This window comes from Malus domestica, chromosome 11 (assembly GCF_042453785.1).
Source record: "Malus domestica chromosome 11, GDT2T_hap1".
Lineage (NCBI taxonomy): Eukaryota > Viridiplantae > Streptophyta > Magnoliopsida > Rosales > Rosaceae > Malus > Malus domestica.
The window spans coordinates 30,830,998-30,901,514 of record NC_091671.1 but is presented as its reverse complement, the minus strand read 5'-3'; the positions used below and the strand labels follow the sequence as shown (position 1 = coordinate 30,901,514).

The 70,517-nt window shown below is 38.6% G+C and overlaps 8 protein-coding genes and 1 non-coding gene across 12 annotated transcripts; 4 read left to right on the top strand and 5 right to left on the bottom strand.

Annotated features, from left to right (window-relative positions):
• Positions 1-26,101: 26,101 nt before the first annotated feature.
• On the bottom strand, positions 26,102-26,674 carry LOC139189524 (uncharacterized). The gene has a single exon (XM_070808490.1). The coding sequence runs from the start codon at positions 26,672-26,674 to the stop codon at positions 26,102-26,104; it is 573 nt and encodes a 190-aa protein (XP_070664591.1).
• A 5,105-nt stretch (positions 26,675-31,779) lies between these two features.
• TRNAM-CAU (transfer RNA methionine (anticodon CAU)) lies at positions 31,780-31,851 on the bottom strand. Its single transcript has one exon. It is a non-coding gene; the product is annotated as a tRNA-Met (tRNA).
• Positions 31,852-31,876: 25 nt separating this feature from the next.
• On the top strand, positions 31,877-34,017 carry LOC103448507 (vacuolar protein sorting-associated protein 22 homolog 1-like). The gene is made up of 7 exons (XM_008387767.4): positions 31,877-32,034; positions 32,118-32,228; positions 32,467-32,602; positions 32,714-32,868; positions 33,351-33,458; positions 33,580-33,669; positions 33,783-34,017. Exons 1-7 carry the CDS (start codon positions 31,984-31,986, stop codon positions 33,900-33,902), a joined length of 771 nt encoding a protein of 256 aa, XP_008385989.2. The 5' UTR covers positions 31,877-31,983; the 3' UTR covers positions 33,903-34,017.
• On the bottom strand, positions 34,005-35,457 carry LOC103448508 (fatty acid desaturase 4, chloroplastic-like). The gene has a single exon (XM_008387768.4). The coding sequence runs from the start codon at positions 35,286-35,288 to the stop codon at positions 34,347-34,349; it is 942 nt and encodes a 313-aa protein (XP_008385990.1). The 5' UTR covers positions 35,289-35,457; the 3' UTR covers positions 34,005-34,346.
• Positions 35,458-42,543: 7,086 nt separating this feature from the next.
• LOC103448506 (uncharacterized) lies at positions 42,544-46,622 on the top strand. Its single transcript, XM_008387766.4, has 7 exons — positions 42,544-42,965; positions 43,759-43,899; positions 44,000-44,365; positions 44,633-44,878; positions 45,443-45,535; positions 45,645-45,845; positions 46,214-46,622. The coding sequence occupies exons 1-7, from the start codon at positions 42,660-42,662 to the stop codon at positions 46,427-46,429; spliced, it is 1,569 nt and encodes a 522-aa protein (XP_008385988.2). The 5' UTR covers positions 42,544-42,659; the 3' UTR covers positions 46,430-46,622.
• A 606-nt stretch (positions 46,623-47,228) lies between these two features.
• LOC103448505 (protein FATTY ACID EXPORT 6-like) lies at positions 47,229-49,954 on the bottom strand. 4 transcript variants are annotated; one of them, XM_017335858.3, is made up of 4 exons: positions 49,593-49,937; positions 48,618-48,705; positions 48,467-48,536; positions 47,229-47,567 (listed from the first exon to the last, which is right to left on the bottom strand). In XM_017335858.3, the coding sequence occupies exons 1-4, from the start codon at positions 49,789-49,791 to the stop codon at positions 47,457-47,459; spliced, it is 468 nt and encodes a 155-aa protein (XP_017191347.1). In that variant the 5' UTR covers positions 49,792-49,937; the 3' UTR covers positions 47,229-47,456. The 4 variants fall into 4 exon arrangements, with proteins under 4 accessions (XP_017191347.1, XP_017191348.1, XP_008385987.1 ...); XM_017335859.3 differs by having other exon boundaries at positions 48,467-48,529; XM_008387765.4 differs by lacking the exon at positions 48,467-48,536 and having other exon boundaries at positions 47,229-47,901; positions 49,593-49,954.
• Positions 49,955-52,507: 2,553 nt separating this feature from the next.
• Positions 52,508-54,266, top strand: LOC103413238 (uncharacterized). Its single transcript, XM_029088922.2, has one exon. It carries the CDS (start codon positions 52,547-52,549, stop codon positions 53,942-53,944), a length of 1,398 nt encoding a protein of 465 aa, XP_028944755.2. The 5' UTR covers positions 52,508-52,546; the 3' UTR covers positions 53,945-54,266.
• A 274-nt stretch (positions 54,267-54,540) lies between these two features.
• Positions 54,541-56,876, top strand: LOC114819782 (CRS2-associated factor 2, mitochondrial-like; the record flags this gene model as incomplete). The annotated part of the gene is made up of 4 exons (XM_070808489.1): positions 54,541-55,000; positions 55,129-55,256; positions 56,516-56,643; positions 56,739-56,876. Coding segments are annotated over 3 exons (609 nt in total), but the record flags the coding sequence as incomplete, so codon positions are not given.
• An 812-nt stretch (positions 56,877-57,688) lies between these two features.
• Positions 57,689-62,009, bottom strand: LOC114819628 (purple acid phosphatase 18-like). Its single transcript, XM_029088925.2, has 5 exons — positions 61,784-62,009; positions 59,766-60,434; positions 58,712-58,900; positions 58,539-58,627; positions 57,689-58,159 (listed from the first exon to the last, which is right to left on the bottom strand). Exons 1-5 carry the CDS (start codon positions 61,919-61,921, stop codon positions 57,940-57,942), a joined length of 1,305 nt encoding a protein of 434 aa, XP_028944758.1. The 5' UTR covers positions 61,922-62,009; the 3' UTR covers positions 57,689-57,939.
• Between the last annotated feature and the right edge of the window lie 8,508 nt (positions 62,010-70,517).

Below are 70,517 nucleotides of genomic sequence, written 5' to 3'. Positions count from 1 at the left end.
TTTGACAATATGAAGAGTAGTCTAACTACTTATAAGCACATGCAAGGAGGTCTCTTCTTTCCCGGATGTGGAGTTCATAATCTCAATACGACCGAATTGAGATCCTCTCTATGTCTCAAACTATGGAGCCCACAGACCTAATGGAGTACGTGTGGCTGTTGGGCTTTGCACATGGGACAACTTGCTCTAATATCATAAAGAAAATTGAGGTTCCAATATTAAACCAATTGACAATATAGGGAGTAGCTCAATTACTTAAAAACACATATTTAAAATCCTTTTTTTTTTTTGCTGACGGGGGATTCATAATCTCAATAGCACTTTCATGCATCTCTATTTTGCCAATGTCCTTTTTGAAGCCCTAAGACCATCTCCAACCCATGGGATAAATCTTAAAATATAAGCTTTAAAACCCCCCAAACCATCTCCAATCATTAGGCTAAAATAAGCTCTAGGGAGAAAATATATCTCTGGGCTAGATTCCCCTTAGGATTTAAGTCTATCTTAAATTATTCTGGATCTACCAAACTATCATATTTCAAATCTTATTTTGTTTTTCACTTATAATCTAACGGCTATGATCAAATGAGATTAAATCTACGGGTAAAAAAAGAAAAAAAGAAATTGACGACCCAAAATTAAATCTAACGTCTAAAATAATTAAATAAAGAAATAAATATTTGAATCAAATTTAACTTAAAACTTTATAAATACCTATGTCTGTATGATTTTTAATTACTTATCGGAATTTAAATATAGATTAAAATGTTCATAAAAAAACATTAGAATAATCCACATAAATTTTATTTTTAAAAAAGTTACCAAAACAAAAAAATAGGCTAAAATCATTATTCACTAATTTCGAGTTAAAATTTTGGACACACCCCGACCCGGAATGTCCACTAGGACTCTGAATCAAGCTGTGTTGGCCGACACCTGGAAGGTGACGAAGCCATAAAGTGTAGTGATATGGAAAAATGTGAATAAATTTAAACCTAAAAGTGCCTAAGTATAAGAGCGCACTGTGAGCGGGAATGAACCCATTTCACACGTGATGTCAGAGCATAAGTCTAGTACAATAAGATAGGGTGAGAATTATACCATCGAAAATAATCATCTACACCAAGATTTGCCAAGAATCCTCGCCGATATGAAAGCTCAGCTACTAAAACCTGGAGGGGCGAAAAAAAACAAAGATGAGTGGGCCTGAAAATAAAGTTTTATAAAAACCTTTATGAAAATATTGTAACCCTTCATCGTAAAACAAGTATTGTTTCCAAAATATACTTACTACGTATGGTATACAAATAGTTACCGTAACTTGCAAAATCTCAAGAATTCATTATGGCACAATATCTCGTAACTAAGGGCAAGATATCCAAAATCACAAAATCTCAACAGTAATATAATTAAAATCAGGTGCTCAAACAATTTATGCTAGCACACAAGTCGGAGTCACCTAATGGGACCTGTACGACTAAACTGATGCTCATCAATCTATGCTAGCACGTGAGTCGGAGTTGCCTAATGCGACCTATACGATAGGACTGGGTGTAATCATAATATACGCTCTAGTGCTACAATCACGTGAAAACTGGTGCTATTCACGGTCACGTACGAGTAGGAGTTGCTTAATGCAACCTGTACAATAGGACTGACACCTACTTGGATCCAAGGCTAGCGTGCGGTGCGGAGGTGAACATACACGTGAAAGATTGGCCCTAGCCTTGGGCTAGCACTAACACCGGGGTGCAGCAATGATGAGCAAACTACAAAAATATAAGCATGCCACAATGATTCGATAGTTCTAATCAACATACTAACATTCATAGCCGTAGATATAATTATGGCATCAAAGATTATAAGCATACATGTGCATTCCGTAGGATGTAGCATATTTCATAAATTTCACCATTTCGCTAATTCTTATAAACTTTAGTCTAATCCAGGTATACCTAAGAAATTCTTTTTCAAATGCATAAATGGAAACTATCAATCTTATATATATACACTATAAAAAGGAAAGAACTCATTCACCTGAAGTCCACACTACAACTTCCTAGCACGAATATTAAGACGTCATGAACGATCGTCGCCTAGAACAATATCAAATCACATCTCAAAATTCTTATCGATAGAACATGTAACTTACATTAAACACATCTCCAAGGACGTTATAGAATTATTTGAAACCCATTGACAAAAAGTCAACCGTCGGTCGAAGATCGACAGTAGGGTCCAATACCCTATGTAAGTCAATGCGGAAGATCTGCACCTCAGATTTCTGATCGGTAACTTCCCAAAAGTTTATTTAAGCTTCCAGAACAACATCCTAAAGTTTTGGAACGATCCAACAGTCGGATCTTCGCCAATCGCTAAAATTTAGTGATGGTCAACGTTTTATTTTATGAACCTACAAATCCGACTGCTGGCCTCTTCACTTTCTCTAAAACATTAAAAATAGGGCATTATTACCATTGAGGAGCTGTTTGATTTCTCACTTTAACTCAATTCGTAATATTTAAAAGTTGATGCTGGACAAAATTCTTAACCATCGCACCGCATCAACAAAAAACTATAAACCAAATCAAGGATGTAGTAAGAGAGGAAAAAAATTGAATAACACCCAATTCTAATTTCAATTAAGGCTCACGGAAGGAGGGAGAGATAGACGGGAATAAAGCTAGAAGCAGCGAGACTTGTAGGTATGGTTGTTTCTGAAATTTTGAGAGCTCTGTGCATAAATTATAAACGGCCCCTTTTGGTTTCGTATTTTATTACATAAATAAATGTACTAAAATAATAAAAAAAAATTACCATGTATTAATATCATAATTATTCACTATCCAAAGACAAATCTTCAGCAACAAATGATATTAAAAATGTGAAATAAAAAATCAACATATTCTTTCCTTATTCTCTTTATCTCTCACTCCATTCTCTCAGTCCAAACAAGAAACAAAGTATCAACTCGCAAACTTATATATCAGCCAAAAGTTGGGGTCATTGTGCAATTTCACAAGTTGCTCACCCCCCCTCCCTCAAGCCAACACTGCTTGTAGCGGGAGTTTGATTCTCTTCCCTCGTAATCTTTCTCTCATTCCCTCCCCTCCTATTTAAACTGTTACGATTTAGCTACGTCAACATTTTGTATTGATTTTTTTTTTATAGAGAGGTAAAGACAAAAGGAAAGTGTGAGTGGAGGGAAGGAAATGAAAGGGGGATGGTTGGAAATGATGACATGATTGTGGGTTTCTTAACTTTTTAGTGTTGGTTCTTAATTTTTTAAGGGTAGTATTATCCATACATTCCTTTTTATTTTCCACACATCCTGTTAATTTTTGTTACTTGATCATCTTCAAGTCACGGATTTGACGATCGAAAGTGGAAAGTGATGAACAGAAGGTAAAAAGGAGTGTGCAAATATCACCACCCTTTTTTAACATGGGTAAAAATTGGATTTCAAACGATACAAAAAATAATGGGTGAACTTAAGATGTTTTGTGGTGTGTAAATAGAAAACTCAATCAAAACAAAGTTTCTTAGGTTGTAAAAGCACTTGAAGAAAGTTGAGGTTTCACACCATTTGACAATATGAAAAGTAGTCTAACTACTTATAATCACATGCAAGGAGGTCTCTTCTTTCCTGGATGTGGAGTTCATATTCTCAATACGACCGAATTGAGATCCTCTCTATGTCTCAAACTATGGAGCCCATAGACCTAATGGAGCACGTGTGGCTGTTGGGCTTTGCACATATGACAACTTGCTCTAATATCATAAAGAAAATTGAGATTCCAATATTAAACCAATTGACAATATAGGGAGTAGTTCAATTACTTAAAAACACATATTTAAAATCCTTTTTTTTTTGCTGACGGGGGATTCATAATCTCAAAAGCACTTTGATGCATCTCTCTTTTGCCAATGTCTTTTTTGAAGCCCTAAGACCATCTCCAACTCATGGGATAAAACTTAAAATATAAGCTTTAAAACCCCCCAAACCATCTCCAATCATTGGGCTAAAATAAGCTTTGGGGAGAAAGTATATCCCTGGGCTAAATTCCCCTTAGGATTTAAGTATGTCTTAAATTATTCTGGATCTACCAAACTATCATATTTCAAATCTTATTTTGTTTTTCACTTATAATCTAATGGCTATGATCAAATGAGATCAAATCTAAGGGTAAAAAAAAAATAAAAAAAATTGACGGCCCAAAATTAAATCTAACGTCTAAAATAATTAAATAAAGAAATAAATATTTAAATCAGATTTAACTTAAAACTTTATAAATACCTATGTTTGTATGATTTTTAATTACTTATTGGAATTCAAATATTTTTAGATTAAAATGTTCATAAAAATAAATATTTTCAATTACTCATCTACACCAAGATTTGCCAAGAATCCTCGCCGATATGAAAGCTCAGCTTCTAAAACCTGGAGGGGCGAACAAAAACAAGGGTGAGTGGGCTCGAAAATAAAGTTTTATAAAAACCTTTATGAAAATATTGTAACCCTTCGTCGTAAAACAAGTATTGTTTCCAAAATATACTTACTATGTATGGTATACAAATACTTACCGTAGCCTGCAAAATCTCAACAATTCATTACGGCACAATATCTCGTAACTAAGGGCAAGATATCCAAAATCACAAAATCTCAACAGTAATATAATTAAAATCAGGTGCTATAAAAATCTATGCTAGCACACAGGTCGGAGTCGCCTAATGGGACCTGTACGACTAAACTGATGCTCATCAATCTATGCTAGCACACGAGTTGGAGTTGCCTAATGCGAGCTATATGACAGGACTGGGTGTAATCATAGTATACGTTCTAGTGCTACAATCACGTGAAGACTGGTGCTATTCACGGTCACTTACAAGTCGAAGTTGCTTAATGCAACCTGTACAATAGGACTGGCACCTACATGGGAAAGATTGGCCCTAGCCTTGGGCAAGCTCTAACACCGGGGTGCAGTAATGACGAGTAGACTACATAAATATAAGCATACCACAATGATTCGATTGTTCTAATCAACATACTAACATTCATAGTCGTAGATATAATTATGGCATCAAAGATTATAAGCATACCTGTGCATCCTGTAGGATGTAGCATATTTCATAAATTTCGTCATTTGGCTAATTCTTATAAACTTTAGTCTAATCCAAGCGTACCTAAGAAATTCTTTTTCAAATGCATAAATGGAAACTATCAATCTTATATATATACACTATAAAAAGGAAAGGACCCATCACCTGAAGTCCACATTACAACTTCCTAGAACGAATATCGAGGTGTCACGAACGATCGTCGCCTAGAATAATATCAAATCACGTCTTAAAATTCTTATCGATAGAACATGTAACTTACATAAAACACATCTCCAAGAACGTTATAGAATTATTTGAAACCCATTGACCAAAAGTCAACTGTCGGTCGAAGATCGACAGTAGGGTCCACAACATTATGTGACTCAATGTAGAAGATCTGCACCTCAGATTTCTGATCTGTAATTCCCAAGAGTTTATTTAAGCTTCTAGAACAACATCCTAAAGTTTCGGAACGATCCAACGGTCGGATCTTCGCCAATCGCTAAAATTTAGTGGTGGCAAACGTTTTATTTTATGAACTTACAAATCCAATTTGGGAGGATCCGTACTTTTTTTTCTTAATCCGTAAGTTTCTATGGTCCTGAAATATTACATACAATAACGTATTAAAGTTTAGTGATAATCCAACGGTCGGATCGTCGATTGCTATAATATTCAAGTGGTGGCCCTTAACGGAAATATAACCAAACAATGGAATTTCGTTAATCGAATGTCTAAAATGGAATTGGGGCATCCAAATTAGCCTAGGAAGGTCAGGTGGGGTCTTGGCCCACGCAACGCCGCCTCGACTCATTGAAAAATTTAACTATTTCTAAAAATTCTCAAATTTTACAGGAATAAAGATCTTAATGAGTAGAGCAAGTTTTATACCTGTGGCCAAGTCCAATTTGGCCGGGAAAAGCTTCAAATCACCACGAACCCGATGGAACCCTAGAATATAGGTGTTCTTGATTCATCCTCAAATCAACTCCGACCCTCTAACCATTGATTTGGCATTGTTCCTAAGCTTAAGGGAAGTTGTTTGATGGTGGAGATCGACGGGAAAGGTTGCAGAAAAAGGTGGATTGCCACTGGGTGTCCTCAAAGCCGTCGGCTTTGTTCTTAGCGAAATTGAGGCTAAAACCCTTGGATTTTTAGTGGAAAGAGAGAATGGAGGTTAGGGTTGTGTATACAGGTAAGGGTTGGGTAGAATTTGTCGGAAAAATGGATGACAATCACGGAAAACCCTCCGGGTCGAAACTGGGTTGCGGGTTGAAGGGGAACCCAGCCGGCTCCTCTCATTCTCTACTTCCTCCTTTCTTATTTCTTCTCTTCTCATAGGTCGGACTCTCCTCCATCTTTCTCTTCTCCTTATCTTTCAGATTGGTCAATGCTCTCACTCTTCTCTCAACTAATAATAAAATAATAATATAATGATTTCAAAACAAATGTATAAAATATCCATTAGTAATTTTTCACAAAAGTATTTCTCGGATTCGTAGTTCCGTAAAATCTTCATCGCAATTCCAATTTTGATTCCGCTTGAACCTTCACGTTCATAGTGATGAGCACTATGAGGATACGCTAAAAGAATGTTTGACATGTTTCCCAATACGCAGGTCAACGAAAGTCAAGACATTCGCCTCAAGGGGTATTTTCATCAATTCACTCATTTAAAATAAATAAAATCGTAAAATTAGGGACATGTTGTCACAATTTACCCACCTTAAAAGGTAGGAAGAAAGTATATATAAGGAAGAAATCAAGCTAGAGCAGTTGCATAAAAAAGAATGCCATTCCGTCGTGATTGGAGTGCAGTGAGTCCTCTTTCATACCCCTAAGCTCAAACTTTACTTCTCTTTCTGTACAATGCCAAAATATAATACTTTTATAAAAACATTGGGTAAAAAATAGATGTATAAAAGCAAAACATCCAAATACGTATATGCAATAACGTAGAAATAGTTGTACTGAAATCAAAACTGAGCATAGAAAATTTTTACCTATGCACTCGTAGCGTCACGTACTTCGAAGGTAAGTATGTAGTATCTTTGGGTCAAGCCCAAACAATAAATAACTAATTAAGTAAGTAAATACAAATGCTAACCTAGAATGAACTACTTGTTTAACGAACCCAACGAATAAGTTATTGATATTATGGTCTGCAGCCCGCAATACCGACAACAGACTATTGTCTCAATAAGAAAGTAACAATTCTTGAGGGTGAAATATTACTATCATGCCCCCCATTGGGAAATACACATACATCGTCTGAACAAAGCCTCAATCGTGCTCACGCACTACCCTATCGGCCAACACCGTCAAAATTATGAAATTTTCTATATCGCACACTCGATCATTTAGATACCTGTTTGCAGTACTCAACTGTCAATTATGTAATATGCATAGAATTTCTGTACTACGTCTCAAGTGGTGCCATACCTAAAACCGAAAGTGTAACTGCTGTTACACGTAACTCTAACAAAGATAAGTATCTACTACAATCATGCTAAACTATAGAACGGATCAATACAACATGTCCACAAAAGTCCGGATAATTCATTCAGACTGGTCGTTAGTGTGAGGATGAAGTGTGGTATCGGACACCAACTTGTACTCATAGCCTTCGAGAAGACTTCCCAAAACTTGGAAGTGAAACACGTATCACTGTGGGGTACAGTAGCGACCTGTACACCATATAGCCGAACCATGTAGTCCACAATGCCTTAGCAAGTAGATTCATATTGAATTTCTCTTGAATTTAGTGAAAAAATATGTCAGAAAGGCTAAAAGAACACTTAAGAATTTGAGGGTCAAAACAAGTCTATCAAATCTAGGATACAAGATAACTGTGAGTGAATGCATGACACCAACGACAACGGTAGCTTCTAGAAGATTTAATCACCAATGGTAAAATTCGTTCATCACAATATTTTTTGGGTGATTGAAGCATTAATGGTCAAAACTAAAAATTAGATATCCAAGCATTTTCCTTAACGATTATCTGCTTCAGAACAATACGAAGTTCAGTAGGGTAGATGTGTATTCAAGGGTAACTGAAAGTACTTTCTGGTACAAACAGAGGGTAGATACGAAATCACAAACAGAGTAAATGTTGATCGAAACACCAGAAAATTTGAAAAAAAAAAATTCAAGAATGAGTAATTTTACTAAATGGTGTAAAATGTAGTCACTCTGGACTAATGGAAAGTGAGTTGATTTGTCAAATCGGTCGATGATTACCGAAGCATCATCATAATATCCACATGAACATGATACCTCATACCATGAGCTTATGGTGAGATTTCCCATTTCCATTCAAATGCAAAAAGGGTTATAACCACTGGAACGATTTCTTGATGATTTGTAAGTAGCATCAAACCAATGCTCGTGAATTCCAAATAAAATGGAATAGGACAGGTTGAAAGTATTTTAAGGGTAATTAATGTTTTTTTGCACAACCGGGATGATATACGATAGTGCAATCGTAGACGTTAATTTAGGTCCTGGACACATTTCTCCTCAAAGAGGTTATCCAGTTCTTGAATGAAGAGGATACTTATTGGCTCTAGGTCATGTGTAAAATGGTTCATTTAGAACGGTTCTAACCATTAGAGTATGTTTGTACCATACTTAGGGCCTCCATATTTAGATCTCGTATAAATACTCGGGAGACTTAAATGTAATTATGTAATAAAGGAAAGGGCAAATATGTAATAAGTGAGGAGTTCTTCTTCTATAAAAGGACTCCTCACCCTCACAATTAGGAGAGGCCAATTCTTAGGCCTTAAGCTCCCTCATCCTCTCAAAGCTCTCACTCTCATATTCAGAGCTCTCTCTCCCTCAGAAATACAATATCAATGTGGACGTAGCCCAAACCTTGGGGTAAACCACGATACATTTTTTATTATTTACTTTCTTGCAGATTCACGGTCGAATTTATGTTGTTCCGAGACCCCTTCGGTTTTGTGCATCAACATTTGGCGCCGTCTGTGGGAATCGATACGAAAAGTTGTGTCGGTTCTCTTTTATATTTTCACCTCTGCTGTGAATATGCAAAATCACAAAAACTCAGAAACCCAGTAACCTTTCTCTCTCTCTTCCCTTAGTCGTAGTCAGTACTTATCATTTCCAAGTCAAAGGACAAAACGAAACAGAACCTAACTGATTCAATTTCTAGGCTTCTGAAATTAGAAACAGCAAAAAATGAAGGAAAGCTGCAGATCCATCCTCAAGTTCAGGCCCACCACTTTTCTTCCGCTCTCTACGTAAAATGTGTGGTCCAAATATCACAGCCCCCTTCTTCTTCCCTTCAACTTCCTCCACTTCCAGATCCGTGCTTTAGAGAGAATAGAGACTTTCCTATTCACATCTGAATCCGTGAACGAGGGTCACCTCGGCAAGCTGTGCGATCAGATCTCTGATGCAGTGCTAGATGTCTGCCTTACCCAGGACCCTGACAGCAAGGTTACATGTGAGACTTGCACCAAACTCATGGACACCAAGCTTCGGTCCCTTGTCCTCGATCTTATCTCCCTCACCAATGGCACCCAACCCCCAAACCCTGAACCGAAACCCGACCCGTCAAACCCTGGTAATGCCAAACCCAGCTCGAAAACCAGCTCTTCTTTGAAGATTACGACAGCACCTGCACCACACCATATGTCAGCGCGCCGTCGAGCCCCGGACGGAGTGGGCCGATCAATGGGTTTTTCTATAGTGCTCCGGCGAGCCCAATGCACTTCGCGTTGACCACAAAGTTGAACTCTTATTTGTTTGAGAAGAATGGTGGGAACGGCAACGGCTCTGTTTCTATGGGTTTTGATTTTGAGTTCTTTGCACTGTTCGGGTTGAGCGGGTCCGACCTGACCGGTCCGATGAGCTCGGCCGATGAGTTGTTCTTGAACGGGAAGATCCGACCCATGAAACTCTCGACCCACCTAGAAAAGCCCCAGACTTTGGCTCCGTGCTGGATCTCGAACCGAAAATTAGGGAAGACGAAATGGATCGGGTGAGGTTCAAACCCGTGAGAGGCAGAGATCTTTGTCCCCTCTGAGAAATGAGCCATTCAAGTGGGGACAGAACGACGTGATTATTGAAGTTGATGAGAAAGACTGCAACTTTGTTGAAGATCCGAAAGGGGTTGCGAAAAACAGGAAAGAAGACGAAGAGGGAGTGGAGGAGAGCAGCAGCACCACCACTACTCCTTTGGTTTCAGCTTCGTCGTCACGGTCGTCGTCGGTGGGGAGGAACTCGAAAAGGTGGGTTTTTCTGAAGGAGTTTCTTCACCGGAGTAAGAGTGAAGGGGGTAGCAGCAACCACAAGTTCTGGTCGTCGATTTCGTTCTCCGCCATGAAAGAGAAGAAACCCATAAAACAGGGTGGTCAGAATGCTCAGGGCTCTGTTTCAAAAGACCCCAAATGCAGCAACCCTTTGAACTTGGGCTCAGAAGGGCAAAAATTGAAGGAAAGTGGGAGCGGTGGTTCGGGGAAGAAGATGGCAGCTGGAAAACCCACCAACGGGGTCCGATCATCATGAGGCACCGGCTCCTGATCAGTACACATCATCATACAACAAAGTATAAGAGGTGGAGAGACAAAAAGAAAGACGCAGTGAATAGAGACAACATAAAAAAAAAAAAAAAAAAAAGAGGCTCTCCTCGGGAGCACGTGAGAAACAAAAGCAAAAAAGAAAAAAGGAAACAAAAGCAAAAGAAGATAATATTAATGGGATGCATAGTGAGGTGGTGCAATCCACAACCATGATGATGATGGGCCAACAAGCCAACTCATTCGAATTCAAATCTGACAGCAGTTGCATGTGCATGGTCATGGTGCTGCAACCAAGGTATTAAATATCGATAATATCGGAAATATCGGTAGTCCGAAAACATGGAAATATCGATGAAAATATCGGGATAATATGGATATCGATAAAAATAATATGGAAACCATGGAAATTATAAGAAAAACTTGGAAATTTTTATTGAAACTTTGCAGGATGTTTATTTAGTCAATTATCTATTAGTTTATCACAAAAAAATGGAAGGAAATGCATTGCATGATGGATTTAACATTATCAAATTGATTATATAGCGAGCAGGCAAACATTGTGAGTGTAGAAAATATGTAGTAATTAATGAAAGAAGTTTAAACACACCATAATAATTTATATATAATGAATTAGTACAATATTTTACACTTTATACATTGCATGGTAAGATACATGAGTGACTTAGTACCACATAGAGTTCCTATGAGGTTCAAATTTTTCACTATCTTCATCATCTCTATGTGTAGAGTGAGTGTATTGTGAAGAGTAGTTATCAAATGATAAATCCCCAAAATAGTTTTGCATGTAATTGTTAACATGCCACCCATATGGATCCGAGATTGGTTGACCTTGTCCATAAGCAAAATCATTTGAAGATTGAGTCTCGAATTGTTTCCATGAGTCACTCGATTCCATCCCAACAGGAATCGGATATGAAGGGTAGGGAAATGGTTGGTTATGAGTATAACCATAGTTACTACTTCCCAATCCAACAGAGTCCGAAGTTATAGATAACGAGTCATCTTCTTGACTTGACAAAATCCCCTTGCCTCTTTCTCTACGAGTATAGTCCTTCCCTATGACACCAATTCCTGGTCCTGCCCGCCTACTGCCATGGTCCTCATCCTGTGTTGCATGCGTGAAGTTTGCCTCACCAGTGAAGGGGCTCATATATCCGGGAGGTGGTTCAACATAGTTTCCATATCCACCACCACTACCTCCAGCTCCACTATATCCTTCATCATTCCCACCTCCAGTGGTAGGTGAGTCTCCTCTTGATCTTGTACTAGAGCTATCATTAGTATTAGCACGATGTTGTGGTTGTGTAGGATTGGAAGAAGGTGGAATTCCAGTGTTTCTTGGTCTTGGGTGCAAAAGTTCTTCCAAAGAGTCAGCGCTGCTAGATCCCACCTCATCCGCTAATACTCTTTCTACATTTATCCCTTCATTACGTGCTTCTTCAGCAACTCTGGGAGCTGGGTTGCCTTCATCATCATCTAAATGAAGAGGTCTAATCCATTGATAAAGTTGGTTACCCTCTGTATCATCATCTTCAGCAACAATATCAAACACATCTAGTGGGTCACCACGGTCGACATGATCTATTTCTGCTTCCTTATCTCGAATTTGAAGCTTCATGTTGTGTAGCAATAAAATAATTTTTCCAACCTACTATGAGCCAACCTATTTCTTTGCTTTGTGTGTATGAGTGCAAATGTGCTCCAATTTCTTTCACAAGCAGATGAGGAAGCTATTTGTGATAATACTTTGATTGCTAACTTTCTCACAGTTGGTGCATCGGTCCCATACATGATCCACCATTCAGATACAATGAAAAACAATGTTGATAAGCCTAATAACTCCAACAAATTCTATTATAAACTTATCGTGAAATATGTTTACACTCACTAGGAGACATTTTTGTTTGAGCAGCAACTGATGTTGGTTCTCCAAAAGTTCTTCTAGCATCTTTAAACCATGTTAGCTGAATTCAATAAATCGTGTTAGTTTAATCCACAAAGTAATTATTATAATTTAAGTAATTGTGTACCTCATTTCCAAATTGGCCAACTGCTGGTGATGCAGGGTCTAATTTAGAGTATACATTATGTACAGCACGTATAAGGGTACCATCATCTCTAACACCGAGTCTGTATTGGTATCGAAGATTCAAATAATATGCTGTTCAAAGAAACACATACTCTAATAAGAGAATTAATACTTATGCAACTAAAGAAATGAATTGCAAATTATGACATAATTTATACCTGCTGCATGCAAATCGTGGTATAATGTTTTATACCATCGGTCTTCAATTATCTTTATGACCCACCTTGCACCATGTTTTCTTTCCAATTCATCCTTCACTACACGCATCAACTCATATATTGCCCCTATAGTATGATACATTTCTGTGTCAACGATCCGTAAAACTTTGTAAAGAGGTTCAAACATTTGGCACACATGTTCTGATTGAGTCCAAAAAGCATGATCAAGCACTATACTTTCCACCATACGACCTGCATTTGAGCGGCTGAAATTGTGGTTGGCCCAATCGTCACTAGTGAATAGTTGCTTCAACCCTGCTTTCTTCTTAAGTAGGCTGTCTAATGCAATATAGTCGGTGGCGAATCGAGTGGTAGCTGGACGAATAATTTCTCCTTTGCAAAATTCACGCATCTTTGCCAACAACCAACCGTGATTGTAAATATAATTTGTGATCGTTCTAGCTCTTTTTACCACAGTAGCAAAATTCTCTCTCTTCCCCATTGCCTCAAACATGAGATCAATATAATGTGCTGCACATGATGTCCAAAACACATTATGATGCTTCATTAACTTTTTTTCCAGCTTTGACAAATGCAGAACCGTTGTCGGTCACGACTTGGACAACATTATGCTCTCCCACCTCCATGATTACATCCCTCAATAATTTGTAAATATACTTGTAGTTCTTTATATGGTCTGAAGCATCAACAGACTCCAAAAAAATTGTCTTTCTTTTGGAGTATACCATGAAGTTTATGATAGACAATCTGGTCAGGCCGGTCCATCCGTCACACATGATTGTGCAACCATTAGTTTCCCACTTTGGCCTCAACTTGTTAACATACTCGCCAATGTCTTTATACTCCATATCCAAATATTTGTTTCTTATCTCATAGGGAATGGGATGTTGTACTCCAACACCGGCCTGTTGACATCCCACTACCAAATTTTTGAAATGATGTGATGATGCTTTCTCAGCAGGGACATTTTCATAGATAAAGAATTTGCTAATTAGACGCCCCATTCCCTCCTTCACATTACCTCCAGTGAAATAACTCCAAACACTCTTTTGACGTGCTTTGGATGACTTATATAAACTTGGGGCTATTGGTGGTGTTGGTTGTGATTCTCTAAGACTGCCTCCCCGTCTCATTTGTGCACCACCACTTGTCTCGGAACCTTGTGCTCTATTAGGAATTTTATGAAGGTGTTCTCTTTCCCATGCTGACTGTTTGGAGGCACGTAATGCTTGTTTCAAACTGCGTCGTTCTTCAGGTCCCATGTCATCATCACATTCGTCCTCATCGTCAACATCATCATTATCAACCGCTTGGCCATAAACTTCTCCCCGTAGCCCAGCTCGAATATTTTCCATTCCATGTGTTATCTTTTCTTTTTGCTGTTTTTTATTTTTTTAATAATGTGTTGATGAATGCCTTCACTTCTGGGGGGACATTATCGCATCGTTGGACATTTTTTGCTGGATCTAATCCACTAAGATGGTACTTAAGTCGTGTCACTCCGTCACTCTTCATTACCCGACCACAATATTTGCAAATTGTGCCATGTTTGTTTTCGTCTATTGGGTCTCCATGTTCCCAAGCTGGATCACGTTTAGTAACTCCACTGGACATCTTAAACGTACCTATATTTATTTTTCATGAAAATTAGACAATTATTTTTTGGTCAAAAAAATATAGTAGTGATGACGGTTATATAAGAGAACCTAAATAATAAAGTTATTCTACAGAAGAATTAAATACGAAGTAAAGAAATGATTGTAAAAATTTAAGTAATTATAAAAATAATATGGAATAATAAAATCTAATATTAATGAATAATAATCCAATTTGATAAAAAAATAATCCTAATATAAAACATAGTGATGAATAATAATCCAATTTGATAATAATCCAATTTAATAATAATCCAATTAAATGAATAATCCAATTTGATAATAATCCAATTTAATGAATAATAATCCAATTTGATAATAAAAAAACCTAATATTAATGAATAATAATCCAATTTGATAATAAAAAAACCTAATATTAATGAATAATAATCCAATTTGATAATAAAACCTAATATTAATAAAATAATAAATAACATTAAACATATTAAAATTATCCTAGGGAATAATTATACAACATTACTTAATTACTTAAAAAAATTAACATGTAATTGTTAACATTACTTAATTACTTACAAAAACTAACATGCAAGTATTAATTACTTAAAAAAAATTAACATACGAGTCCACACAATTTTTTTTGTTGTTGTATAAATTACAATAATATAAATATAAGTTTGTAAACTTACTTTAAATATGGAACCCTTTGTGTTTAAGCTCTGGAATGGATCTGGAATGGCTTTGAAAGGGGTAAGGGAAGAAGAAGAAACGAAAATGCTCTGAATGGCTCTGATACTCCACCTCTTGAAAGAATATCGACACACGGTTTTGAATGAAACCACCATCCATGGTCTGAAATTGTACAAGTTATAATTGTAAAAGTGGTCTGAAATTGTCAAAATAATTGTAAAAGTTGTCAGGAATCCTGAGTGAGTCATGTGTCCTCCTGACAGGAGGAACCCCACACACACACACAACGCACGCAACCACACACGCACACAACGCACGCACACAAACATCACACACGCAGACACGACCTCTGTCTCTCTCTCTCGATCCTTCTCTATTCTCTCCATTCTCCACTCCCCCCTACACACACACACAGATATCTCGATCTCTCTTCTCCCTTCTCCCACACACACACCACGGCCTTCTCCTCCTCCCTCTCATTTCTCTATGCACCGAGACCCACATACACCTCTCATTTCTCTCTGCACCGAGACCCACACACACACCACGACCTTCTGCTCCTCCCTCTCATTTCTCTCTGCATCGAGACCCACATACACCTCTCATTTCTCTATGCACCGAGACCCACACGCACACCATCGCACCTGCTCCGGCGAGTTCCTTCAATTTCTCCGGTTAGGTAAGCTTCGGGTTTTTCTTTTTCTGTTCTAGATCGAAGCTTAGATGTGAAATTGAAGTTCTATCTCGTGTTTTTGCAAGGTTTTTGGGATGAAATCGACTCGGGAATAGGCACACCCATCTCCGGCGAGGCCGTGGGTGTCGACGAACTTTCCGAACACCTCCGGCCATTTCACGGCAAACGGACGTTATAAAAACGTTCCTCTCGTCTTCTATTTCATTTTCATACCTAGATCGGAGTCTAGGGGCTGTTTTACAGTCGGCCGGAGCTGTAGAAGCTCTAGCGTTCATCTCCGACTTGCATAGTTTCGAAATTTCGCGATAATATCGCGATATTTTGACGAAAACCCTTTGGATACCTATTAAAATATCAGTCCGGGGAAAAACCGATAATATCGGCGATATATCGCTGATATTATCGGCATTTTGTTCCTTGGCTGCAGCAGATAATATTAATGGAATGCATGGTGGGGTGGTGCAGTCCACAACCATGATGATGATGGGCCAACAAGCCAGCTCATTCGAATTCAGATCTAACAACAGTTGTTACTCCCAGTCTCTCAAAAATACCATCCAAGCCAACGAACGCTACCAACAGAAGCAACCCAGTATGCAGTAGGTGCAGTACGCACCAACGATCTGCAACTGTCAAAACCTTTATTTTTGAATGATGTAATTTATTTTTCTTATCTTTCGGAGATATCTGTATAAACCTCATCAGAGGGTAATAAAAAAAAATGGCAAGCCCAAAATAATGGGCTGGAACGTTATATGGAGGGTGAAGGCCCGTATGCCCAAAAGAGCCAGGCCCTCTATTATCACCAACCAAGTGATGAAAAGTACGCCCAGTACTAAAAAAAATTATTTGGCACCCCGCCGCTATTATCGCCAACCAGGTGATCAAAAGTACGCCCAATACTCCAAATTATTTGGCAGCCTGCTATTATTATCACCAACCAGGTGATCAAAAGTATGCCCACTACTTCAAATTATACATGAGCATTACTCATGTCAATCATACATAAACATTCATGAGCATTACTCATATCAATCATACATAAACATTCATGAGCATCACTTATGTCAACATTCATGAGCATCACTCATGTCAACATCCATGAGCATCACTCATATCAATCAACATAAACATTCATGAGCATTACTCATATCAATCATACATAAACATTCATGAGCATCACTCATGTCAACATTTATGAGCATCACTTATGTCAACATCCATGAGCATTACTCATATCAATCAACATAAACATTCATGAGCATCACTCATGTCAATCAGCTTCAAAAGCTTCATTTACTAAAGCTCTAGCTTCAAAAGCTTCATTTACAAAGCTCTAGCTTCAAAAGCTTCATTTACAAAAGCTCTAGCTTCAAAAGCTTCATTTACAGAGCTCCAGCTTCAAAGCTTCACTAGCAAAGCTTCACCTACAAAGCTTCACTTGCAAAGCTTCACCTACAAAGCTTCAGTGCAGGGTATACAAATACTGCCTCCGAACAACCGCCACTTCGGCCCATACATGGATTCAATTTGAAGTCTCCAGCCAATAGACTCTATTGACCGAAGACTTGGGGGACTACATTATATACCATATGTTGGGCCTTAACTGGGCCTCATGAAAAATACTTGGGGTACTCTAACCCATTACTTATGTATTGAGGAGTGAGCCCTTATTTTATAAAAGGGACTCCCTTACCATCATTAGAAAGCATCAACTCTAGCCTATTATTCATGTATTGAGGAGTGAGCCCTTATTCTATAAAAGAGACTCCCTCACCATCATTAGAGAGCATCAACTCTAGCCTATTATTCATGTAGTGAGGAGCGAACCCTTATTCTATAAAAGGGATTCCCTCACCATCATTAGAGAGCATCGCCGCCATTGAGCAATCGCCTCGCCGCGAGCATCAACTCTAGCCCATCATTTATGTATTGAGGAGCGAGCCCTTATTCTATAAAAGGGAGTCCTTCACTTTCAACGCCACAAGCCGAGCCAACCAAAGCAACGTAAGTCACAAACAGAGCAACCTCGCAACATGTGCTACTTTTAATTGAGCATCATTTCACTTTTGAGCACTGCCTCATATCAGGTATCAGTTCAAGATGACATCTAGTTACTTCGGCCTACACATGCACTGAATTTCAAGTCTCCGGCCAAAAGACTCTCTTGACTGAAGACTTAGGGAACTACTGTTTGTACCATACTTAGGGCCTCCGTATTTAGATCTCGTATAAATACTCGGGGAACTTAAATGTAATTATATAATAAAGGAAGGGGCAAATATGTAATAAGTGAGAAATCCTTATTCTATAAAATGACTCCTCACCCTCACAATTAGGAGAGGCCGATTCTTAGGCCTTAAGCTCCCTCATCCTCTCAAAGCTCTCACTCTCATATTCAGAGCTCTCTCTCCCTCAGAAATACAATATCAGTGTGGACGTAGCCCAAACCTTGGGGTGAACCACGATACATCTTATGTTATTTACTTTCTTGTAGATTCACGGTCGGATTTACGTTGTTCCAAGACCTCTCCGATTTTGTGCATCAACAGAGTATATAAACGATACTCTGCCATGCTGCCTCTGTACAGTCGAAACATCCAAAGAACACATCATCATGGATTTCCAAAATGATCAATGTCATCAAAAGGTGTAAAACAGAGATGGGGTGAGACAACACTTCGGTTGTCAAAAACTTTACTCATATTCAACATCTCAACTAAACTAACTTTCATCGGTTGATATGTGAAAAAAAACACCACATCTGAGAGATTGCTAACAAATTGTCGATAACATCGACAAGGCCAAAGATATCTCGAATTTCACAACACTTTGTGAGAGTTTCAACTTCTTTCCACTACAACCTTTTTAGGAAAAAGAAAAGAATATTGTCCACTGAGAGCACGTCTCCCAAGAAACATATCCACTCTAAACAAGTATGAAGAATTTGATATAAAGCTGACTATTGGTGTTTAGAGAATTGGGTTTCACTGTCGAGGTAGATGAGAAGGTCATCGATAAGACCACTATGAATTCGTCAAGCTATGGAAGAAACTCAAGTTACAAAGGTTGGTTGGCTAGACCGTCAATTCGAAGTAGGGTTTAAACAATTTTTAATCGTCACCTGATTGAGTTGCTAAAATCTAGGTATAATCCTAGGGTTCGGTCTTTCACCTTCGCGGATAGATTTGAGGTTCCCTAGATAAGGTGTTTAGTCCTTGGTTGGGTAAATTCCTAATTGGTAAACTTTGTAACTAAGTTTCTCAATGACGTCGGAAACGTTCAATATGAAGCAAGGAAAATTGGTGTAATAGTAGGAAGTGGGTCAATGATGTACTTCACTTCACCATTTGGTGGTATCCCAGGTAAAATTTTGGGAAATGATGCCAAAGGTATTCATCATTGAAACGTACCATACTACTTCCTTTTACTATGCCATGTGTTAATAGGTCTTCATAGCTTTCTCGATACTTAATTCACTCTAACAGTGAAAAATTCACCCATACTTCGATTCTACTGTTTACTTGTGAAAGTGATCGAAAATGTGACTGGTCAAAGAGGTTCTGTTTACCTAGATAGGTGATCAGGTAAAAACAACTATGGGTTTACTATCCTAATACAAAACTTTCTCCTCAGTTTCCATGATTTAGTTTCCTCAACTCAGGTAGTCACCGTTAATCAGTTTATCAATCGCGCAACTAATGAATGCATATACAATATTTTGATATTGTTTGCTACCCTGAAACTGTGAACCAGTGTTTTGGCATAAGGGTATTACTCCCAGATACTAGCATGTGTTCAGTATCATAAATAATACTGGCTGAATATTAGTTGACAACTTCTAGATATCGGACAATATCGTCAATTAGTAACGCCACTATATGCTGATTACAAGTTAGAGCCCGCTTGGGTGTATGGTTTTGGACGATTGGTAAGGAACTAGTCTTAGGAGATGGTTTCATTGATTTTAGGGAAAATACTTACTGCTTCAGGGATTTATACTAATCGTAAGCATAACAACTTATACACCTGCACCTATGCTCATCGAAACGACTAGTACAGCACCACAAGAAATTTTGGAAGCTAGTATCGGTTAGAATGTCCTAAGGCCGGAAAAGGAATTTCTAATAACTTACTTCGGAACATATCTAAAGAGATTCGATCTTCCTCTTGAAGATCCAGAATTTTAACTAGTGCGTTTGAGAAAATTAGTGCTATCAGGGACCAAAAATGGATTTCCCTAACATTTTCTTCCGTCAAATGCTACCATTTTAGCACTAGGTCATCACTTAATGACATTTCTAGAATCTCGACAAAGTAAACTTCGTAAGGATTCAAATGGATTGTATGCTAACGGGTACTATCAAGGAATCAAAACCATTTTTGGTTTCCTAACTCAAAAAGGTTGGTAAAAATGATTAGATGGTAGTCGAATTGATCGGTAAGATCAAGACAGGTAAGGCCATGTTTGCCTTAAAACTACAGTTGAAGATGACATGTTAGAGCACATAAGGAAAGCCAAAACACCAAAAGAAGTGTGGGACACCTTTGCTACACTCTTTTCAAAGATGAACGATATAAGACTATAGCTTCTCAAGAACGAGCTATTATCAGTGGCCCAAATGGACATGACGATTGCCTAGTATTTCCACAAGGTAAAGTCTATTTGCCGTGAAATTTCTAAATTAGATCCTAGTGCTCCAATTGTAGAATCCAGGATAAAAAGAATAATTATCCATGAATTGAGACCTGAATATCGAGGCTTCATTGCCGATGTACAAGGATGGCCTACTTGACCATGACTTGTTGAATTTGAGAATTTTCTTGCCGATCAAGAAGCTTTGGCAAAGCAAATGGAAAGGGTCTCGTTAAAAGGTGAAGAGGAAGTGCTCTACACCAAAAGTAAAGGAAGCTTTAAGTAGCGTGCTAGTGGTGGATCTAAAAGAAATGGTGACAAGGAGAAAGGTCATCGGAAATAAGGGAGTTCTCATTGAGGGGGAGCTTCAACGTATCACGGTAACTGTGGTCAGTCTTAGAATAATAAAAAGTTTGAGGGAAAATGTTACAATTGTGGAAAAAAGGGCCACATGGCGAAGAATTGCTGGTTCAAAAAGCCTGCATAAAGTAACATCGCCAACTCAGAGAAGAAAAATGAAGATGACTAGGACGCCATAACGTCTTTAGCCTTGGAGGAAGAATGGGACGTTGAAGCATCTTCTTGGTGGTGCTAAAAAAATAAGGCATTGCTTGACTTAAGAGAGTTTAAAGATAAGCTGCAACAGAAGATGGGGGAGCAAACTGCTCAAATCCAAACGAGTCCAAATGAGCCTGAAGATTTGCTTGCTGAAGACAATGTCAAGCAAGAAGTACCCAAGAGTCTTTGGCAAACTAATGTGTATCAATAACCAGAAGAAGTTAGACCTAGTGAAGTGGAAGTATCAACTCCACGATCACAACTAAGGAAGTCAACAAGAATACGAAAGCCAAATCCTAAATGTGCCAATGTTGCCGTAGTTGATGGAGCAGCAAAAGAACCTGACACGTTTAAAGAAGCATCACAGAGTTTTGAATAAGTAAGAGTTATGGAAGAAGAAATCACTGCACTTAATAAGTAAGAGTTATGAAAGAAGAAATCACTGTGCTTAATAAGTAAAAGTTATGGAAAAAGAAATCACTGTGCTTAATAAGTAAGAGTTATGGAAAAAGAAATCACTGCGCTTAAGCAGAATCAAACTTGGGATTTGGTGCCATATCCAAGGAATGTGAAACCTATATTCTGCAATTGGTGTACAAGATAAAATGTTGTCCTAATGGTTCAGTTGAAAGGTACAAGGCTCGGTTGGTGGCTCGAGGCTTCTCTCAGCAGTATGGACTAGACTATGATGAAACATTTAGTCCAATGGTAAAGCTTATGACCGTACGAGTCTTACTTGCACTTGCAACTAACCAAGATTGGAACATGTACCATATGGATGTGAAAAATGCTTTCTCGCAGGGAGAGCTAGATCAGGAAATCTAAATGATGCAGCAAATGGGCTTTGAAAGCAAAGCACATCCCGAGTATGTGTGCAAGTTGAGGAAAGCACTTTACAATCTTAAACAAGCACCAAGGGCGTGGTACAGTAAGATTGCAAAATTTCTAACACAAAGTGGTTACTCAGCGGTGCATGCAGATTCCAGCTTATTCGTTAAAGCTAATGGAGGAAAGTTAGCTATCATGCTTGTGTACTTGGATGACTTAATCATCACTGATGACGATGAGGCAGAAATTCATCAAACAAAGGAAAATTTGTTGATTTGGTTCAAGATGAAAGAACTTGGACAACTCAAGCACTTTCTTGATTTGGAGGTTGATCGCACACAAGAAGGGATATTTCTGTTCAATAAAAGTATGCAAAAGACTTGTTGCAAAAGTTTGGGATGCTTGAATGCAAGCCAATCTCAACACCGATGGAACCTAATGCCAAGATGTGTGCACATGAAGGCAGAGACTTGGAAGATGCAATAATGTATCGACAATTGGTAGGTAGTCTGATCTACTTGACTCTAACTTGACCTAACATTTCTTATGCAGTTGGTGTGATGAGTTGGTACATGCAAAATCCAATGAAGCCTTATCTAGAAGTGGTTCGACAAATATTGAGGTATGTAAAGAGTACAATTGACTATGGTCTCTTGTATAAGGAAGGTGAAGATGGTAAGTTGGTCGACTATTGCGACACAGATTTTGCAGGAGATCGACCCCTAGGTATGTCTTTAGAATTGGTTCTATAGTAGTTTCGTGGTGCAGCAAAAGACACCAACAATGTCTTTGTCAATCACGGAGGCAGAGTATAGAGCAGCAGCAATTGTAGCTCAAGAGAATACATGGCTGGTACAGTTGATGAGTGATTAACATCAACTAGTAGATTATGTAGTACCATTGTACTATGATAACCAATCGGCAATTCGCTTGGCGAAAAATCCAGTCTTTTATGCAAGAACTAAGCATGTGAAGGTACACTATTAGAGATAAAGTCTTGCAAGAAAAGATTGAGATGAGACATATCAATACAGATGATCAAATTGCAGATTTGTTCACAAAAGGTTTGAGTACCGGCAAGTTCAAAAAACTCTATCATCAACTCAGCATAGAGGAAATAATAAGCTGATGTTGAGAGGGAGTGTTAAAGATCAACACCAGCCCAATTGCTATCTGGATTCTAGAGAACTCTAGTAATAGCAGTGCATGCATATTGAGAAAATGCTAGATAATTCTAGCAAGTTGTTTAGTCGGTGATGCACGCATAGTAAGCTAAAAAGTTCTAGAAGCTTGTAACAAATGTGTGAACCAAAAGCCCATGTCAGTGGGCTGTTTGTAGAAACAACTAGAAGGATAATTATTATGAAAGCCCAAGTCGGTTGGGCACTTAGAAAGGTTGGTTAAGCTCGCCTATAAATAGGTGAAGTGCCATACTAAAAATGTAACGAAGTATGAGAGCAAATCAAGAAAGTAGGCAACCAAGTGAAAGTGAGGAGTAAGAGTAGTCTTGTAGGAGTGTGAGTGGTCTAGAATGTGTCCCTAGAAAGTGAGAGTGTCATAGCTTCTAATGTGCGTCCTTGAAAGTGTTTTGTAATATTTCGTGAGTGTAATACAAGTAATTTGTTTACTTTTTTTGTCTCTCTAACCCTTGTGTTAGTGTTGTGTACTCTAATTTTTCCTCAACAAGTTTCATCATCTTTAAGTAACGATTACAGACAAAGGTTCCAAGCATGAGGCCTAATCATCCCAGAACACTTGCAGTGCGTAAAAAGCTCTTCCAAGCTCAAGTACTCTGTCTGATAATAAAACATCACAATCGAGAGAGATGCTTTACCAATAACTAGTTTCTTTTGCTTTCCCTTGTTGCTCTTCTTTCTCCTTGACATCCTGGTATAGGATTTTTACTCTGAGAAACTATCATTGTCGAGAAAACTACTATTCCCATTCGCTCCATGGGGGCTTTGTGAATTAGAAGATTCACGCAAAACTTTACTATCTCTGAGCTCGTTACTTTGAAAGGGTCTAATATTTCTGCCCCCACTTCTCTGCTGCTTGAGACTGCTCATCAAGATATTGTTAACTTGAAGGTTAAGCTTAACACGATCCAAGTTAAGTATGAAAGTGCAGAGAATGAGATTGGATGTTACATACCTCAGATTCAAGATCTTGAGTTTGCAGTTTCTGAGCTTCGTTTCGCTACTTATGCAAAGGATTAAAAGTTGATTGCTGCTTATAATTAAGTGATCCACTTCAACAGAATCGTCGATAGACTTGAACCCCAAGTGTTGGAACTTCAAAGTGTACTAAAGATTAACGAAAGTCTGAAGAAGACGCGGATGAGCTGTAACGTGTCCATGTTGGTCTGCTCGAGGAGAATGAGCAGCTGAAGGGTGAAAAGGATGGGCTCGAGGTTTCGAGACCTTCTCTATTTCTCTGGAGACTTGCTTGCTTTTACTTTTGAGGCTTCCATTAGTGAAGTAGTTGAAGAAGTTGGTGCCCAGGCTAGGGCAGCCGGGGATGAAGCGCTGGATAATGCCGCTGCTAAGAACGTCATGGCTGCTGAAGTGTAGTCTTCTAGGTAGCCTTTCGGATTTTCTTTGTTTTTCCTTGTAGCTCTTGTTTTTCTTGAACTCATTTGGCTTGCTCGTTATTTATAAACATGCTTCCTTCACTTTTCTTCATCTTCACTTCTTTTGTTCATGCCTTAACCTTTAGACTTTATAGACCAATGGCAGGTGTGCTACTTTTCTATAAGCAGACAAGCCTGCGTAGCCTATATAGTCGTAGGTGTTGGTGTAGAACTTTGTAAAGTTGTTAGCCATAGGGTTGGCAACCAGATGCCTTACTTATAGAAGCAGACAAGTTCGCGTAACCACTAAGCTGTTAACTTTGGCTTTTCTCCAATTACATATATTGTGTAACAAGTATCACAACACTTTATGACTTGGTGTAGGTTGTTCCGCGCTTGGCAGAGGTGAAGCTTATCGAATACATAGCATGTTGGCAGTGGATAAAGCTTCGTATATGCACACTAGCTTATTTAACCTTTCACAAGAATGTGCGGTTGTATAAGTCTAGCGTGGTTTTACTGCTCGAACAGCCGTAGGCAATCTTCTGGAAACCTTAAGCTACCTTAGTGTACTCGATAGCAACTTTAGGGTTCCAGGGCAGCCGTCTGTAGGGCGTACTGCGTAATGTGCCCCATTCATCTTTAGCGCCCGATTCCCCGCGGATTAGGCCAAGAGACCCAAAAATCCTTTAGTTAGCTAAGCCTTTAAAAAAACTATTGTAGCTACTTCTAGGAATCCCGGCGCAAGCCATCGTGCATCTACTTATACTATGGCAGCTAGGCTCATCCACGTCTAGATATTCGGAGTGTAAAGTTTATCTTCCCATCTTAGAGAGCTGACCCATATGGGTGTCGGGGAATTGGTTTACCCTCTCGCACTGGGGAGCAATTAGTTTACCATCTCGTACTAGAGAGCATGGTTGGTCCATCAGGGGGCGCAATTCTTGCAATAAGTCCCTAAAAAGGGTGCGGTATTCTTTTGAAGTGCATGAGTGATCAATTGTTGTAAGCATGCAGCCGAGCTAAGTTGTGATTACTTCTGAATTCCTCATTGAAAAACAAGTGAAACAAACTAGAAATTAGCTGTAAGGTAGGAACTGCATAACAACTAGATAGTCATCGGCTTGTAAGGTGATGCCCATCGAGCTGCTTGAGTCTTGAGGCTTTGATGTAGTGGGAGGTCACACATGGTACTTCCTCAGATTGTAGGAGCTCCACTGATTTTCAATCTTTTTATCGTTTCATGATGGCGAGGGTGTAATTACTTTTGCCGCCTACTCTACTGATCTTGTACGGACCTTCCCAGATGAGATCCATCTTTTTGGAGCCTTCTCTGCAGGCAGTGATGAAGGCTTTTCTTAGGACTAAATTTTCGGGCTAAAATTGCTAGATCTTGGCCCTTTTGTTGTAACTGGAAAGGAACTGCTGCTTGTAGGCTGCGATGCGGGTAATAATCTACTCACACTTCTCCTCTACTAGATCTAAACTTGTGGCCATCTCCTTACTGTTCTGATCAATGCTTGGTAGTAGAACGATGATACTTAGCTTGATGACATTGGGATTAATGATTGCTTATAAGCCAAATGCCAAAGAGAAACGAGTCTCACTGGTTGCTCGTCTTTTGGTGGTGCAATATGCCCATAGACATCTGAGGAGTTCGTCTGGCCATTTTCCTTTTTTATTAGTGAGGGATTTCTTGAGGCAGTCAAAGATCATCTTGTTGGATACTTCGCCTCGCATATTGCCTTGAGGATATCTCGGTGTGGACATGTACTGTTTGATGCCATACTTTTGGAAGAACTTCGCCACATCTTTACCCACGAATTGTTGGCCATTGTCGGTGATAGACTGAGGGATGCCAAATAGGCGAATGATGTTCCTCCATATGAAGTGTTCTATGTCCATCTGAGTCGTGGTCGTCTTGGGCTCTGCTTCTACCCATTTGGTGAAGTAGTCGATTGCCACAATCATCATGCCTCTACCCCTAGTAGCAGGCAGCATAGGTCCTACCAGGTCGAATGCCCACTGCATGAGCGGCCAAGGATTCGTCTGCAGGTATAGCTCGTTGGTAGGCAGTGTTGGTACTGGCTTGTAGCGTGGGTAATTAATGTACTTTTGTACTAACTCATTAGCATCTCGGTGCATGGTAGGCCAATAATAGCCTGCGTTAAAAGCCTTCTGTGCTAAGGATCGACCTCCGGAGTGATTTCCTCAAATGCCTTTATGGATTGAGTTTAGAACCTTCAAGTCATCAGGAGCCGTTAGGCAGCGGAGATGTGGTCCAGTGTAGGATCTTCGGATGAGAATACCGTTCCATATGTAGTAGCGTGCTGCCTTGATTTGGAGCTTCCTAGACTCCAATCTTTCCGTGGGGAATGTGTCATTGACCAGGTAGTCTACAATGAAATCTTGCCAGTTTGGAGTTGTACTAACCTATGACACTTCTACTGTTGGTTTCGCCTCTATGCTTGGCTCGTCTAGATACTCCACCGGAATAGAGCGTTTAAGTTGGTGGTTGAGGGCGGAGCTTAGGCTGGCTAGTGATTAGCTAGGAATCAGAATGAATTGTGTGCTTTTTCACCGTCAAGTCTTTTGCCACTCGGAGGCCTGCTAGTAGGGTCTCGTACTCTGCTTCGTTGTTACATGCTTTGAAGCCTAGAGTGATTGCCTGTTCAGGTATCAAATCGTTTGGGGTGACAAGGACTACACTTGCTTTCGAACCTTTGTAGTTGGATGCATCGTCGACATGCAAATGCCAAAAGTCTCCATCGGGTGGAGCAGGCGCGGCTAAGGCATGGTCGGCTACCTCTGAGGCGTCGTTGGGCCGCTTTGTTACGTAGTGAATGTGTGGTAGGGAGTCGTGGAGCTGGGGCCATGTTACACATAGCAAGAGATGCTCAACTGCTAGTATTTGACCACTTTAGAACTAAATTATAGAGCAAGGGTCAGCTAGGGTCGTGTGACACGCAACATGAGGTGGTGCTCAATTACCGGTACATGTTGCTCCTATGTAGAATCTTTTGGGGCGACGAGGACAAAACTTGCTTCTAAGTGTGTCTTACCAATGTTCGTCTGCCTTTGGCGTGTCTTTTGGGCTGAGTTATTACATTCGTTAGAAAACTTTGCATCCACCAGGGTCTACGCCTTTATCGTCGCGGGTCTGGATTGGGCAGAATAGTACATCATGAGGATGACTGCCTGTGTTTAAAGGTAAACTTGAGCTTCCGGGTTGTAACAACTATCCCCAAAGTTAGCTTTTAAATTTCTGATAACATTGATGAGAGCTTTTGAACTGTGGAATACAGGTAGTCGGGCTCCCAGCTCTTCTCGTATGATGGTAGAGCTTATTACTGCTTTAGATATTGTCAAACATGCGAATAAGTCATCCGTTGCTTCTGGTTTGGATAGTAGGGATGTGATGTCAGGCACTTCTTCAAGTCCTTGAATGTGCATCGGCGAGCCTCATCTCAAAGTGCATGCTGCTCTGCTAGAGCGAAAGAGTCTGCTAGAGTTAGATCTTTTTTCATGATCAATTTTCTGAATAGCAGGTGGTCTGCTAGAAGTCCTTTTTGAAAGGCTGCTCTAGCTATCGAGTCGTTGCATTTGACTATACTTGCCTTCTCTGCTTTGAACCTCTTCACATAGTCACAAAGTGACTCTTTTGAGTTCTTCTTGACGTTGAACAAATGGTCGAACTTCTTTTTTATTGAGCGATAGGATGAATATTCTTTGGTGAAAACCAAAGAAAGTTTGTCAAAACTTTAGATAGATTATAGCGGCAGGGTGTAGAACCAATCTTGTGCCTTACCTTGTAGAATGGTGGTGAATATCTTACACATGAGATCGTCGTTGTTTCGATAAAAGATCATTATGCTTCGGTAATGCTTTAAGTGTCTCTCCTAGTCTTCATCCCCTTTGAAAAATGTGAAATATGGCATGTTGAATTCGTGTGAAGGCTCTGCCTGCTCGATCTCATCTGTTAAGGGTGGCCTGCTTATGTTGGTCATGTTCCATCGTAGTGCCTCGTTGGTGACTTTGTTGTGTTGGAAATTACGCAATCGCTTGGTCAAGAATCTCTCTACTTCTTCCTAAATTTGTCTTTGTTGGGGTAGCGAAGCTCTCGATTGCCCCCAGCCTCGACTTGCTGGTTTAGGTTGCTCTTCCATGTGTTTGGCTCGTCTATGCCGCGGATGCGATGAGTGTGATGTGTTCCTAGCAAGCGAGCAAGTTCTTCGCAAACTGTCGATTGAACTTGAGCCGGATTGAGTGACTATTTCTCTCCGTCCGTCGTGCTGCCTACTCCGATGTGAGGTGAAATATGCTCCTTGCGGGCTTAGCCACGAATGAACACTTCACCTGGAAGGTTGCTCATGTTGACTATCGGAGTGTGACCCCAACTGTAAATGTATGCTCGTCTATGGGCTTAGTCGAGAGTGCACGTTCCTCCGCGCGTTAAGATGAGAGTATATGTTATCTCGGGGGCTTAATCGAGAGTGTACACTGCCCAAACGCTCTGTTCGTGGCTGGTCGAATGGCTGTTTATCGGGACGCTGTTAGAAAGTTTCTTTGTCTGCCTTTATCCTACTTCGGGACACCTCGTCTGGGGCATATTGCACCTCGGTGCGCTGCAAGAGCTGGTTCACCAAGGTCATCTGCTGTGCGAGGGCGCTCGTCAACTCTATGACTTGTCGAGACAAGTGTTGTTCTCCATTTGGGTTGGAATAGCTTGGAAGAAATGTGTCCCTTTGAGTAATGGAAGTGTGGTAGACTCCAGGCGCAAAATTTAAGTTAGGAAATGTCAAATCTGTAGAAAAATGGTGAAAATGCTCCCAGTTCGATCGTTGGTCCAGAAATTTAGAACCGGGACGGTTGAACTAATCTTGGATCAATTCGAGCTACTTGGAAGGCCACGAGAGCAGATTGGGCCACTGGAGCAGGCTGGGCCGCGGGAGTGGGCTGCTCAGTGTGTGACGCACGTGGGTGCAAGGCTAGGGCTCGGCTTGACAACGCGTTGGGTTCGCGGTGGGCTTAGAGTGACATGGCTTGGGCTGTGGCTTTGGTGCCGTGGAACTTGGATGGCACGGCTTGGGCTTGGGCCCGTGCAAGTTTTGATGGCACGACTTGGGCCGTGGTAATGGTGCCATGGACCTCGCCGCGGGTGGTTGCCGTGGTGGCCACCGCGGTGGTTGCCATGGTGGAGCTTTGTAGTGGTGGTGCCACTCCGCTTATTGTCACATTTAGCCTCATGGATCGCCACGGTCCCATCTCTTGAATATTGGAATTTTCACTTGTTTAATCTTCTAAATTTCTAGCCATTGTACTTCTCTTTTACCTTTTATCCAAGAATTTTTGCAAATAAAAAATTCTAATAATAAAAACGTACGAAAAATCTACAAATAGACAAGAAAATAGAAAAACCTTGGATGCGAAAGTCTTCTACAAATGTGGGACTCAACTCTCAATGAAAGCACCAATTTGTGGATGCAAATTTCTTCCTCCTTGATCTGGGACAAAATTGCACCTACAAAACAAATAACACCTTTGGTCAAGGCCAAGAGTCTCACGAGCCCAAGATGAATGGGGGATTTTGGCCGAAGAACCTCCGATGCTAAAGTTAGAATTTTGAGATAAAAGTGTTTGGGGAATTTTTGAGTGTTTAGCAAGAGTCAAGACCTAGGGTTTTAGAGAAAATGAGGTTGAATATATAGTGCATGGCTGGTCCCTTTGGGAGAGAAGGTGACCGACCTTTTGTGTATTTTTGGGGTGTAATTGGTGGTTTAATTGACCATTAATAGATTAATTAGGTAATAAATTCATTAATTAGCCTATTAACATAATTTAAAAGAAATGTTTTGGGGGTTACCTTGTGGAGAGGATTTGATGAGGATGGATGAAATAGGTTTAAAAATAAATACCTATTTGGGCACTTTTGACTTGATTGTATGATGTTTGTCCACTGCTCGCGCGTAGGAATTTTGGTGCTCCTCAAAAGTAATTTTGTCATTTTTGCCCAAAATTCACGTGTCACCTCTTGATTATTTTTGGCTCCACAATAATGATTCCCCAAGTTTGTTTGACAAAAGAAGTTCTCTACCATTTCTTGAGCTATGGGGAGAACCTTGCGTTCTTTGTAGTCGAATCTGTAAGGCAAAATGGATATGATTATCACATGTGGGTGATGACAGAGCATGGCGTGGTGGAATCGTGGACAAAATCGTTCACTGTTTGCCTGCAGAACATGATACAGAAGCCATTTATTTCTAGAAAGTGTGGTGAACTAGTGCTCAAGATGGTCGACGGCCGGGTAATACTGGTCGACCCTCAGATCGAGGAAGCTAAAGATTTTAGAAAGGATGGATGTGAGTACTATTTCATGATTCTTATATAGAGTCTCGTCATACTTGACCAACCGAATGCAATTTCTTACCGAGGATCAAGCAAGAAGTAAGCTTATAGCAATGTGCCTTCAAATGTATATTTACAACATGCAGTGCTGAAATTTATTTAGTTTTCAGTCGTGGATTGAATTCCCCGTTTTCATGGACTTACGCTTTTAATTGGTGTCACCAAAGTCTACTATGACATGTTGGTTTGCTTCTTTACGCATTCATATGTTAGTTTGCTTCACGCATTCATATGTGGCATTCACACTATATTTCACAATAAGAATAATACATAATTTTACTCATACAGATGATTTAGTTTGCGAACTAATTTTTGTACACCTATTTACTCTTTAAACTGTTTATCTATGGCTTTTTAACTCTCATTTCATGTACTAGAGTGTACGTGTCGGGTAAAAAATTTGTGTAAATCACTTTCCTTTCTTCAAGTGTATCGACATTTGTAACTTAAGTTGAAATTGTTAGTTTTTTTTAAATAAAGGCCAAACCATTTCTAAACTGTCATATAAAAGGCTCTTAACAACTTCTTTCTTACTCTCTAGATTTTAGAGTTTCTGCAAATCCGCAATAGCCCATTAATTAGAAGGTGGATTGTTTGCCCTCCAATTTCCATACTCTTCACATTATTTCCTGTTTGTGTGGTCACGGTTAAGTCATGTTAACATTTTATATTGATTTTTTTATAAAAATAATAAAACAAAAAATAATAGAAATATAAAATGTTGACGTGGTTTAACCATGACTACACAAAACATGAGGGGATGGGAAGAGTATGGAAATGGGAGGGCACCTCCCGTTAATTATGCTCAATCGATGGAAAAAAATCATAAAAAATAGAATGGAATATATCAGAGCCAGGTTTCGATCCTGGGACCTGTGGGTTATGGGCCCACCACGCTTCCGCTGCGCCACTCTGATCAGTGAGAATTTTACTCCCAAACATATATTTAAACAAATTTAATTTTACTAAGTTATTAGTCTACAGTTGGCTTTCCGTACTACTTTCCTCTTCTCAACTCCACCGAAGCGGGTCGCGGAAGAAGAAGAACCATGAGGAGGAGACCTGGAATCGGCGGCTTGCAGACCGCCGCCGCCGCTAGGGTTTGTGATTTTTCTTCTTCTTCGCCTTTGATTGCCGCCACTTGTTACCGAGTTCAATTATCCAATCCTTGCTTTTCTTGCAGGACCAATATCGTCAGCTGGGCGAGAATGTTGCCAAGATCAGAACCGATCTCATGAAGGAGCAGCTCACCACTTTCCGAACCCAATTGGAAGATTTCGCTCGAAAGCACAAGGTCCCATTTTTCTCCTCAATCAATCACTTTCATTACCAAATTATGTCAAAATTTTTATGTTGTATTCGATTTACATTGGCTGTTTGGCAAGTGCTGGATTGCCCTGGCAGATAGGCCTATTTTTTGATCCATTGCGTCTCGGGTTCAAACCCTCTCCCCTCTCCTTAGTGTAGCTTAGAGTAGTAATATCGCTTCATGATAAATAATTTATATTGACTGTTTGATATGGATGGTGCAGAATGACATTCGAAAGAACCCAGCTTTCAGATCACAATTTCATAACATGTGCACCAAGGTAGGAGTAGATCCATTGGCATCCAATAAGGGTTTCTGGGCCGAGCTTTTGGGGATTGGTGATTTCTACTATGAACTTGGTTGGTACCCATCTTCTTAATCTCTTTGTATATCTTTGATTGGGTGTGAATTGTTATGGTTGTTTCGGATATATATGTGTGTTCTAAACGGGAGCGGATTTGGTTAGACAGGGGTGCAAATTGTTGACATTTGCTTGGCAACAAGACCCCACAATGGTGGTTTGATCAACCTGCAAGAACTTTGCGGTCTGCTTCGTCAGAGGCGGAAGAGTGATCGCGAAGCTGTTTCCGAGGATGATTGCCTCCGTGCTATAAGCAAGCTCAAGGTAATGTGGCTTAGCTTGTCCTTGCATAACGTAGGGGATTAAGTTTTGTTGCCAGGGTTGTTCACAGTAGCAATTGTTCGAGTATAATCTCATTTTAAGGAAGAGTTAGCTTTAAGTTTGTTACTGCAGCTGTAAGTAATCGGTGGTGTTGTTTAGTCAGAATTGGTTTGTTGTGAGATTAGGTACATTTAGCAGTACGTTACTGATAGCTATGTGATACCCTTTCCTCTGTATCACAATTCATTCAGTACATGTCAAAGTTTACAATTCCTTCTTTCTAATAGGAAATAGTATTTTTGACCTTGAGATATTCAAACTCTGTATTTCATGATCTGTTATCACGCTATCAACTCTTAAGAACTTCATGTACTTTCTCTTAAGCAGTTCATCGTATCATATCCCTGCAGTAGGCAGCACCTTACTAGCATGATTATAGCTTAGTGATGCATTGCATTGCACTCACATCTGTTACTTGATTCCAGGTATTGGGTAATGGTTATGAGGTCATTTCTATTGGAAAGAGAAAGCTCGTTCGTTCCGTTCCAACTGAGTTGAACAAAGATCATAATGAAATTCTAGAGCTAGCCCAGGTTCCAATTTTTGTTTTATCGTCCTCCGAACTACACCTGGAATAACAGTTTCAATAATCTTAATTTTCTTTTTATCGTCTAGATTGATATTTGCGGTTATGTTCTGCTTCTGTTCTCTTAGGCTAAAGGCTTTGTGACTGTTGTTGAGGTGGAGAGACGGCTATCTTGGACCACTGGCCGTGCAATCGATGCCTTTGACACTTTATTAGATGTAAGTTGATGACATTTACTAATCGACTCATTTAGGATCCTCTCTTTCCCCTTAGTCTATTTTAAATGTATGGTAGGATTCCCTTGGCTTAATAAAACCATTGATTTTCTCAGGAGGGTCTTGCAATGATTGATGATGGTCACAAAGATGGTGTCCGCCGATACTGGTTTCCCTGTGTATCCTCCATCTCCACTCCAGTAGGAGCCGACGGTTACGGAAGTTCGAAGGGTTAAATGTGCATACCCAAAGATTGCTTATTTCTTTATTTTTCCGTTTGTAAACTAGTTGTTTCAACAGTGCTGCTGGACAATGTATTTCATCGTATAAAGAAGACGTTTGCGTTTGAAAGTGTTTTCTTGGTACATGACTATTGAACTAGATGAAGCCGATACAATAGCTGGTGATCATATACACAGACATCACGTAATCTTTTGAAAGAAATACTGCAGTGAGTAAATAATACTGCGAACCGATGAATGGTGGGTAATCGATTAAGGGAAGGATTTCCGCACTTCCCTATTCACCTCCAACACACCTTTGTTTAGTTCTGTCCGTTGTTTCTTCCTTGATTTATTCAATGCAATGGCTAGAGAAAACAGAGGCGAGTTGGACGTAAAAATGTGAGTGCGGAAATCACCCATTTAATTAAAATCCCCAAAAGAATGTAAAGGAAAGGTTCATTGGCCTTGAAGTTGTGAAGCAGTCTCAGTTTCTTCAATCCATTCAGAGCTAGGTTCACTCCAAGACCTGGGTCTTAACCCTAACTTAAAAAATAAGACCATCTCCAATGCCTCGAAAACCTTCTGCTGGTCCAAAAGCTCATTCCAAACCCCACTCACAATGCAGTAATTGTTGTTGTAAGGCTGCCGGTGGTGTGCCGCGTGTTGCGGCCGCGAAACCAAGACGCCTAAATCTTGCAAGGCCACCACAACTGGCGGCAGGCGGCTCTTGGTGCCGTGTGCCCAAGCATGAAACTGTTGGCTAAACATAATGGAGCCAGAGCACACTGCAACAAATCCATTAACTACTGGATCATCACACACAAGGTCTATAGGAAGCACAAAGAAAGTCACCACACGAGCTAGGGCATGTAAGTTGTTGGAAAATTGGCGCCTAGTGATCGTCCAAGGCCACTTGTGATGGCCTTGGAACGCTTCGATCTGGGGACCAAAAATTGGAGTCGAGGCCCCACCATAATTGTCAATGCCCCAATGGTACACTCCGGATCCGAGGTCTGCCAGCACATACCCAACCAAGCCTGCCAAAATGGGCTCGAGCCATATGTGTGAATCAGCTGCACAAGTTACGGACTTGGCTAGAGAAACTAGGACTGTTGTGCACCCACTAGCCACCCATGCACGGTGAGACCATGTCGATAGCAAACTTGGGTCATTGGGTTGAGGAGGACGGATGGTGGTGTCTGTGAGTAGGGCGGGTGAGGGCGAGTGTGAGGGCTCTAGCAGTTGCAGTGGTGGTTTGAGGACTAGCTTTTCAGCGGCGGGGTTTGCCTTGGTGGTGGCGGCGGAGCAATGCACTCTAGTGCGGCGGATTAGAGAGTGGGATGTGTGGAGTTGGTTTATGGAACTTGGGAAGAACTTGGTTTGGGTTAAGATAGCCATTGGAGGGTGCTAATGAGAAACGGTATAAGGGGCTAACTGGAGGCAATATATGTATATTTGTCAAGTTTGGAGGAGTGGTTGGGAACAAGTAGGTGGTTCTTGTGGTGGTGAGCAGCTGAGGAGAGATGTTGTGGTAGGCATAGGGTAGCGTGGGGTTATCAACTCCTCAACCTCCTTGTTGTGAATGAATTTGTCACAAATAATGTTCTTTTGGACTTAAAATGTCACCCTCCCCAATATAAACAACTCAAATATTAATCTCATGATGTCCTTTTTATTTTTTTTAATACATATATAGAATGTATCTCACCACACATTGATGATAGACTAATTTTATTTCTTATACAGTCTCAGTACCACATGAAATGGTAGCGTACTTGTGACCCTGAAGGCAAACAGTACATTGACGTAGAGTTTGTGACCTAAGGAATGCATCTCGTGGGAGTTTGGATTTGGGTTGGGGGTTCCAAACCCTTGCTTGCGTTCCATTAGACCAACCCCTTGAGGTTTCTTTTATCATTTTAATCTTCATGCACTCAAACATGTTATATTATTAAGATTTAATTTGTATTTCTATAGAAATAAAAAGCTATTAATTTAAATGGTGTATTTAAATGCGAAAGTTCAATTAACTTTAGCTCAAGTAATTAAAAACCCGAGGTATTGGCAGCTTGGAAACACCTCATTAACAAGAGAGCATCATTATCTTCTTATTAATGGTGATCAAATTGAAAACTTCTTATGATTCCACCGCACAAATAATGTGTGGAGTTGATTAGTAAGGTTTGAGATGTGGTGGTGCAATCCTTCATTTCTCCTTGAGAAAGCTTCTTGTAAATTATAGGACTCAAAGTAATGATAATAGCACACTTGCCTCAGCTGTTGACGAATATTAGTCCTCCAGCATCATTCAAATTTGACTGTTTAATTTAAACAAGAATTTGCTTTTCGATGAAGCAGGCAGCAACCTAATTTTAAACAATTACATCTTTTTAATCGTATCACTTCTCAATGAAAAATCACTATCGCTTCTCGTAAAAAATAAAGAACAAAGATGGTATTTTAATTGCGTGGTGGCTCATAACTCTCACCTCATAAGCAAAGGATTGGAGATGTGGTGGTGGTCCTTTTCTCCTCGTTGAGAAGCTTCTTGCAAATTAAAGGATTGCAAGTAAATGATAAGGACACACTTGGCATGCAGTTGATGTCGGATATTCGTTTCCTCAAAAGCATCTACAACTAGCATGATTCTCCAATTAGATCACCATTTATACGGCATCGTTCAAATGAAAATTCATGTCAATATATACTAATTGCTCATCAATTTTAGAATTAAAAAGAATTAATTGCTCATCATTTAGAATTAAAAAGAATTAGAGCATTTGGTTCTTGAATTTTGGCAATTGAAGCTTTGATCATTAAACTAAAAATTCAAATCTTCTTGTTAGAAAATGCGATATGAGACAGGTGCTCATGTGGCTTTCTAGGATTCACAAAATGAAAATACTATTATAAATTTCATCCAAGATTCCAAAATAAAAAAGTTTAAAAGGCAAAACAATTCATGAAAATTCTAAAAGAGTTATAGTTCATTTGAGTAGCATAATTATAAATTCATCCTAAATAAGAGTTTAAAAGGTAAAACATGGATGAAAATTCTTAAAGAGTAACCTAAGAACCACTACTACACATTGTAATAAGTTTATGAACCAATATTCACGGAATTTTAGTTTAGGGATACAAACTCCAATTAGACTAAAATATATAGACCATTGCTCCAATTATCTCTTAAAATTATATTAAATTTGCAGAAGAATAATGGATTTCCTAAACAAAACAATATTATTGACGTTCCAAACTATGACGTTGAGTTGAATGCAAAAAGAGAAACTTTTGTGCGTGTCGTGGATTTGAAAAGTTTTAAGTAAACACCGTAAACAAGACATTGCTCAATCGAACTTCTACAAAGATTGATGATAGGATTTTTAGTACCTACGAAAAGAAGGTTAAAATCACACAAATATTTGCAAGAGTACACGGATGTTATAGTATAGATGCTCATGCAAAATCGTTCTCCACAAGGACTATTTAAATAATATATGTAAAAACAATTCCTAATTAACTACTTAAAACTAAAAATTTAGAAATATGATTTGGAAATTGAGTAATATTAAAAACTAATTTTAATTAAAAACAAATAATAAACTCAGTCAAAATTAATACGATAAAAGAAAAGAGTTTTTAAATACCAATTTATAAAAGTACTAGGATTCATAAAATGAAAATATTATTAATAAATTTCATCCAAGATTCCAAAATAAAAGTTTAAAAGGCAAAACAATGGATGAAAATTCTAAAAGAGTTATAGTTCATTAGAGTAGCATAATTATACATTCATCCTAAATAAGAGTTTAAAAGGTAAAACATGGATGAAAATTCTAAAAGAGTAACCTAAGAACTACTACTACACATTGTAATAAGTTCATGACCAATATTCACTTAATTTTATTTTAGAGATACAAACTCCAATTAGACTAAAATATATAGACCACTGCTGCAATTATCTCTTAAAATTTAATTAAATTTGCAGAAGAATAATGGATTTCCTAAACAAAGCAATATTATTGATGTTCCAAACTATGATGTTGGAGAAATTTTTCCACGGTCCAGGCTCATTAGCTAACCTAGAGTTCCACCCATAATGACTTGACACCTGTAAACATTTTTCACAGAACACGCCGTTTAAGAATTAAAAAATAAAACATATTGGGGTTTGGGCCCCACTAGTCTCTTCTTCCTCTCTCCCTTATTCAGGAAAAGCCTTTTCAACACCACAACATCGGCCTTCTCTCTTCCCTCTCCATCGCCGTCTTTATACACACTAGCAACCAAGCAATCTCCGACCAAAGCGTCACCACCACCTACATCCGAACGTCCTCTACTGCCACCACCAAGATCACCCACTCGATGTTGATGCCCTCCACCCAACAACCACATCATGCCCACCACTATGAACACCCACCCTAAACTCCAGTCTTTATCTTCTATAGTCTTACCCAGCTGAAATATGATTTTAAAACAGATGGCATAATTTTTTAAATTAATTGTTGAGTTATAATTTTGAATAATGTAAATGCAAAAATCTTGGATGTTTTCATCGGAGATTGCTTGGTTGCCGGTGTGCATGGAGATGGCAAAGGGAGAGGAAGAGAGAAGGTTGGTTGGTGTTGAATTCATAAAATGCCTTTCAGTTTCTCGAAGAAGGGAGATAGGAAGGAGTGGGTCCAAACCCCAATATGTTTTTTTTAATCTTTAAATGGTGGGTTGGTGTTAAAATGTGTATAGGTGTCAATTCAAGATTGGTGGAACTCCAGGTCAGCTAATGAGCCGGGAACCTGGAAAAATTTCTCATGACGTTGAGCTGAATGCAAAAACATAAACTTTTGTGCGTGTCGTGGATTTGAAAAGTTTTAACTAAACACCATAAATAAGACATTGCTTAATTGGACTTCTGCGAAGATTGATGATAGATTTTTATTACCTATGAAAAGAAGATTAAAATCACACAAAATACCTGCAAGAATACAAGGATGTTGTAGTATAGATGCTTATGGAAGGTTGTTCTCCACAAGGACTATTTAAATAATAAATGTAAAAGCAATTCCTAATTAACTACTTAAAACTAAAAATTTAGAAATATGATTTGGAAATTGGGTAATATTAAAAACAAATAATAAATTCAGCCAAAGTTAATACAATAAAAGAAAAGAGCTTTTAAATACCAAATTATAAAAGCACTAGGGTTCCACCAACACCTAGCAATCCTATGTATTTTTACCAATTACTTATGATTTACACATGCCACTTTGAATGTTAGGTTTTCCTAATATATATTCTACTTGGAACCTCCAACATAGAAAGTATATCTAACATGCAATCCGTCTGGACGTTCAGATCAAATATGAACATGAGAGACTCATTATGTTTTGTGAAAACCCTTTGAAAAACCATGCAACCTTTAAGACGCAGTGTTCATCTTAAGCGAGATTACAATTATCAACCACAAGAGGCTAGCGTCAATTTCAGGGAACCTTCCGACCAAAATTGCATCAAATTACTTTTCTAAAGATCCTAATAGTGATCGAGCATTAAGACAATTAGATAGTTTAAGCACAATGATTAATAATTCAAAGTATACATGCAATCAATCATAAGCAATCAAATAAAAATTATATATTCATGCTAAGACTCAAGGCTTCGCCCTAGCAAAATAGATTAGTTACGCATATTCATAATTAAAATCAAAGAAAATATTATTATGAAGAAAAAGATTGAAAACACCTTAAAGTAAAAATCTTAAAATCTTCAAAGTCGCATGAAAGAAGTAAAAACTAGGGTTGACCAAGGCTTATATTGCTCGCCATAAGTTATACGATAATCCCTAATAAAAAGTCTTTTGTTCCAACTAGGAAACCAAATAATAATAAAATAGAAAAATTAATATCTGATCCCTAATTACTAATATTCATTGACTGAAACCTTATTAGTTTTTAGATTTTGATCAAAGTCTCTAGCATTAATGCAATAATGAATTTACATGTCAATTACATAATTTAAAATAAAAATTAATAATTGATTTAAGACTTTAATACTCACATCTTTATTAAACTCCTAACTAATTTTCAATTCAAAACATTTTCAAAAAAAAAAATGAATAAGTTTGTACCCCTTAATTTTTTATAAAAAGGTTTTCAATTTTTTAATCTTATATGTACCCATTCATGCAATTTTTCAAACTTTTAATCTTAAAATGTATCCATCCTGACACTTGGTACTACGGTGAAATTATATTCCTTTTCACTTGTAAGTGAGAGGTCTTAGGTTCGATTCTCGCTAAAGGCTTTAAACCACTATTGTTAGCCTATTGTGAGGTAAAGCCCACCCCCTCCCCCATAGTGTAGATAATATCGTTTGTTAAAAAAAAATGTACCCATTCTTAAATATACCAATTTGTTGTATGTAAAATGTACCTTTTTTTATATAAAATCTATTCAATTTTTTCTAATCCATTTTTAAACTTATATGGGTACATTCTTTTTCTTGATTTAAGAATATATCCATGTCAAGTTTAATCAAAGAAATTTACTAATGTTATTAAGCCTAATATCTATTATTTTTTGTGTGGTTTTGAAGAATGTACCCATATCTTGGTACAATAATTTTTTTGTTAATTTTGATGAATGTACCATGGTTACACACACACACACACAATATATTGAAGTGTATAATTTTTGTTTTAGTATTTAATTTTAATTCCACAAATTATGGGTTTTTTTATTTAAAATCTCATTAATATAAACAACTATAAATTTCAATTTTTAATTTAAAAAATATAGTAACCTTCATAGAAATACATTATCACATTAGTTACAGGGACTTCGATAAAAAATTGAAAACCAACAAGGTTTCAGTTAAAGAATATTGATAATTAGGGACCGCATCTAAAGTGTCCCTAATAAAATATACTAGAAAATAAAGTCCTAATTAAGCTAGGAGAATCTGCCAAGGAACTGTCCAGCCACGTTTTAGCCTCAAATCTCTTCCAAATCCGGCCCATGACAACTTTTTTTAAAGATCGGAACATTCTGAACACATCTCCAGAAGGGATTGAATCCAAAATAGGTCATCTTGGGCTCCAAAACTCGCAATCAAGCCCAAAACGTCACTTTTCCAGCATCACGCACTAAACCTTTATTCTATTGCCAGAAAATAATCGCTTGGTGGAAAAATCTGATATTTTGACACGATCAAGCTAATCGACTCACAAACATCCTTTAACTAGAATTACTCCAAAATTCATCTATTTGAACACGTTTTACTCCAAAGGAAGTCGAAAGTTCTATATGAAAATACAATTTAAAATATCAAAATTCTTCGAAAATAATAAACAAAATATACTAAGAATAAGGTTAAATATATAATATAAAATTTGCTCGTCAATTGATATTATCATAAACAACCAGAAAGAATAGGAATACAAAAGTAAAATGTATTACATTCAATTCAAGCCACAATATTTCATGTTTTGGAACTTGAGCATTTCATGTTTCATTCTTCTTAATCGCAGCTCAATAGCAAATTAATATACAAATTTAGTTAGGGCACTAGTATAAGCAGAGCCGGCCCTAATGGTAGCCGGAGTAGGCGCCCGCCTAGGGCCCCACTTCGGAAGGGCCCCCAATTTTTAGGCGGAGTTAGGCGGGACGAGGATGGACGGGAGCAATGCGGACTTATATGTAAAAGCTGGAATTTAGAAATATTTTGTTGCAGGGCTAGCCTCGCACAAGAAAGAAGACAACCCTATTCACAACATCATTTTAATTGCACGAATTTACTTAAGATGGTTTGTATAAGCTCAGTAGAACCCAATTTAAGTAATATCACTTTTTGACACGTTTGGTGTCCTCGCTTGGATTATAGGCGGACTTGGAGTGGCTTGGAAACTCATAATATTTTGAATTTATAATAATTTTGGAAACACATATTTAAGGTTCGAAATTCATATCTGATTCGTAATATCACCACATAATGGTTAATATTCATGTCCAATTCAAATGAACATAGAGTAAATTGTAGCAATGGTCCTTTAACTTTAACATAATTGGAGCAATGATCATTCAATTCGACATATGTTTTAAGAGATGACTTATAAATTTCAGGGATAAGAGAAAATCCACAAGTCAAAGTAGATAAATTTTGAGTTTTAGAAAATAAAATGGTGATTTTGAGTTATAGGAGATAAAGGGCTGGTTTGGTATTGCTGTGCTTTGAAAAAAAGCTGCTCTGAGAATAAGCGGCTGTGCTGTGAGAATAAGCGGCTGTGAAATAAATCAGCAGAGTGTTTGGTAAACTTTTTTGTAAAAGTGCTTTTGGAAAAAGAAAAAAAAACAGTCTAATAGTGGGTATTTTCATTAAAGAAGCATTGTAGCTCCGTGTGCTTTGAAAAAAAGTCAGTTTTCCAAAGCTTTGCAGCTTCAGCTTTTTCCTTTGATTTCAGTTTATTCTCACAGCAGCTTCCAAAATAAGCCATTTTTTTTCAATTTACCAAACACCTAAAACCCTCACAGCTTTTTTTCATGGGTGCTTTTTGTTTAAGCACCTCACTCCCAAACTAGGTCAAAGTTAGATCAAAATAGAGGGCTTGGGTAAACAATCTATCAAAAAGGACAAAATAAATATAAAAACAAAACAAACTGGTCGTTGGAAATGGTGATACGAAATCAATGTGTAGAAACCGTTTCTCTCTCAAACGGAACGGGTTCAGGTTCAACTACCTCAGGGATCTCTCTCCTCTAACAGAGAGAGAGAGCCATGGCTTCCTCTCCCTCTCTACTGTTCGCAGCCGCTGTAACCACCCTTACTTTTCTCTCCGTGCACTCCGTCAAATTACCATTTCACCCCCGCGACGTCCTTCCTCTCTTGCCCAGACAGATTTCATGGCCAATCCTCAACTCTCTGCACGGCGCGGTCGATCTCCTGCCCACCTTCGTCGGCTCGGCGTCGTCTCCGAACGACAGTTTCGAGTGGAAAGGCGCGTGTTTTTACCAGAACACAGCTTGGATGGAGTTCCACAACAAGACTGGCAGCGAATTTGGCGGCGGAACTCTTCATCTCAAGGTCTCGGATCAATTTTTGGGCTTTTATTAAATTACATTTTGGAGTTGGGTTTTTGGAAATTTGTAGTTTTTGAGTATTTGGATGATTGGGTATTGAGATTCTTTAGCTGGGTTTGTGGAAATTTGAAGTTTTGGTTACCAGGACATTAAATTTGATTTTTTTAAGAGGGTTTCTACTTTCTTGTTTCGAAAATGACTAACTTGTGGTTTTTCTGAGGGATTTTAGATGTTTTTTGTTGGTAATTAGTATACATTTGGATAATTGGGTTTGTGAGTTATTGGAGTTGTTGACTGTTTAGTGGGAGCTTAGGCTTGTGGGTTTACTGTTGGTTTTTTCTTAGGTTGAATCAATTGGTAAGTTTATTGGATATTCTAGAATATCAGAGTTGGGGAAGTTGGATGGTAAGGGCCGTTTGATAACCATTTCGATTGCAGTTTTCGGTTTCATTTTCACTGTATAAATGAAAACTGAAACTAGAAACTAAAATTTAAAAGTTGGAAACTGAAAACTGAAATGATTCTCAAACGGACCTGAGGTGTTAATTACATTTTTGAGTTGAGCTTCTTGTATTTCTTTAGATTGTTTTTTGGGTTTTATGATCCAAAACATTTCATGTTGGCTTAATTTTTTGGAATGTTCAGGTAATAGGTATCAGCCTATCAGGTGTGTCGATATAGGTGTCATTAATTTCATATTTATGAACTTGAACTTCTTATTATTCTTTGATTACTAAAGTAGAGAAAATACCTGATTTGTATTATAACGATTAAAAACTGAATCTGTTTGTGCGCAGGTTAGTAAGCCTCACAGTTGGACGTGTATGGATATTTACGTCTTTGCAACTCCATACACTGTCACATGGGATTACTATTTACTGTCTCGGGAGCATACACTTGAGTTTAAAGAGTGGCAAGGAAAAGATGAGTTTGAATATGTGAGTTGCCACTTTCTAGTATTCAGTTATTATTTGATATTTTGATTTGCTTTGAAAGGAAAAGTTGGGATTAATTTGGTCTATAATCTTACCTTTTCAGGTGAAAAACAGGGGAGTTTCTATTTTCCTTATGCAAGCAGGGATGTTAGGCACCCTTCAAGCGTTGTGGGATGTCTTCCCCTTGTTTACGAATACCGGATGGGGTGAGAACTCTAATATTGGGTTTCTTGAGAAGCACATGGGTGCTTCCTTTGATCAGCGTCCTCAACCTTGGGTAACAAATATTAGCGTTGATGATATTCACTCTGGAGATTTCCTAGCAATATCTAAGATTCGTGGACGGTGGGGTGGATTTGAGACTCTAGAAAAGTGGGTGAGTGGAGCTTATGCTGGTCATTCTGCTGTTTGTTTAAAGGATTCTGAAGGAAAGCTATGGGTTGGTGAATCAGGACACGAAAATGAGAAGGTGAGTACAAGTTTGTAAAATATTGTATCGTATTATACATCTGTTTTACCTTGGGCCTGGTGGCACATTCTCTCGCTCAAGAATAAGGCTTTGGTTTGGAGGTTCATTTCCAATTAATGCACAGGAATTTGCAGGTCAACTTTTTTTATTTTTAAAATTTTAGTATTTTTCTTCTAGTATTCTATATAATACAATCTGATGTTAATGTTATAAGTGGTGCTTCTCAAGAAGTTAATGTTGAAGGTGCTTTTTCCTTCCATATTCTAGGGGGAAGATATTATTGCTGTGCTTCCATGGGATGAATGGTGGGAATTTGAGCTAAATAAAGATGATTCCAATCCCCATATTGCATTGCTTCCCTTGCATCCTGATATACGAGCTAAGTTCAATGAGACTGCTGCCTGGGAGTATGCAAGGAGCATGGAAGGTCAACCTTATGGTTTTCATAACTTGATATTCAGCTGGATAGATACTATAGAAGACAACTATCCACCCCCTTTGGATGCTCACGTGGTATCATATCTTTACTACATTTAATATTTCATTATGTGGCTAAGTTTACAGTATTAGTAAATGCTACAATCGTAACTACTTCCCTTAGTATTTCTGTTTGATTATTTAGTTCTGGTTTAGTTATTATTGAACTTGGTAGTTTCTGTTACCTGTATGGGTTGAGGCCTGGGATTCAATAGAGGACGTGAAAAGCTAACTATTAGGTGCTTTACCCCAATCTTTCTCTTTATGATCATTAACTTCTGGCTTTCACACAACAACTCTATAAACATGATGGGTATGTATATCATAGTGCTGATGCAGAAATAATGACTGTTTCATAGTGGACTAAAAGGGGTCTATGATGAGGATAAAGGTAGAAATTCCTTCTAACTAAAACATTTCCAATAGGGTTATAAGTAGTGGGTTCTTTTACTGGAACAGAAGATATAAAGAAATGCTTTGTTTAGGTTCAAAGTGATTTGTGAGGCAACTCTCCCTCTCTCTGCTGATGCTTCTGTGAGCTTCAATAAGTTTTCTTAAACCTTAAACATTTTCCTGATCGTTAGCTTTATGGTTATGCAGGTTGCATCTGTTATGACTGTTTGGAATCAAATACAGCCTGCATATGCTGCGAACATGTGGAACGAAGCCTTGAACAAGAGACTTGGAACACAGGTGTTTGAACGTGCAATATCAATTGGTCAAGATTTTCATTTTTTAATCAATATCGTTGAGTCATTAATATCCATTTGAGTTTCTGATGTACCCTTTGTATTTCATGCAGAACCTTACTTTTCCGGATATTCTAGTTGAAGTTGAAAAGAGAGGATCATCTTTTGACCAACTGCTGACAATTCCCGAACAGGATGATTGGGAATACAGTGATGGGAAGTCAACATCGTGTGTGGCCTTCATTCTTGAAATGTATAAGGAGGCAGGACTGTTTGGTCCAATTGCAAGCTCTATACAGGTCACTGAATTTACGGTGAGTTTATAGTGAACAAAATTTAATCTGTTTGCTTTGAATAACCGGGCCACCTTTTTGCATCATCTCCAAAATTAAAGCACAATCTCGAAAGGGGGAGAATTGATACTAGTTCTGGGGAGACACAAGATGAATGACAAATATCTTTTGTTTCCTCTTCAACATGAATTGATGAAGTAGTAATGTTTCTACTTAATAACTGGATAGTGTTGTAACAATTACAAAATAAACAAGGAAATTGTTAGATTAATGTAGCTCTTGATCAGAAAGTATTTCTCGATTCTGTTACTTTGTAACGAAGTTGTCTCATAAGGAATTTATATGTTGATTCGTATTAATTATACCTTTTTTTTCTGTCATTAATGCAGATAAAAGATGCTTACATGCTCAAGTTCTTTGAAAATAATTCAAGCCGCCTGCCAAAGTGGTGCAATGATGGTGACACCGTGAAGCTTCCTTTCTGTCAAATTAAAGGGAAGTATCGAATGGAATTACCCTTATACAACACCATGGAAACGTACCCCCATATGAACGAAAGGTGCCCATCACTGCCCCCCAAGTACTCCCGGTTGCAGAATTGCTAAGTCCTGACTTTGTTGCGTTTACATTTGTTACACCCATGGTCGAAGTTATTCACGTTTCTGTTGATTTTAGCATAATTTTACGGTTGGATACGTAGGCATGAAAGATGGGGAAGCTGTAAATATGTTGTACAATGTAGATGATAAATGGACTACGAATTTTAATGCAAAAGGGTCAGCTCTTCATTTTCCAGAATGTGTTTTTTCTTCTTCTCTGTAATTGGGAGCCACAACATTGTTGGAACAAGTATTTAATGAGAAGAGATGACGTTGTGCAAAGAATGCAAAGGTCTTGCAGTATGCACCACTGTATTGTATTCATCGGGTCCTTAGCCGCCCTTGCTCTTTAGATTCTTGGCCGCACATCCACCCTTTTGTTCATTAGGTGTATATTATACACCAGAGCATAGTAGAATTTGCAAGAGAGTTGTGTTTTTCCAACCATAAGTTGGCATGCGCGAGGCAAGGGACGAGTTTAGTTAATGTCAAACAATGGTTTACAGAATCTAGGCTCATTCCTTGAAGAGTATGGCCAAAAGGACTGCTTCCAATCCTCCTACTACGGTGGAAGAGAAAAGTTTCCTTCATGGCTAATCCATACAGTGAATCTAATTCAATCCTCGGCACCAAACGAGGCCCAAGTAAAATTAGGACTCATTTGAGGTTCCCATTGAAATAAAGTCTTGCATCCATCTAATTCCTGTTTTCAAACAAGCAGAATTTTACCTCAATTCATGAGAAACTAGGGTTATAATCCCATGCACTGAAGGCTGTTCCCCTCGACCATTAAACAAGAGTTGGCTAAACAAAGAAATCAAAGGGTCTATTACACTTGATTCGATTAAAAGTACGGTAAACAAAGGACGAGGCAATGAATGAAACAAGATTTCGACAAATTTCAGACGAGTCTTTCGTTTTGTACACACACTGACACACCTGATAGCACAGTATCTAGTGATATTGGATTGACAAACAGCTTGGTAACATCAAATATGGGCATGTGGAAGTGGAAGGGTGTAATTTAAATATGTCAGCTTATAAGTTTTGGCAGTAAGTCCTCAAATACCATTACTTGGTCTTGGCCGGAATATGGTTTCCACCCGTTGCAATTTTGTACACATAAAATCCAGTCATGACAACGCTGCAACAAAATGGAGTAGTTTAGAGTCAAAATCTTCGAATATATCCTGTTACAAAGGAAGATCTATGAATAATTGAAACTGTTAGGATCTCCAATTAAAGGTTTTAATCATAGGTAAATTAGAGTCCACAATTAGGATTCATGACAATGATAGAAACGCTATACGATTACTGCAAAACGATAACCACATGTGACTTTATAATCTGATAGAGGCGCATCGCCTTCCCTCCTTTATGCCCAATCATATAACAGGGTTACAGGATTGAGAATTAGATTCCACTCCAGCTCTCATTACTCTCCCATTTCCTAATCGACTTCTTTTACCCCTCCTATTCTGCAGAGACCACAGATAGCAGAGAATGCGGGAAGACAGAAAAAGGTTAATCATTCAAGTATGATATTCCGATAGCACTGATTGTACAGCGCTAAAACAGTTTCAACAGAAAATATGATTCAGGAGAGCTTCACTCGTTCAGTGAGTGGGGGGACACATGATTGGGTGGATTGACCGGAAAATATGATATCCAAGTGTGTGATTTGAATTTGGATGAAAATTCAACTGAGTCAAGTTTCACCAAAAAGTGACGTCGATAAAATTTGAAGGGCTATAGATAGGCCATTCTCGAAAGACAACCATATATAACATCTGCTAATCTTTGAAAGAACTAACTATCCACAAACCACTGACCACATCGACACATGTTCCCCATGCCTCCAGTGCACAAACTGATTAATCCCAGTAAATTAAAAAGGTACATTTGTTCATTTACTCTATGCTAATGCCAGCTAGGGACGAAAATAAGATATTCATGCATCGGGAATGGAATTTACTCGTTGGAAATAAAAAACAAGGGAGTCAATGAAGGAAAGAAGTCATATGCAACAAATAAAAGTCATACCGGATGCATAAGGTTACTTCTAACACCTGACAGACTGATGACACACAAAATTTGGAAACGCTCCTGTGCACTAGTAAATAATTGATAGATAAAAATCCAGCAAACTGAAGCATGAGAAACACATAAAAAGGCAGATTTAATCTGAACTCACCTGATACCGGCAACAACACCAGCTGGCATGATCTTAAAAGTATGCAGATAGCGCTGTCCCATGACCCACGTAAGTAGGGCAGCACAAACTGTTACAAGGCGCATCAATTAGTTCCAAAACAACGACTCACACAGATTGAGCATCAATGTAACAGAAGCAGAACATGAAAACAGAAAAAAGGACTAGAAAAACAACGAATGCGACCTTATACAAAACCATCTTTCTTAATCTCTTCAATTCTTAAAATTCTTGAAATTTTGATAGGCGATCACTGAGCACATTACACCTAAAACCACTTCGTTCAAATTGCCGTACCATGGTCGAATCATATTGCATTGACCAAGGCATAACTGTTTAGTTCTATGACATAAATAAACCTTGCTTGGAATGAGCCTAGACATAAAGAAATAGCGTACTTCGACATCAGTGGAGAACCAAAGCTTTGGGATTTTTACATTGGCATTTCTAGCATTACTCTAAGGTGACGATATCCCAAGCCTATCACCAGTCACCATGTGTTTAACTTGCTCACACGGCATAGCGTGACTGATTCGGGATACCGTTACCTTAGCCTATGAGTTGTATGTAAGTTCTTCTCCATAACGACAAACAGAAACCGAAGCTAAAACTACAAACCTAGAAACAGTTTTAACGGGAAACAAACACAACGCCTCCAGAATCCAGATTACTAGAGGGAACAAAACAACCTCAAAAAAGAAGTCAGCTTTCAAACATAAACATCTGCAAAGTTACTGCAATCAAATAAATAAACTACATAAAAGTTACCTACTTTGTGATCCCATGATGTTTTTATCTCAACAAACAAAGATCCGGATTCTGATTTGGTTTTTTATTTTTACTTATTTCCCCTTTTAACTTCCTATGATCTCAGTAAAGTATCATTTCAAATCTGGGATCCACACCATTAAAACTAAAAATAAAAATAAAAAAATAAAAAAAACCAATAAATCGTACCCGTTTCGAGAATCAAAGCAGGATACGAGTTCTTCTTCTTCTCGAAGGCTTTGAGACTGATATATCCAGCAAGAGTGAGGAGCAATCCGATGCCCGCGCCCCCAGCCAAAGAAGCCGTGCTCCCCTTCTTGAAATATCCAAAAACTCCTCCGCCAATCAGCACCAACCCGTAAGGGATCGTGAAGCAAAAATCGTGCATCTTCTCCAACTGGGTTTCCGGGAAAACTCTCAGATTCTCGGGGAAAAAACCACACTGGTTTATCTTTATCCCTCACGAATCAAAGATCTTTTTTTCACAGGCAGAGACTTTTGTGTTTGTCGTCAGTATTGGCGCGTGGAAAGCTCATGCCTCTAATACTCTAGAGTAAATTGTACAAATGGTCCCTCAACTTTAATCAAATTGGAGCAATGGTCCCTCAACTAAAAATCCATTACCATTGGTCCCTCAACTTATCAAAATGTGTAGCTATAGTCATTTTCATCAATTTTGTCAAAATTTTGTCAAAATGAGCTATGTTGGAATGACCATTTATATAATTAGGGTCCCTCAACTCATCAAAGTGTATAATTATGGTTCTTTTCATCAACTATGTCAAAAAATTTGTCAAAACGAGTTATATTGTAAGGACCATTGCTACAATTGGATTAAAGTTAAAGGACTATTTCTCCACTTGAATTAAAGTTCAGGGACCAATGGTAATGGATTTTTAGTTGAGGGACCATAGCTGCACGTTTTGATAAGTTGAGGGACCAAAGGTAATGGATTTTTAGTTGAGGGACCATTACTCCAATTGAGTTAAAGTTAAGGGACCATAGCTACAATTTACTCAATACTCTAATATAAGTTGGGTAAAAGACGTTTACCACCCTCATGGTTTATGATTTTCAATATTTAGTATATTTTTGTTTTAGATTCATACCTAACGTGTAAATTTTGGGATAGTCTCATATATCCATTAGTCAAACTGTTAAATTTATCGTTAATTATGACGTGACGCCATAACTGGACGCCACGTGTCATCCACGTTTTTTTTTTTCTCCTTTCTTCTTTTCTTCTGCAATTTTTTTTCCTTCCTCATTCTCCTTCTTCCTTCCTCCTTCCTCCTTCTTCCTTCCCCTTCTTCTCCTTCTTCCTTCTCTTCTCCTTCTTCTTCTTCTTCTTCTTCTTCCTCCGAATTTGGGGAAGTTTTTTTTTTTTTTTTTTTTTCTTTTTTCTTCTTTCTTCTTATTCCTCATTTTTCCTCCTTCTTTCTTCTTCTTTCTTCTTCTTCTTCTTCTTCTTCTTCTTCCTCCAACTGCAACCTTTTTTTTTTCTCCCTCCGTCTCCTTCTTTCTTCCTCCTTCTTCCTTTCCCTTCTTCTTCTTCTTTTTCTTCTTCCTTAAATCTGGGAAAGATGAAGGGTTTTTTTTTTTTTTTTTTGAGGAAGATGAAGAAGAAGGAAGAAGGAGAAGAAGGGGAAGGAAGAAAAAAAAAAGTTGTAGTCGGAGGAAGAAGAAAAAGAAGAATGAGGAAGGAGGAGGAAGAAGAAGAAAGAAGAAAAAAAAAATCTTCATCTTCCCCAGATTTGGAGGAAGAAGAAGGAAGAAGATGAAGATGAAGAAGAAGGAAGAAGGAGAAGAAGGGGAAGGAAGAAGGAGGAAGGAAGAAAAAAAAAGTTGCAGTCGGAGGAAGAAGAAAAAGAAGAATGAGGAAGGAGGAGGAAGAAGAAGAAAGAAGAAAAAAAAAAATCTTCATCTTCCCCAGATTTGGAGGAAGAAGAAGGAAGAAGAAGAAGAAGGGGAAGGAAGAAGGAGAAGAAAAAGGAAGAAAAAAAAAAAAAAACCTTCATCTTCCCCAAATTTGGAGGAAGAAGAAGAAGAAGGGGAAGGAAGAAGGAGAAGGAGGAAGAAAAAAAAAGAGAAGAAGTTACAGTCGGAGGAAGAAGAAGAAGAAGAAAGAGGAAGGAGGAAGAAGAAGAAAAAAGAAAAAAGAAAAAAAAAGAAAAAAAAATTCCCCAGATTCGGAGGAAGAAGAAGAAGAAGGAGAAGGAGAAGGAAGAAGAAGAAGGAGAAGGAGAAGGAGAAGGAGAAGGAAGAAGAAGGAAGAAGGAGAAGAAGGGGAAGGAAGAAGGAGGAAGGAAGAAGGAGAAGGAGGAAGAAAAAAAAAAAGTTGCAGGAGAAGGAAGAAGAAGGAAGAAGAAAAAAAAAAGGTGGATGACAAGTGGCGTCCAATCATAGCGCCACGTTACAATTAACGGTAGATTTAACAGTTTGACTAACGGATGTATGAGACTGTCCCAAAATTTACACTTTAGGTATGAATCTGAGACGAAAAAAACTTGATGTACTAAATGTTGAAAACCACAAAACATGAGGATAGTAAACAGTCTTTTATCCTAACAACTTTGACTAAACTGCCGAATTTCTCCCTAACCTTCACTTAGCTTTCGATTTTTTATCTAAACTTTTTAATTAGAAAATATGGATTTAAATTAATTTTTTTGATTGATTTCCTAGTTTTTCATTCATTCTATCTAAATTTCCGTTATATAAAAATATGTGCACAACATGTGAGGGTAGTTCGATCGCTTCGTTCTTTAAAATAATTAAAAATCCTAGATTTCTAAAATGTTGACTTGTGCAAATCTGTGTGATTCTATAGTTTTTGTGTCTAAATGTCTAGCGAAGTGATGTTTTTATTTTCAAAGGAGAGTTGCATGGTATGCACATGATAAGAGTTAACGTTAATTTGGATAGAATATACGGAAAACTAACGACAAGAGGGAAACCGGCCAAAAAATTAGTTTAAATCTTTGATTTTCCAATTTAAAAGTTTAGGGAGTAAATCGAAAGTTAGGTGAAAGTTTAGGGATAAATCGGCAAATAACTTTATATAATCATATATAAAACGAGACGTCGTCTTGTAAAACATTAGGCTACTCGTCGTCTTATCACCTTTGTTTTCTTTTTCTACCATGGCTACTCGAACACATAGACGCTGGTTCGGTTCTCGGACCCGAAACAACAATCTCTGCTCACTACTCCAAAACCCTTGCTTTCTTCCTCAAACCCTAAAAATGGTGACTACTCAGGCCGCTTCCAAACGACCCATTTGCCCATCGTGCTCCAAACCGGTCCGGCTCTGCCTCTGCACTCGGATTCAGAACCCGGGGCTCCATAACACTGTAAGTGTGACCATTCTTCAACACAGCTTAGAAAAGAACCACCCACTTAATTCCGCTAGAATTGCTAGATTAGGCCTCAAGAATCTCAGTGTAGTTACTGTTTCTGATGTGAATTTTGAATCCCGGTTCGTTATCCGGCCGCCGGACTCGGTTTCTCAAATGGGTTCGGACCGGAATGGTTTGAAAAGTTTAGGTTTTGATGAAGTTGTTGAAAGTAGAGAGACCCAGAAGCTGGGTTTTGAGTATTGTGATGGGTTCAGCCCAGGGGAAGAAAATGTGGGAAAGTTGGGATTTGGGTTATCTGCAAATTTGGCAGAAGAGAAAAACAATAGTAGTTTGACTGATAGTGAGAAATGCAATTTTGGTAGTGATTTAGGTGATATGAGTAGTTCGCAAAACCGAATAGGGGATGTAGATTTTTTGGAGAAAGAACATGAATTCAGTAGTGCAGATTTCACTGATGGTAGGCACGTAGATGGGCAATGCAATGTCGATGAGGTTTCTGCTTCTACTGCGTTGGATGCATTATCCGGGGATTCTGATGTAGGTTTTGATGCGGTTGAAGGTATCGAAATGGGTAATGGTGATCCTGTTATAACTGCTACCATTGGTAAGCATGGCGTCATTAGCTCACTTTCGCATAATTGGATGCCACAAACTTGTTGCAAGGATCTGAAATTTGATACGATTTTAGACATCGCAGATGCGCGTGGTGCACTAGCAGAGGGGTTTGTTGTACGGAAGTTGCAAAAGCAGCCGGTGAAGGGAAGTGTGGAGTTGGATGAGTATGTGGAGTTTGAGGTAGAGATTCCTCCTGGATCTGTACTCTTATTTCCATCTGAAGAAGCAGTCAGTGTCGGGGACCTTGAGGCGATGGATATTAAGGTGAAGAATCTGATTGTTTTGGATGGAACATGGTCAAAGGCAAAGAGAATGTATGGGGAAAACCCCTGGTTGAAACTCTTGCCGCACTTGAAGTTGAATGTGGACAAGATGAGCTTGTACAGTGAAGTGAGGCTTCAGCCGAAGCCGGGATTTCTCTCCACCATTGAGAGCATTGTGTATGCACTCAAGGCAGTAGGGGACAGCCCTGAGGGGCTGGACAACCTCTTGGATGTTTTCAGGTCTATGGTCGAGGACCAGATACGATGCAAAGAAGAGAGATTAAGCAATGTCTCGCCGGGTTAGTTTTGTCCTCGATTTCTCTTGCACACAATTTCAACATCATCCTGAAACCTGACGATGAAAGCCATTGGAGGTGCTCGGTTTGTGTTTCAAGGAACCTGTTTGTGTAAAACCATGTTTCATGGATATCAATGAAATTGAAAACCATGAATTCTTGCCTACTCTTTTCAATTATTTATGCTCGGTTTGTCAAAATCCAACTGGTAAGCCACAATGACAAACGGTTGTGTTGTGCTTGTCGAAAATGTATCGGTAACATGTTGATACGTTTTTGTTTTGAGTAGTCGGGAATGTTGAATCAAAATTAGAACGGACGTTTGTTGCATACCTGGAGTACTTATAATGTATCATATCAAAACGACATCTTCGACAACATGTGCTGATACATTTTTCTCCACAACGAAGATGTATCAACATTGGTTTCGATATTACATGTGGATTTCTTTTAACTGTGGCCGTCGCATTTACGGTATTATCCCTCCATTACAACGCGCAAATTACTGTTATACCCATTTCTTCAACACACCCAGTCCGAGTTAGCATCCAAACCGAACTGAACTCTGCTGCATTGGCGTCACTCACCTCACAAAACCCTAACCCTAACCCTAGACCCAATCAAACCATTCCTCTCCATCTCCCGCCTTCTCACCCAGACTCTCTCTGACGATCCATACGAATACGACCCTCCGTTCTCTCCGGTTTCCAAACCCCCAAAGCCCAAAAAGAACCTGACTCAGTCTAAAGCTCCGGACCCGAAGAATGACCCGTCCCGGCCTCTCAAATCAGACCTGCCCTTCGACTTCAGCTACTCGTATTCGGAGACCAACCCAGCGGTCGAACCTATTGCTTACCGAGAGTCCCCCACGTTCTCTCCTTTTGGGCCCGGTCGACTTGATCGGAAATGGACGGGCACTGTTGCACCGGCCCAGCAAGAAGTGGACTTGGACCGGGTCGCAGAGGAGAGAAAACGGGTTCTCGGAGACCCACTAACGGAGGAGGAAGCGGCGGAGCTGGTGGAAGGCTGCCGTCATAGTGATTGTTCTCGGAAAATCAGTATGGGTAAGGGTTTTTGGCTTTAGGGTTTAGGATTCTGAAATTGTTCAGGCATTTTATAGTATTAAATGTAACTGGTTATATATGTTTTAAGCTTTGTAGTCATTGACTTGGATGAGAAATTTTTGTATCAGGAAAGGGAGGAGTTGCACATAACATGTTAGATGATATCCACAACCATTGGAAGCGAGCCGAGGCGGTGAGGATCAAGTGTTTGGGAGTGCCAACTATTGACATGGACAATGTTTGCTTCCACCTTGAGGTTTGAACTCAACTCAGGCTCCGTAAATGAATCATAGGTTGAGTTTCGTTGTTCGGAAATTATTAGCCGATGACAGTGGCGGATCCAGGATTTTAAACTGAGGAGGTCCCAATAATAAAGGTCAAAAAATTTATAGACAAAAACAACATTGAAAATTTCAATATAAAACATTTCATTCAAAAATCATATGCAAAACAATATTACAAATTATAAAATCATAGGTTTCATAAGTTACTAGGGAGTACCTAAGTTATTGATTATCTAATATGGACCACTAAGTTTAAAACACCGGTCAAATAAAACTTTCCCCAAACTCCCACTATCTTTCTAACCAAACACACTATTTTTCTCTTTTACTAGTTTCCAAACATCCACTTTCTCTCTCACTAAGAACACAGTTGCTATACCTCCACCAACCACCTCCCTCCCCATGGCAGCTCCACCCCCAAATTTCACCAACACATGACAGATCATATCCATCTTACTAACCTTATGTAGGAAATTTCACCCATAAGAAAAATTACTAAGGTGGTTGAAATAATTTGGGGAAATTTGGGCTTATGTACTGCTCCGCCAGACGACAGAGAAAGGTTGGAGGAGAAGTGGGTGGCATCGATGGATGAGACCATGGCAGAAGCAAGGAGGAGAGAGGCTGGAAGGATCCCTATTTTCTTTTTTCTCCGTGCGCGGTCATCTTCTCCGAGAAGAAGACAGCCACTGCAACCTGCAACCTACAACCTACAACTTGCACAGACCTCATGATCGAGTACGAGGGGTCCCAGGAAAATTTCTAGCAGTGATTTAGGATCGCAGACGGGTCCTGGGACCTCCCAGGTCCCTATGTGGATCCGTCGTTGGCTGATGGGCATAGTAGTGTATATGCAGGACAAGTGCGGTGGGAAGATTATTTACCGGCACATTAATGTCCTTATATTATATCGGGGTAGAAACTATGATCCGAAGAATCGATCTGTGATACCTGTAATGCTCTGGAAGCCGTATCCTCCGATATATCCAAAGCTTGTGAAGAATGTTGCTGACGGTTTGACATTTGAAGAAACGGAGTTAAGAAACAGAGGACTAAATTGTCCACCTCTAATGAAACTTAGTAAGTGTCTTATCTTAAAATAAGGGAACTTAGGAAGTGAATTTTAATTGTTGGATGTTTTGGATGATGTCTGCATTCCTTTGTTGTTTATAATAGTAAATGGGATGTGGAAAAATTTCGTGGTCACTTAGCAAAACTTTTTCTTATGCAGCTAGAAATGGTGTGTAAGTGAATGTTGTGGATAGAGTTAGGGAGGCCTTCAATACTGAAGAGGTAGTGAGACAAGACTGCACGCATGTTGGTACCAGCGATTGCAAAAGGATAGGCGTAAAATTAAGGGTACGGTATGTATTGGTTAAGCTTAGACGGTTTGGTGGTACTTGGGGGTCTCTAACCCATTCTTGTTAATTTTTTTTTTCTTCTTATATATTCAGGATCTAGCGCCTTGCATCCCTTTTTTGTTCAAGGATGAGCAGATTATACTTTGGAGGGGGAAGAGAGATCAAGAGCAAGACTCCAAGTGCACAGATAGATATGAAAAATCCACAGTTGCTTAAGCGCAGTCAGGTTTGGTACTCAATTCTAAAGAAGTCTCGAATGCAAATTATAAGATGTAATGTTTAACTTTGTCGGGCAACCACTAACTATGATTATTCATCTTTATTTGTAAGTAAAAAGGCTTAGATTCGACTCTCGTGGATAAGGAGTTTGAAATCAATTATAATGGCTAGTCTATTGTGTACCGTAGTGCAATTCCTCACCCCTCATTTATCGGTTACACACTAAGGGGTTAGGAGAATAAATTGGTTGTGAACTCGCTAATCACATGATTCGGACCTAAGACTTCTCGCTTACAAGTGAAGAAGAATATCACTAGATTGTAATACTAAGTAATAGTATATTTATTTGTATTAAATAAACTTCATGGGGCAAAGAACTATAGGAGTTTTAAATTTAAACACAAACTAAACAAGATCAAAAGTCTTCTGGAAGAGAGAGAAACAAACATTTGATAACAACTTAACGCAATGCTCTCATTCCTTAGTATAAATATACCATTGTATTCAAAATAACTTAAACTAAATAGACACGTTGGTTACAAAAATAGGCAGTCATATAGAGGCAGTCTCTCTTCCTAAAACGACATAGTTTATTATCCAAGTATTTATTGTAAACAGCACCACCCTTGACCAAGATGGGACCTATTCATTGCTCGCGTTACTTCTCACACATTTTTTTCGTTTTTTGTTTAATAGCCAGTTTGATAGCTATTTTAATTTTTAATTTCATTTTTTTATGGTAAAAATTTAATCCAAGTTTTGTATAACAGAACCCTCAGTTCTGTATGTATAACCAGAAATACATAATATTTACCACCAAGAACAACATAAAGGGATAATCTTACTATATATATGTTACATATGACACAAATACAGGGAAAATTCTACTGCATAAATATATATGGTACATGCATGCATGCATAAGGTTTGACACATACACAGAAGCGCTTGCACATTCGAACTGCAGAAAGCCAATTTTCCGAAGAGGCCAACCAGAAGAGAGAGCCCAAATAGCACAAAGTTCATCTTAAATGTAGACCCCCTTGATTTGATAAACTTGATTTGATTACATCTTCTATGGTTGGATGAGTATCTTCCTTTGTTCGTGTCTCTTCTCAGCAACGCATCCCGAACTAACCAACGAGGTTATCCAGACCTGATCGGATCTTACAGGCTCGTCATCGTCATTCCTATGCCAGGTCCATAAGGCATGGGTCGAGTTCTTTATATTCAGCTCACCATGACCAAAACTTGCTTCCCGGAAAACTGACCACTCAGGTGATGGGCTTTTATACCTGTAAATTTGTGAAAAATTGGATCAAATTTTAATATATAATCAGCTTTACACTGCTGTTTCAGCTGAAATATTCAGAATACTGCAAAAAACCCCCACTCTGTATTGAAAGGGTGGAAGCTTTCGTTCTTTTCCAACGCCAATGTTGGAGTACTTAAAACAGTTAAAACAAGCACCACGTTTGAATTGAAAGAGTCTAATGCCGATGAGACTCATATGTGCTGAATAATAGTATATCATAGAGAATTAAAAACTCAAATGTCCAGATCTCATGCCATTGAGAACCGATTTCAGGATTGTTTTTCCAAGCACATGAAAGTCGAGAAAACATTATATTTTCCAAAATTGGAAATTTGAAAATTTTGAGCACAGATACATACTTGTGAGCTAACCCTTCTCTGTTTCCGCCATCACCAATGGTTATGTGGACAGCACCGCATGTATCTGATCTTCCTTTGTTCACGCGTTTCTGTCAAACAGGGCGTCATGGATTAAACATTGAGTGCCCTCAATTTATACTATAGAAAAACATGCGAAATTAGCATAGCTATACCGTCCGTTCATAAGCATGAACATGACCAGCAAACACTATATCCACACTGGCAGCATAAAGCAACGGCTCCATTGCTGCCATCATGCTGTCCCCTTCACCTTGATGAGCCTTGTTACTATTGTACCAGGGAACATGAAATAGCACGAGCAGCCAAGGTGTCTTCTGTCGGTCAACCTTTGAAAGATCAGCCTGTTTCACAAGAATGACATCAAATAACCGTCACACATGTAGCTGAATGACTGGTTATGTTATATAAAGATTGACACAAGAGAGGCAGTGAAAGAAGCAAAAAGCTCCAAAAGCAAGATAGAAGATGAACGTAAACGACTCCAAAAGTACATCTAAACTGGTATTGAAGTAATAATACTTGAAGACAATGCCTTGTTGGTATATTCAAATATGGACCCCTCATTGTTCAAGGCCTGCTTTGTGATAGAGATTGGCAATTCTTAATCAGCAAACCAACCTTCTGCACCTAAAGGCTACACTGGGAACAACACCAGAACGAGATTTATGTTAATAAATTGCCTTTTTATATGTTTCTACTTCCACAGTTGAGGCTCCGAAGATTTTTTGACCATCCCTAACTTCTGTACCAACTTATTTTGTGATGGATTGTTAGAATGGGTTCATTTACTTACTGGGCATATACACAGATACTAGTGGCCACTAGGGATGAGCACAGGTACCTACCGCCACCGCCACATCCCTAGCACCCAATGCCCATCCCTACTACCCACCATTGAACTTTTCAAGTTTCCAAAGACAAAAGATACGAAGACACATGGGGGGAGGGCATGCCATGTTCACCCATCCAAAAAACTATTAGCCAATCAAAGCATAGTGTGATCTATGAGAATATGTCACATAAACACATATAAGACCTATATGAAAATGTTACAGAAAACATCCAACAGATGGCACATACCGTAAACAGTTACAAGATCCAAGGAAGCTACTGATAAAGAATCAGAATGATTATTACTAATATACTGTTTATTACTTAGTGTAGAAAAGACTATTCCTTCTGATAGGAGAAGAGGATTTAACTAACCTTCAACCACCTGTATTGATCTGAATACTCATCATAATCAGTATATGAACCGAGCATGATAGCATGGACACCTGCAAGTTCGAAGGAATAGTAAAGATTTGAACTTGATCTGCTTTCTTCATACGGCATTTTCCACCTGGAATTATAGGATTGAAACCCATCCTTTAACAATGGTATATTTTCCTTTTCATGGTTCCCTTGGGTTACCATCCATGGCCTTGCACTTGCAAGTGGCTGCACCAGCTCACCAAATGTATCCCACCGAGACTGAATGTAATCAGCATATGAAAGGTCTCCAGGAAGCAGATGCACATCATATTTGCACTGATCAATGTGGTCTAGGGTTGACTTTGTCCATCCAGTTTGTCCGAGATCTCCAGCCACAGCAAAAGTAATTGGAAATTGAGCTGGAGGGGTCTTGAACTGAAACTCAGGACCTTGGCCTCCACATTGGTAGAAGTAGACGGTGTCATGTTCAAGAGGCCCAATGACAGTATGGTGTATCTTTCCTGAGCTATAGAGCATATAAGTATAAGAGGTGCTTTCTCCATGAGCTACAGAACTGTATGTCCCAGATGATGTTCCATATTCGACAACTGAAGGAGCAGATTTATCATCAGTGACCCACGTCACTCGCATGTGCTCGTCTCCTGCCAAAGAGACGTGCACCTGCAATAGGCATTTGTGCAGAAATGTATATATATTAGGGTAAATAATTAATAAACCCTGAAGAAAACTGTAAAATTGGGAGTCAATAACAATAAAATATCAGACAAAGACCTAATACCTAACAAATTACTTTCCCTGAGCACAAATCGTGTTGATTATGTCGCTATCAATGATAATCATGTTCATTATGCAATCATAACATCCAAGAATTCCAAATTTCAATTCAGTGTATGCGCATTAACATGCCAATTAATTGAATAAAAGAGGATTTGTTGAAATTCAAGGAACACTCCCACATGTACTTCAGCCAAAAACCTTAGAAACTTTTTCTGTTTAAGACAGAACGCACGGAGTCAATTGATCGACCAGAAAACTTTTCACCTGAAGTATGTTTATTTCTGCCCTATCCAGCTATATGAGGGCTCATGAATTATGGTCATAATTGGCAAAGCCTTGAAACGAAATTACGAGGCTTAATTGGGTAGAGGCATTAGCAAACATGGCCCTGGGAAAAGGTATTGAAATTGGCTGCAAATGGGGAGGTTATATGGTGCTGGTTCAAGTAGCCATTGGAACAAAATGTGCTGCAGCTCATGGTGCAACACAAAATGACTTTCAGTACCTAGTGTTTGAGTGAAAATAACAGAAAAATCAAGTGGACAAAGGTAATGACTCAAATCGAGATAGGTCGCTTTGGTCAGAATGAATTTGATTCTTAGTGGAACTGGATTTCGCCTACGATTGAAAAAATGATAGTTTGGAATAACACCTGTTAATCTTACACTACCACAGAGCTCACAACCGCAAACAAGAACTACCATTACACTGAGCGAACCAACACAACGACCCCATCTTGATTTCGATCAATTTCCAACCATGCTCTCTTAATCTTACACTAGCTACCTCTATTAACTAAGCATAAACAAATAAGAATCAAGTTACTCAACATACAGCCACTTAGTAGCACGTTTTAGTGGTATTCATTTTTCTTTGTAAGCGTTTGAGAGCAAGTGAGAGGTATTAGGTTTAATTATTGACATAGACGAATTTGAACCATATTATTGCTACTCAGATAAATTCTTTTATCTTAATGAGAAGATAATATCGTTTGTTAAAAAAAAAAAAATATTACTCAACATACCAAACCAAGGAAAAAGGTAAACAAAAACAAAGATTAGACAGAAAGTAAAGTATTTTCTGGCAAACCAAACAGAACCCAAGTTAAAACGGAGCAAAATATTCCGGCCTTCGTGGAAAGTGGAGTTGGGATCCAAATTTTTCCCCAGAAAATCTTGACATTTCCAGAAAGTGACAGAAACAGAGGAGCGAGAAGGTGGTGATTCACTCACCTGCTGGGGAAGAGAAGAGGATTTTCGACTCCATGGGAAATGGAGGGCCTTGCGAGGCGGTGGTCGGAGGTATTCATGGGCGGAGATGACGGTGGTGGAGATTAAGAAAAGGAACGTGATTATCTGCTTGGGGTCCATTGACTCCCGCTTTGTCTGCTGCGTTATCAATTACCCAGGTTCCATTTTGGGTTGCTTTTTGGATTGTCGTAGTGGAATGACTAAATTACCCATTTGTCCCTTTCCTGAACTTTTATATTTCTGGCGGCGGTAGCATTTAGGGGTGGGTTCAAAAAACCGAAAACCGAAAAAAACCGAAAACCAAACCGGACCGAGGCAAAAAAAAACCGAACCGAAAACAAACCGAACCGAAACTGTCAAACCAAACCGAACTGAATCTGGTCAGTTCGGTTTTGGTTTTTGAGGTTCGGAAACCGAACCGAACCGATATATATATATTTAATTATTTTGTTTCAATATTATAAATAGTTTAGTCATACAATCATAACAAAACAAAACCTGTTGCCAAGTTGGTTTCAGGGAAAATTTTCAAGTTGCAGCGCAAGGGTTCAAACCTTCATGCCTCTAACATTTCAGAAAAGTTTTTTAATTTTTTTGAGAAATCAACAAAACCCTTTAAGTTAACCCTAGCCACTAGCAGCCACACCTTTTATTCATTCCCCTCTTCTCTCTCTCGTTCCCTTCCTTGCCTCCAGTGTAACCCTAACCGAGTAACCTTCTCGCGCAGCCGAGCCTCATCTCTGTCTTTCTCAAACTCTCTGTCTCTCTTGGTCTTGAATCCTAGGCGACCCGCGACGGCGCGACCCTTCTCACTCTCAATCTCTCACACCTCGCCCTCGCCATGAGCTTCTTCTTGCCGTTTCGAGCCCCAAAAATCAAACGTTGCGGCAAACAGGCGCTGAAAAATGGATGGGGGAGTTCCGGCGCTGCTTCCGACGCTGCAATCGAAACCCTATGAACCAGAGGATGGTGCTTCGGCGACCTCGAACAAGTGAAGGCGATGATCCTGATCCACTCCGCCTTGTCCGATGACACTCGTACTGTGGTGGATTCGGTGGAGTTGGAGCTCACCAACATGGAACTCAAATCCATCTCCTCCAGGTCCTTGCCCGAACCCATACCCTCCGAAAGTCCTCTCACCTCCTCGGCCCCAAAGTCCTCCAGGTATTGACTCCTCACAAGTTTTTCTTTCTGTATGTTTACATATTCTTTTTTCTGTGTGTGTCGAACTGGTGGTTAAACATGAGATTTTTTATAAAGTACATACTTATATCTGGTGGTTGGACTAAGTGGTATTCAATTTTGTTCTGGATTCTCGAGGAAGGTAGACCTGTTTAGTAGCATACTGCTTTTATGTGACATATAGCTAAGATTTGTGCTGAAGCAATGTTGGTGAATCAGAAAAAGATTTTGCAGTATGGTGCTAAATTTTTACTTTTACAGACAGTAATGATGATCTGATAAGGAAATTTTAGCACTTGCAAAGGAACATAGTGATAGTATAAGCATGAGCAACTCTTGTTGAAGTTTTCTGGTTTAAGAGACCAAGAAACGCTTTTAAATTCTGAAATCCTAGTCATTAACATTATGTAAATTAGTTAAAGTTTTCATATTGAATTTGAATGCCATTTCCCTACTTGCCCCTGTTTTGGGATCAGAACTCACTTGTTCCAGGCTTGTACCGGTGATAGTCACTGGCACTGCATCAAAAGACAGGTATAGATTAGAAGCTATTAAGTTAAACTACGCTTTTTGTTTGATTTAGTTTGCACGGTAGGGTTGAGAATTTCTTCTTGTAGGGTACCAAACATCAAGTTCAATGTGGCTAAGGTGTTGCAGTCAATTATTCCGATAGTTGATCAATCGGTAAGTAATAGAGATCTTTTCATTTGATAGTCCTTACGCAAAGGAGCATAATTTTCAAAATACAATACTGAAATCGAGTTAAAGCACTGAAAGCACTTATGCGTAACACGCTTTGCACAGGTGGTGGAGAAAACTATTCGTCCTTGTTTGCTTGAGCTTAGTGAGGACTCACACCTCAGTACAACATAAACCTGATGTTTATGCCCAAACAAATATCTATGACGAGCATCAGCGGTCACAATGGGCATGGTGTGTGTGTGTTGTGTTGTGTTGAATAACCGAAAAAGGATGACTCTGAAGTGACTTTGAATGTAAACTTTCATATTTTCATTTTTTTTTTAAATATTTGAGGAGGAAGAAAAAAAAAAAAAAAAAAAAACCGAAAAAAAACCAAAACCGAACCGAAATTTCGGTTCGGTTTCGGTTTTGGGAAAAAACCGAACCGTTGAGAACCGAACCAAGGGCGGAAGGGAATGACAGAAACCAAGGGCGGAAAGCCAAGCATTGGCCAGGTTACATACACAGCAAACAGAAGAGCCATGACCTTGAATCCCGTGGTAAAGAAATCAGATGTCAAGTATCCTCTTATGCCGTTAATGAGACCCTATCTATTTGGACTGAACTGCAGATATGGTTTTTGCACTCTATCAGTTACAAGCAGGAATGTTGCAAGACCCATATAAAATATGAAAGCAGGCATATGAAAGCACGGGACTTTATGTTTATGCAACTAAAACTGTGGGGACATGGATATCAAGAAAACAAGATATCGAAGTGTTATGTATATGGAATATTCATAAACAAGTAGAAACTTCACCAAATTATTCAACTTGTCCATAAAATTCAAACTCCAGAAAGCTTTTATTCTCATAAACAAGTACAAACTTTACCAAATTATTCATTTGGGATTTTATTTTCTAAATGGTGTAAAGATAATTTACATTTTAAATTGGGTTTGTTAGGGTAATTTAGGTACTAAATTTGGGTTTAAAGAGATATTAGTTCTTTAATTAAAAATACTATGGGTATAAAGAGTAAGTTGGGTTCAAATAAAATTTCCCAAATGTTTTTTTTCCTTATTTAGTGGGATATTAGTTATTAACTCTAATATCTCTTTTTCCATTTATATTCTTTCGATCAAAATAAATTGTTTTGTCCTACAAACATTAAATATTCTCTCTTTTTCCAAATGGTTTGTTTTTATGGATTTTTTTTTTCTAAATTGTTGGTGATCCACAGTAATTTTTTCATTTTTTTTTATGTCAAACTATTTTTCTTTGCACTTTTTTTTACTTATAGTTGTTGACAAACTATTATCAGGTACAACAAGTTATGTGTATATTCTCGCTGGGTACGTTTGAATTTGTAAAGAACATTGATTGGTACGTTTATTTACGGTTTTGGTATGTTTGATTTGGTATATATTGGTACCTTATTTTTAGTTTTGGTACTTTTGATTTTGTACACATTATTTATTGGTACGTTTATACTATTGTCAATCCTATTTTTGGTACGTTTGATTTCGTTGGATTTAAAAATATTTAAAATCGTTTTGAAAAAAAATATATATTAAATCGTAGATAATCATTGCTAACTTGTGGGAAGTATTGTGAAAATAAATTGTATTTAACTACTTTTTTTTTTACAATTATCTCCAAACAGGGAGAGAGTAATCAAAATGCTAGATTATAGGGATTGTTGGCATGAGGTTTTAAGAATTGTGGAGCAGTGGTAGGTTATGTAATTTTGGTACAAAAATTATTAATTATAATACATGTGGCACCAAAATTATGAGAAGAAGAGTTTAATCAAATCTCTAAAAGACATGGATGTTTAATTTTAAAAATTCAAAATTGAGGTACCTATTTCAAAACATCCCTAAAAAAAATCATGTTATAACTTTATTTAATGAAAAAGATTTAAAATTTAATAAAAAAATCCTTAAATTTTAATAAAAAGGACAAAAAAATATATTTTTAATATTAAAAAAAAAACCAACGAGCTGACTCGCGCGCCACTCATACAAACTGTTTATGAAACTTACGACACTATTTATGAAACTTAATGATACTACACTATTTATGAAATTTACTACACTGTTTATGAAACTTAACGATACTACACTGTTTATGAAACTTAACGGTACGACACTATTTATGAAACTCATCCCAGATTTTCAAGTTCTTTCACTAGAAAGCAATAAAAAGATTATAAAAAAATGATAGAGATCAACGTCCAAGCCATTAAAGTCATGCATGGCTAAAAATAAAATAAACATGATAGAGAATAACGTCAACGCCCACACCTGAGCGACTCCCTCCCAACCATACCGTCCCAAATGTAGTTCTGAATCAAATGGAACCCACTTCAATTTGAAATTTTAATTTTAGAGGAATAAAATATGCTTGGATTAGGTCAAAGGGTTATGCAATTGAAGAATTGATTGGGTGCTCTTTGCATGCGCCTTTAGTTAGGTTTTTTCTTTTTTCTTTTATCCTTATCATTAAAACAAAGTTATAGCACTAAGTTTTTGTTAAAACTAAAAGTTTTGAAGTCATTTTCATTAGTTTTCCCTAAAATGAATAGTTATTTTTTAAATTTTGAGTGCAACTACTTACTTGCTAAATATTAAAAAAAAAAAATCAAGGTGGACCCTTGAGCCAGGACAAAAGGAAAGAGAGAATGTTGTTTTAGAAAACAAGTGTGTTGAGTTATAAATTATTCACAGTTTGTTAAAATAAAATATTAATGAAAAGCTAAACTGAGTAGATAAAATAATTTGAGTAGCTAAACTAGTTTTGTATACTGTTCATTAGCTAGTTTAACAAAAAAATAGAAGTTTTCTTGGAGATGCTTAAGGCACATTTGGGAATGTTTTATGAAGGCGCTTGTTCTTGAGGTGATTGGTGCAATCTTGTTGAGCTGATAAAATATTTTTAATATTAGGATAAGCACAATCAATCATTCGTTGTTAATAAAAATAAATTTAGCAAGCGGTATTTTTTCCAAAAGCAAGTGTATTAATATAGTAAGCTGAGTGTGCTCAATCGACAATTTGAAGAGTTAAAAGAGTTATAAATTTATGAAATTTAGCAAAGTTCAATAAACCCCTTGTGAAATTTAGGTGAACTCATTCAAAATCTTAGAAGACAAGCATGCTTTATTAAATCTTAAAATCTTTTAAATTCCTCTAAATTTATCGAAATCTTTCAATTTTTAAAATCTTTTAAAATAAATTCTGATTTAATACACCATGAGTTTATAGACTTCTTTAACATCTTGATTGAATACCTTTAAACTTTCATGGATTTATTTAAAATTGTCTGAGTATGTTTTTATCTTTCAAATTTCAAAATCTCAAATCTTTGATAAAATTTGTTTTTAAATAGTTAATGAAGGATTAGTTTAAGTACAAATTATTTAACCAATCTTTGTGGACAATGATCTCGCATGAGCAAGTATACTACAATTATCTTGTACTCTTACAAGTATTTGAGTGCATTTAACCCTATTTGTGCAGCTATTAAAAATTCTATCAAGAAATTGGTGTCGTTACCTATGATTGTTTTAAATAAGCCTGTGGAAAGTTACTTCTTCAAAATCAAAAGTATCTCATATCATCTTTTCTCCATTTGCTTCTCTTTATCCTTGTTGCTGTTTACGACACAAGGAGAAGGAGAACAATCAACCGGAAGCCGAAGTCGAACCTCCGATCCAGGTTGCTTGCTTGGAAGTTTAATTGCTTACCTTGTCTGTTACCTCTTTCAGCAAATCTCCTAGCTCGGCGACTTGGGGGACTCCTACTATAGGGTTTTGTATCGCACTTGACCAAGCTCAAAACTACAAGTAAGCTTTAAGTGAAATTGATACATTACCTTGTGCATCTTCATCGGTTAAAGATATCACCCCTGGATGGAGGAAAAGTACTTCCAGAGAAGATGCCACATCTACGTATGAGACAAATAAGGCAAGTGAAAATGATACCACACTTCGGTACTTAGAAGTTTCGTGATTACTCAATGGCTTGGATCTTGCAAGTCCCCAACCGAGGAGCTTCCCTCACTCGAGAACTTAGGGGAGCACTGTTTGTACCTTACTTGACCAATCCCGAAACTACTGAGCACTGGTCAACGTTATATTGTCAAGGACCCAGAAGAGTTTCCCTCCAACCAGGAGGCCAATCATAACGCGACACGTATCGACATCAGAAGCCAATCATAGCACGACACGTGTCAACATCAGAAGCCAATCACAACACGACACGTGTCAATGTCAGAATGAAACTAGAAACTCTCTTCTATAAATAGAGATCATTCTCTCACAATATTTCCTAATGTCATTTGTACTAAATCATTCACTAGTACTCACTAAAGGAGAGCTTGAACCTATGTAATTGTGTAAACCCTTCACAATTAATGAGAACTCATCTACTCCGTGGACGTAGCCAATCTAGGTGAACCACGTACATCTTGTGTTTGCTTCCCTGTCTCTATCCATTTACATATTTATCCACACTAGTGACCGGAGCAATCTAGCGAAGGTTACAAACTTAACACTTTCTGTTGTACCAAAGTTGGAACAGCGTAAATCCGACCGTGAATCTGCAAGAAATGTAAATAACACAAGATGTATCGTGGTTCACCCTAAGGTTTGGGCTACGTCCACACTGATTATTGTATTTCTCTGTTTGTGAGGGAGAAAGATGGAGAGAGCTTCTGAGAGTCAGAGAACCCTTCCATGGCCTAAGAAATTGGCCTCCCCTAATTGTGAGGGTGAGGGGTCCTTTTATAGAATAAGGGTTCCTCACTTATTACATATTTGCCCCTTCCTTTATTACATAATTATATTTGAGTCCCCCGAGTATTTATACAAGATCTAAATACGGAGGTCCTAAGTATGGTATAAACAGTATCAACTGTTCTGAAATATTTGCCGAAAGGATTCGTGACCTTGACAACAGTTGAGGATGAGTACTCGAGAGTAATGCTAGGTGAGCAGCCAGGCAAAGGTTTTGGGCAATCAGTTCCAGATCGGAAGTTTGAATTCAGGTTCTGACAGATTGCTTTCTTTCTCCTTGTCTTACAGGTAAGAGTAAAGGCAAAGGAAAAGATAGGGAAAAAGCATGATATGAGATACTCTTACTCTGGTGTGGCTTGTTTACAGAGGTATTATCGGGGGGGAAAAGAAGCTGAGTATTTCGAAAGACTCTGCTGAGAGTGCCCTCTCGGATGTGAAGAAAAGTTGAGCATTTTTTTATTTGCAGGCTTGCCTGGCTGTGGAGGATGAAGGTTGACATATATAAGAATTGTCCCAACAACGAGTAGTAACGATGTTCCTTTACCCTTCTTGATCATACCAATGTAGTAGGAGCTGTAAGATTCACGTGTTTTAACTTTGTCAAAGCACTTTGAAAAAGTGGTATGTGGTATCTGGAAAGCTGATGTTGTGTGTGAAGATTGCAGACAAGCTTTATCCAAGGAAATCTGGCTCTCGAAGTTTTAAGAGCGGTGCCTCTTCGGTTTTCGAACAAGCAATCACGTCGGGGATCTGGCTCTCGAGAATCGGAGAACGGTGCCTATTCGATTTTTGAGAAAACAATCCTATTGGGAGTCTGGCTTTCGAGATTCGGATAGTGGTGTCTCCTCGATTTTTGAGAAAATAATCCTGTTGGGAGTCTAGCTCTCGAGATTCGAAAAGCGGCGCCTCTTCGATTTTTGACCAAGTAATCCTATTAGGAGTCTGGCTCTCAAGATTCGAAGAGCGGTGCCTCTTCGATTTTTGAGCAAGCAATCCTGTTGGGAGTGTTTTCTCGAATGTGAGTAAATGTTGGGCATTTTTGCTAGTCTGCCTTGCCATGGAGCACGAAAGTTGACACACATAGGGACTTTCCAGTTATCAAGCAGTGGTGCCGTTCCTTTACCTTTGTGGGTAATAGTAGTAGTTGGACCTTCAAAATTTATGTGTCTAAACTTTGTCAGAGATCTTTGGCAAAGTTATCTGTGGTACCCGAGGAGATGATGTTGCGTATGGAGATTGTCGACAGATTTTACTCAGGAAAATCTATTTCTCGAAATCCGGAGAGTGGTTTCTCTTCGATTTTTGAACCAACGGCCCTGTTGCCCTTTCTTATATAGGGGCTCCAATTATGTGCAAGAAGTACGTTCAGAGAGTTATTGCTTGTAAGAATTTTCCCCTTATTTTTGTACTTCAGAGATTTATTGGACCTCATTTCTCCTTCATCATTTCTAAATGTCTGGCCCATCCGACCGTCGTTTTGACTTGAACTTTGGTGAAGAGGCAGACATGCCTCCTCAAGACAACATATGGTTCTCATCCTTCTTATCCCCCACTAGTCATCTTACCATTGGAGACTCTGTGATGAAGAATGATATGATTGCTGCGGTGGTGGCCAGGAACCTTATCACTCCCAAAGATAATAGACTACTTTCCAAACAGTCTGATGAGTTGGCTGTTAAGGATTCTCTGGCTCTTAGTGTTCAGTGTGCAGGTTATGTGCCTAATATGGCCCAACGCCTATTTGCTCAAACCCGCCAAGTTGAATCATTGGTGGCTGAAGTGATAGTCTCAAATAGGATATCAGAGGGCTCAAGCATGAGAATAAATAGTTGCCCAGGCTCGCACATGACTATGCTACAAACATGAAGAGAAAGCTTGACCAGCTGCAGGAATCTGATGGTTAGATTTTACTTAATCATCAAAGGTTTGTGGGTTTGTTCCAAAGGCATTTATTGCCTTCATCTTCTGGGGCTGTACCCCTTAATGAAGCTCCAAATGATCAACCTTCGGTGCCTCATCCTTCTGGGGTTCTGCCCAGTATTGAGGCTCCAAA

Bases quoted from the DNA above. Each gene is read 5' to 3' on its own strand.
- LOC103448505 (XM_017335858.3), bottom strand. From the start codon at position 49,791: ATGCACGATTTTTGCTTCACGATCCCTTACGGGTTGGTGCTGATTGGC. The intron at 48,537-48,617 runs GTGAGTTCAGAT...ATTATTTACTAG, and splicing joins GGTGTTGTTGCCGGTATCAG to TGCACAGGAGCGTTTCCAAA. The intron at 47,568-48,466 runs GTATGACTTTTA...ATTTTGTTGCAG, and splicing joins GAAGTAACCTTATGCATCCG to CGTTGTCATGACTGGATTTT.
- LOC103448507 (XM_008387767.4), top strand. From the start codon at position 31,984: ATGAGGAGGAGACCTGGAATCGGCGGCTTGCAGACCGCCGCCGCCGCT. The intron at 32,603-32,713 runs GTTGGTACCCAT...TTGGTTAGACAG, and splicing joins TGATTTCTACTATGAACTTG to GGGTGCAAATTGTTGACATT. The intron at 32,869-33,350 runs GTAATGTGGCTT...ACTTGATTCCAG, and splicing joins GTGCTATAAGCAAGCTCAAG to GTATTGGGTAATGGTTATGA.
- LOC114819628 (XM_029088925.2), bottom strand. From the start codon at position 61,921: ATGGACCCCAAGCAGATAATCACGTTCCTTTTCTTAATCTCCACCACC. The intron at 60,435-61,783 runs GTGAGTGAATCA...TGCCTATTGCAG, and splicing joins CCTCTTCTCTTCCCCAGCAG to GTGCACGTCTCTTTGGCAGG. The intron at 58,160-58,538 runs GTATGTATCTGT...ACAAATTTACAG, and splicing joins AGAGAAGGGTTAGCTCACAA to GTATAAAAGCCCATCACCTG.
- LOC103448508 (XM_008387768.4), bottom strand. From the start codon at position 35,288: ATGGCTATCTTAACCCAAACCAAGTTCTTCCCAAGTTCCATAAACCAA.
- LOC103448506 (XM_008387766.4), top strand. From the start codon at position 42,660: ATGGCTTCCTCTCCCTCTCTACTGTTCGCAGCCGCTGTAACCACCCTT. The intron at 42,966-43,758 runs GTCTCGGATCAA...GTTTGTGCGCAG, and splicing joins GCGGAACTCTTCATCTCAAG to GTTAGTAAGCCTCACAGTTG. The intron at 45,536-45,644 runs GTGTTTGAACGT...TATTTCATGCAG, and splicing joins ACAAGAGACTTGGAACACAG to AACCTTACTTTTCCGGATAT.
- LOC139189524 (XM_070808490.1), bottom strand. From the start codon at position 26,674: ATGCACCGAGATGCTAATGAGTTAGTACAAAAGTACATTAATTACCCA.
- LOC103413238 (XM_029088922.2), top strand. From the start codon at position 52,547: ATGGCTACTCGAACACATAGACGCTGGTTCGGTTCTCGGACCCGAAAC.